The 72,089-nt window shown below is 38.0% G+C and overlaps 1 protein-coding gene across 1 annotated transcript; it reads left to right on the top strand.

Moving 5' to 3' along the window:
• The first annotated feature begins 32,460 nt into the window (after window positions 1–32,460).
• On the top strand, window positions 32,461–33,922 carry LOC125842767 (uncharacterized). The gene is made up of 2 exons (XM_049522083.1): window positions 32,461–33,078; window positions 33,467–33,922. Exons 1-2 carry the CDS (start codon window positions 32,461–32,463, stop codon window positions 33,920–33,922), a joined length of 1,074 nt encoding a protein of 357 aa, XP_049378040.1.
• Window positions 33,923–72,089: the final 38,167 nt, after the last annotated feature.

Genomic DNA, 72,089 nt, shown 5'->3' with positions numbered 1-72,089 from the left:
AGTTTGTTGGTGAGTCCTCAATGATTCGAGGGCTATGTTATGTTTCCTACTCCTATGTTTTGAGACTTTAGCTTGCAATTGTATTTTGACTATGAGGGGAGCCGGTAGTATGTCATGGCCCCCGTCCTATCTATGTATGTAGAGGTGTGCGTTGGACAAGTATTTTGTAAATGAGCTTGACTCTTGTTCTATGATGTCATTTTGAAATGGTTTGCCCTTAGTCCCTATTTCCCGTTAATTAATGTTGATTGTACTTCCGCGACCGATGAAGTGTGATGACAAGTTTGAGAGGCTTGTTTGGGGTTCCTTCGGGTTCCTCATTCGCCATGTCACGTCTAGGCCCTAGGCTTGGGTCGTGACACTGGAGAAGATCAAGAGCAGGAATAACCATGTAAAGATAACAGAGGATTCCACCGGTCGTAGTCCTCACTACGGACTATGGTACATGCCGTGAAGGTCAACTAGGGTTAAAGCAAGAAAGAGTTGAAAGAAGTTTGAAATCCAAGTGAAGAACACATGCGACTTCACGGGTTGTGGTCCTCACTATGACAGTGGTAGCTCTCGTGGTGCATTTTCCAGTGACCATGTTTGAAGACCCACTTTCGGGAAGCTCCAAGGCAAGACCACAGAGGGTTCACGGAGCGTGAAGCCCTTGACGGGTCCTGGTAGCGGCCGTGAAAAGGCCCAACAACTCAGTCCTAATTCGATTAGGACTAACTTTTAAACATTTTATTTTGAATTACTTTAGGTCGTTTTTAAGATTATTATTCATTACCTTACATTTTGCGATGAAGAACACAATATTACTCTTAGCTTTCGATTTTCAGATTTTTGATTATTGCTATCAGTTGGAAATACTGATTCAGACTATCGGATTTTCGAAGTGATTGTCGATTTGCTAATTACTTTCGTAAGTCTTTCTCAATATGTTTTAATCCCTAATTACTAATTGTTTACGTGGAAGCATGAGTAGCTAAACACCACGACTGGGGTTGTGGAATCCTTGATGAAGTTCTAGTTACGATTCTATAAAACGAGTAAAGGGCAGTATGTGTTTACATCTGTAGTTTTTAGCTTTTGATATCATTGTTATCTAGTGAGTGCACACATTAGATGATCATGTATCTGGTATTTCTTCGAGAGAAAAATACCAATTAGGAAAAACCTGAACTAAATTATCCAATTGGAGTTAAAGCTTGAGTTCGAGAGAAAAGATCTTTAACAGCATATCATTTTAAGTGAGGGTCAATGTTAGTAACACTCTAGGGAAGAGAGAAAATGAGTGATAATTATCTGATTTGACTGAGAAGTGTCAGATAAATTTAACTCACAATGATTTTGTAAACATTGATTTGCCAGATGCTCAATTACAGAAGAACACTTGAACTAATATTATGATGAACACAATCCTAGTTTTTCTTAATTAGCTGAATCAACCCTACAACGAAATAGTCTGTTAAACGCGAAACTAAATTTTGACTGAAAGTTTGATAACTGTAGGTTTCAAAATTAACACACATTTCCATCAAACCCAATTTACTTTCCGTTGTTATTTGTTTAGGAGATAATAACAACATTCGAATAAACGCGACAGTGAAACCTTATTTGTAAAGAAATTTTTTGTGGGATCGACCTCAACTCTTGTTGAGTCCTATAAATTGATATCGACCATTTAAACTTCTTATTTGAAGTGTAAGTTTGGACGTATCAAATTTTCAGAACTCAACTACAGTTGAGGTCGATCCCATGAAGATTTTCTTTACAAATAAGGTTTCACTGTCGCGTTTATTCGAAAGTTGTTATTATCTCCTAAACAAATAACAACGGAAAGTAAATTGGGTTTGGTGGAAATGTTTGTTAATTTTAATACTTACAGTTACCAAACTTGCAGTCAAAATTTAGATTTGCGACTAATAAACCATTTCATTGTAAGGTTGGTTCAGTTAATTAAGAGAAACCGGGACTGTGTTCACCATAACAGTAGTTCAAGTGTTCTTCCGTAATTGAGCATCAGGCAAATCAATGTTTACAAAATCATTTTGATTTAAATTTATCTGACACTTCTCAGTCAAATCAGATAATTATCACTCATTTTCTCTCGACCCTATAGTGTTACTAACACTGACCCTCACTTAAAATGATATGGTGTTAATGTTCTTTTCTCTCGAACTCAAGCTTTAACTCCAATTGGATAGTCTAGTTCAGCTTTTTCCTAACTAGTATTTTCCTCTCGAACAAATACCAGATACAGGCTCATCTAATACGTGCACTCACTAGATGACAATTATATAAAAATCTGAAAACTACAGAATGTAAACAAAGACTGCCCTTTCCTCGTTTTACGGAATCGTAACTAGTACTTCATCATGGATCCCACAACCCTAGTCATGGTATTTAGCTACTCATGCTTTCAAGTAAACAGTCAGTAATTAGGGATGAAAACATATTGAGAAAGACTTTTGGAAGTAATTAGCAAATCAACAATCACTTTGATAATCTGATAGTCTACATCCGAATTTCCAACTGATAGCAATAATCAAAAATCCAAAAATTGAAAGCTAAGAGTAATCCTATGTTCTTCGTCGTGAAAGGTAAGATAATGAATATTAATCTTAAAAATGACCTAAAGTAATTCAAAATAGAATGTTTAAAATGAGTCCTAATCGAAATAGGACTGAGTTGTTGGGCCTTTTCATGGCCACTACCACGACCCGTCAAGGGCATCACACTCCGTGAAGCCCTCCGTGGTCTTGCCTTGGAGCTTCCCGAAAGTGGGTCTTCAAACTTGGTTACTAGAAAATGCACCACAAGAGCTACCACGGTCCGTAATGAGGATCACGGCCCGCGAAGTCGCCTGTGGTCTTCACTTGGGTTTCAACCTTCTTTCAACTCTTTCTTGTTTGCACACTAGTTCAGCTTCATGGAAACCACGGTCCGTGGTGAGGACTACTGCTGGTAGAACCCTCCGTGGTCTTCACTTGGTTATTCCTAATCTTCATCTTCTCAAGTCCTAACACTGCCTCACATTCATAATCTCAACCAAGGAACGTAATGAATTGAACGGTCCTTGAAGTTGGTCGTGAACTTAACTTAGTCAACATCAGTTCTTCTTCTTTTTCTACTTTTCTATAGAACCCAGATTCTGCCTACACATTTAACAAACCCATCAAATAATCCAAAATTTCACTTAATTCCAATATTAGTTCATAGTTATTAAGCATAAAATGTGCTGCGATTTCGCGGCACATCAACACCCTCAACTTCGAACCATTACTTGTCCTCAAGTGATGAGAAAAACAAATACAATCAGCCCTCAATTCATTTCAAAATTTATGACACTACGCAACAACTATTTCAAGTACAATTTGTATCCCAAACCTCTGAATCTAACATGTAAGGATCAATACATGACATCTCATTACTCACAGTCAATCATGCTTATACATGCGAATTATTAGCTCACACAATCTACTTTCAAATGCAACCACTGTGTCCTCACACCAAAGAAGTCCCTCGCTCATAATGGTAGGGACTGAGGACTACTCTCACGCTCTCAATGAACTTCTAACACTAACAACAAACTACCGTAAGCTTGCCCTTGGTTTCTACGCTTTATCTTTCAAACACCCAGAATAGGATCACTGGGCGAGTCTTTATTATTGATTGGGCCTTGAACTCAATGAGAGTGGGGATTCGTTCCACTTTGGGCAACTCTAGGACTTTATTTTCTTGTAACATAGGCTCGGGGCTAGGGAATGGGTATTTGGTTTCGTGAGTGACTAATCCCTTGGTTTTCCAAAGTTTCGTTTTCACATTCTCTTTTCTGAGTGATTCCCTCTTTTACTTTATTTCAGCCCGACCCAGTTGCTATTATTTTCTTTCCCTTTTTCTTTTCTTCTTTTTCTGTTCTTTTCTCTTTTTTTATATGCAATTTTGATATGTACTTAGCTCACTGGTTGAACCTTCTTTTTCCCTTTTTCTTTCTGTTCAAATTGCAATCACCCTCAACTTAGGCTTTTGGACTGAGTTGTGATATTGTACCTTCGGAAAACCAAGGATATGATATATGTTGGGTAAGAACAAAGACTGATTTAAGGCTCTAATTGGGTTCAAGTGATAAGATTTTTATTATAGCTGCACATTCATATCGCTTAATTGAGAGCACTACTCAAGTCATCGGTNTAGCTCACTGGTTGAACCTTCTTTTTCCCTTTATCTTTCTGTTCAAATTGCAATCACCCTCAACTTAGGCTTTTAGACTGAGTTGTGATATTGTACCTTCGGAGAACCAAGGATATGATATATGTTGGGTAAGAACAAAGACTGATTTAAGGCTCTAATTGGGTTCAAGTGATAAGATTTTTATTATAGCTGCACATTCATATCGCTTAATTGAGAGCACTACTCAAGTCATCGGTATTGATCACAACTGACACTCAAACACATCAAGAGGTGGAAAATTTTAAAAATCGGTTCAAAACCATTTGCAATTCACAATGAAGGACAAATAGCATGGATCAATACCATATAAAAACACAAAATAACATCCAACATTCACCAAAACAAAACAATAAATATACACAAAACAACCCAAATGGTAGGTATGTAATACCTCACCCCGCCAAACTACTTTAGCAGTTGCCGTCAAATGCAATGAAATATAGAAACAAAACAAGATAAAAACAAAAAGGGAGTCTAAAAATTCTCATTCCAGGCTAAGCTTGCGTGAAGTCTGCATCTCGGTGACTCCATTTGTCTAGGCATCAGTTCCTGGCACATCAACATCCTTGGCTTCACTAGCGCCTACATCGAAGTATCTCTGAATGATGCCTCCACAACTGTCTCAACCATGGCTCCCTTAATATCCACAAAGTCATCATACATAGTTCCATTTCTAACACCGAGATCCTCCTCACACGTCTTAGACTAAGACTCAATAATTGTGTCCTCTCTATCAACATCTCTGGCCATAGTAGCCGGATGAACCTCTAAACTAGTAGGGACATCTGCACTTGGGATCTCGTGAATCTCAACAATGTCAAACAACATCAACAAATTTGTGGACTTAAGCTCGTACACATCTCTCCTTAACCAGTAGCATCGGCCTTCAAGGTCGTCGTCACATTGGTATAATCACCCCGACTCTGCTCACAAGCCTCCACCCTCACATAAAGGGCATCTAGTGCAGGTCGGTGGCCATAAATCAGCTCCCTATGCTCTTTCATCTCAACCCTAATTGGGGCGAAGGAAACCTTAAACGCCCGCTCCTTCACCCCAGGCACAACAACCTCAACCAGAGAGGCACGCACATCGGCAAATTGAGCTAGATGACCCATTTTATATAATATGGCCTAGGTGATAGGGTTTTGGGAGGAAGTAAAAGCAGCAACAGTAGAGGGAGGGGGTGCAATAGATGAACTAGGAGCTGCAAAAGTAGAGGGGATAGATGTACATGTAGGCTCACTAGCCTAAGGAGGAAGTATTGCCTTAGTAGACACATGTCAACATCAACTACCAGAGATTTATCTACCATTGCAACTCTCCTCATATTGGTCTCATCCCGCATGTACTTAGTCTCTATCCGTAGGATATCAATAGAGGAAGTGGGAGTCACATCCACTTCTGTCTTCTCAATCATGGGGACACGGGCCCACCTGCACAACTCGATGATCATAATAGGAATGAGAAGACAGGCCTGACTCTGCTTCACCCTCATGGCCATCTCTTGCTTAATGAGCAGACCTAAATTAAGCTTCTCCTGATCCACGATACAACCCAGACGCACTTCCTTCGAATGTCGGAGGATCGACTCATTCTAGCACGCTTTCAGGGTGGTTCATTTCTTCCTGCGACTTTGGGTCTAGCCATTTCTGCAAAATAAAACAACACATGTTAGATGCAATTCGAATTTTTTTTCAAAGTTTTAAAACTGTACAGAAAGATTCACTGAACAATTCGGTGAGTCACCGAACCCCTTTTGCGAGCATATTCGTGCTCGCTGAAAGTTCCAGAACAAAAACATTCTAAAATAAGCACATGTCAGCAATGTTTAAGACAATTCGATGGATCGGGGACTCCATTCGGTGAACTAGGAGTAGCTCGCCCAATGTTACCGAATATTTTCAAAAATTTGGGGGCGCAGAAAGGCGATAAGAAGGGACTTTCTCGCCTCGTCAACTTACCGAGATTAGGCATATCGGTGAAAGTTACAAAACTTAGACCTCAAACATGGAGAATAAAAAGGCGATCGAGGGTTCTTTAAGTGAACCATCGAACAACTAGGTGGGCTTGACCCAACTCACTGAATAGTCCAACCTGCCATATTTCCAGCCCGACCTTCAAAAACTAACCCGCAACCCACGAAATCAAAATTAACCCACAATTTCATAAAATTAGGTTCAGACCCATACTACCCATGCTCACGAGGTACTAAGACTTCCCCCAATTTGGCTAAAATTGGCCAATAGACGTCTTTTGCCCTTGAGAATGTGTCAACCGCTCTGTCATTGTGCGAAATATGACAATTTGAAAAATTGGAGATTACTGAGACTTCACCCCCACTAGACCCACATGATATTCAACACAACCCAATAAATTTACAAGCTTAGACACAAGATTTAACGATTGAAAGCCAATTAACACGATTAAAACTAAATACGGGCAAACATAACACCACACATTCAACAAATCAACAGTTATGCACATAAAACAACAATATAATGACCAAGAATTTGATTTAATCCAAATGTAAGGCCGGGGTTCAGAAAACCAACCTTATATGCCAAAAAATTATAAATCTAAGCAAGCAACGAATCCAAATATCCTCCCCAAGTTATTGATCCAAAACAAATAGCAACAAAACTAGTACGAAAGTAAGAAAAAGTGAGGTTGTGACTTTTTGGAAGTCAAAAAGTATGAAATGAGGGAGTTTATTGTACTTAAAATGGTTTGGCCTTAATGAATCTTTAGTTCGCGTGCTAGTCAGCGATCACGACTTACGTCACCGACACACTCGGTGATCCGTCGAGTGGCACTTTAGTCTACCTAGTTTTATAGAACCTCCAACAAGCTAGGTGGTTCAAACGACGGTCCAAATCAGCCTCGCCGACCTATCCGGTGAGTCGCCGACTGGACACTCAGCTCGCCCAACTGCTCATTTGCTCGAAATTTCAACTTTTCAACCTGCACATTCAATACCCGTAATTCGAACAATAGTAATTAAAGCATAAAAGCTTGGGTTGCCTCCCAATAAGCATCATATTTAACGTCGTGGAAGGACGTGGATACTCTTTCAAGGTTATTTTTCAGCTTTGCCAAGGTATCACTTGGTAGACCCCCTTTTGGCCTTGGGTTCAAATAAGAAGAGATTTGACCCATTTGTGTTTCAAGTTGTTTGATGGACACTGAGTGAGAGATGAGTGTCTGACTGAGTCTGGAGACATCCTCTTTCATTTCTTTAAGAACCTTGTCTGATCCTTCCACTTTACTGAGAATGCGTGCAAGAAAATCTTCCTTGTGAAAGTTCTCCGAGTCAGCCCTTTGCCCCTTTGGCTTTTGACACTCATGGTGGAAACTATCTTTCCTTGTCACCATCCCGTTCCTTCAAATTAGTCCAATGGTCACGCCATTCCCTCTCACGGTCTCTTCATCAATCACTCACTCTCTATTCCATCCTTGGTTCATGCCCGACCTTGGATAGTTTGGACGGAAACCTCCTCTTTGATTTGCAAGGAACTTACTTCCTCATTATATACAGCCTCAAAGTATGCATCATTAAGGTTCACCCCACTAACACAAAAAGCATTAACGGCCCTTGCACCACTACTCATTACTTTTTTTGACAAAAGTTCTGATTGTGTCATCATTTTTGCCATGTTTTGGTCTCATTCTTGGTCTTTTTCTATATGCTCCTTTGTCATCGTAAAAGTCAAAAAGATGCAGTATAATACCTCCTCGGACAAGTTGATCAGCCACATCTTTGTTCACCGAGTCTAGACATTGGTAGAAGTGTTCTAACAACACGCTGTTTTGCATCCTGTGAGTCAGACATTAAAGTAGAAACTTCTGAAATCTAAGCCACGTCACATGGATTGGCAAACCTTTTAAACGTTTGAAGCCCTGAATATTGTCCCTCAATGCCATCATCTTTGAAGGAGGGAAGAACATTATGTAGAAATCCTCAGTAAGTTAATCCCAAGTGGTAATGGAATCTCTCGGTAAATTAGCTAACCAGTTGCTTGCTTCTCCCTTCAAAGAGAAAGGGAATAATCGGAGACAAACTGACTCTGTTGAGATGTTTTAGAAAGAGAATGCACCATAATTACACAATGTTCCAAATATGATCATAGGGATCCTCATGAGCTAGCCCTCTGAATAATCCTTTCATTTGTAAGATTTGAAACATCAAGAGTTGAAACATCGTGCTAGTCACGTGGAAGACAATATTTCCCTCAATAGGAGGTAAATGTATAACACCTACGCCACCCAATTGAATCGGGTCATTGACATCATTTAGATTTCCGATGTCATCTTGGTAGCAAAGTTGGCTGCCACTACTTCCGTTTACACTCATCTCGTCTTTTGTTCACAAAAAGCCAACAACAAACACAAAACAAGGTAAGTCGATTCAACTACAACACAAAAAGATTACAATCTAAACTTCAATAATAGAATTCTAAACACCACTCCCTGGCAGCGGTGCCATTTTTTTTGATAAACGATCAACTATACCTCATCCAATACTAGGTCAGGTGGTCGTAATCTAGTATAAACCCAACCAAAAGTTGGGGTCAATCCCACATCGAGTGATACAAGTTAGAATTCAGTTACAAAGTTATAGTAGTGGTTTAATTAATTGTAGGAAAATAAATTATAAAAAGTATTTAGATAAATCGAAGGGGTTGACAACGAATGTTAGATGGGGGGAATTAGGAGAGATTAGGTTTATGAATTAACAACTACAACAGTTAGAAAAACAGGGGAGTATCAAGTAGATTAGGGATACTTGGCGATGTCATCGATTAAAGGCAAATTTCTCTATATGGGTAATTTAAATTTACTAATAATTTTTGAATTTTAGTGAGTAGGATAGGCTATAGATGCAATAGCTTTCTCTCGAACAACTATTACGATTCAAGCGAGTTCTAAAAAACAGCCCAATACCTCAATTTATCCACTCTCTCGAGCTAGATAGGTAGAATCGAGTTAAGATTCCCTCTCTCGAGCTGGACCCACAACAACCCAATCACTACAATCATCAATCGATAACATTAGTTCTAAAAACATCTTTCTCAAGCAAGCCTAGAACACTAATGTAAAACTACATTTGCAATTGCAATTCATAGATTAATACAATGCTATCACTTAAACACATTTCAAATCAACATACTAATCAGCAAACAACAATACCCATAAGCTAATTAGAGCAAATAATCATATGATCACACCCCCAAGATAGGGGGTTTTAGCGACACATCATAAAAAGGAAGAAATCAATACCAATTATGTTCTCCATAGTCTGGGTATTGGAATGAATGTCTTTACAATGATCCAAAATATTCAATATCGAAAACCCAACTCAAAATCCACTAGAAAACTCCTTAAACTAAAAAAAACAAGACTCAAACGAAAGCTCAAAGTTCTACAATAGAAATATTACTCAGGAAACGACTGGATTTTTTTTCTGCCTTTTTGAAATTCAATTTATATTCTCTAAAATTTTGTCCTTTAGGACCACTAGGTAAAGTTAGTTGAGCACCGCCAACCAAGTTGGCAATGCGCCAATAATTTCATTCCATCGCCGGTCTGACTTGGCTCTTTAACTTCAGGGTTCTCTGACTTTAGGAGATCAGGATCGAGGTCGCTAATCAATTCGGTAGTTCCCACATTGTCCATGTCCATTGCCAAGTTTGTATTTCCACAAGGCTAGCATGCTGGAACTTTTGGCGAGCTGAAGAGCCACTCGGCGGCTCTCCGAGTGGCCTTGGCGATCACCAAACTACTTTTATTCGACTTGTTCAACTTTCTTTTATCCTTTATGGCTGGTAATGTCCTCGCCTTGCTTCTTCGCTTTCATTACTGTGAATTAGGGCAAAAAATTAAAGAAGAGAATTCGTTGGAATGTTTTGGGGAAGGGTTGGGGTGGCGCACCTCATATGCGCCAATAGGGCTGGGGTGGCGCCCCAGAAGTGCGCTACATTTGAGTCTCTGATTTTTAGTTGTTGGTGACTAGCGCAAGTTTATCGCGGGTATCTTGCCCCCACCCTTTTTTCATTGTTTGCTCCGTCTAAGTTCTTTTAAAGTGTACCTTTACTTCCTGTTGATTCTAACTACTCTAAACTACATCTAAACATCGATAGATCTTTAATAAATTAAATATAACCCTTGAATTCATATTTCAAATTCAAGGTAGAGTTAAGAATAAAGGCTTGAGAGTCTTTTCGAGTCATTTTGAGAAGTCTTTTGTAACTTTTCTTAAAAAACATGTTTTAAGACTTGAGTACTTTAGTATAAGGATGCAGAGAGTTGAGTTTCATTTTTAAAAATTAATATATGAGAACTAAGTATTCCCAAGAGTAAATGGTTTTACATTAAAATGAGAGGAAACATTGATTTCCAATTGAGTTCACGAGGAGATTTTGAGTATGATGTCTTTTAAGAGATCTTTTGAGTAATAATCACAAAGCTTGAGGATGAGGAAATTTTTTAAAGCATATGAGCTGAGTTATATTATTGAGAGTAGTATTGAGCACCGATATGGGGATGAGTTAAGACAACTCACATTCCTCATAAACCATGTATGCCAACACTAGTACATGATCATACTTTTTAGATGAATCCTAAGTGTCTTTGGGCAGACAATGTATCATCACATAGCTCATAGTAATGGTTGTAAGTTACAGAATCTCCCAAATTGAGTTATTTTGTCTCTTTACATACAAACTGAGTTATTTTTGTATTTTTAAATACATTGAGTTGTTATCTACTGTTTTAAATGCTTTATATAAACAACATATTTATTGTTGTCTTTATACTGTATTTAGTTGAGTATCCATGAGTTAAGGTTGAGTTGAGTAGAGTTGAGGTGAGTATGTTTCCTTCTCTCCAAGTTCAACCCTTTTTGTTATGTTCAGTGTTCCCCTTACATGATTGTACATTCAATGTACAAATGCCATTTGGCTTGTATCATTTCTTGATGCAAATACAGGAGTTTAGGTGTCACGGCCCAGGGGTATCCCCTATACGTAACATGGCATACTTGACCCCGCAGGGGTCTCATACAAGCCCTTAGCATAATCATAACATAACATACTAGAAAAGTATGGAAAATTTATAACTTCTTTAAAACCATAAAATCGAAAACATTTTCATAAGCAAGGGGAAGTCTTTACTAAACCTTTGTCTCAAACCATCTATTAAACTCTTGAATAAAAGTCTTGGGATGCTGCCCATACAAAAGTCTAAAACATAAAGAAATGACATAGAGGGAACATAATGGGTTTGGCCTCGAAGCTATGAGGACCCACCAATCCTTCAACTCTTCTTGCACCTTAGGAACCTAGCCTTCAAACAACTAAATCTCTGAAACCCTACATTTGATTAGAATGTAGACAATATGCATTAGTACAAAATGTACCAAGTATGAAAGCTACCACGAACATCTCAAGATGGTTAGTCAACATAAGAGATAATAACATAATCATAGCATAATCTCCAACATAAGCATCATAAAATCATAAGTCAACATAAGACATAATAAATGAGCATAGGAGATAAATCATAATCATAATAAGCATAATTGACTCTTAGTCATCTAAACCATAATAGCACCATTCTTAAGTAACCTCAAAAGCATACAAGTGCAAAGAATGAATAGCATCCTATAATACCACCAAGACAAGTATCCCTTTTTGGTCATCTTAATAATTGCCTATATACATGGTCAAGTGTTAGGGTTTCATATAATATGAGTACTAAACTCTTAAGTAACCTCAAAGCACACTTGTGAAATGCATGAAGGGCATCACATAATACCATTCACACCAAGCATAACCTTGAAGTCACCATAAGCTTACTTACTCTTCATTTGGTCTCATTCTTTAATTTACTTCATATAGACAAGGGAACTATCACCTTTAGTCAATCATATCATGTCAAGGAAGGCAACTATGGCACAATCCTATCTAGCATACATCATATAAGAGAAACACCTAATGAGTGACCTTAAGGAAAGCTTGTGCCAAGCATGGACAAGACCCCATAACCCTACCCATGCTAAGCTAGACACTCTAGGTTCATCATTCATGTTCATCATTTCTTAACATCATAAAGACAATGGTAATCCCCACTTAATCATGCATGAAGTGGAGAGGTATCTAGACCTACTATCCAAACTAGTCATGCTCTTGTTCACGAATGCAAGGGGGAGTAACCTCATGGCATAAATGTTTATTTCCTCATGAAGGACAAGGGGAATCACTTCAAACCACATATATCATGGAATCATACAAACAAGGGTAATCACCTCTTGTCACTCATACTAATAAATCATAAACACAAGGGGAGTCTCCACAAGTCATACAAGTTAATGAATCATAGGTATTCGCCTACATGTCCATTTTAAGGTGATATAGGTATTTGCCTCCATATCATTATTAAGGTGAGATAGGTATTCGCCTCCATATCAATTGTAAGGTTATATAGGTATTCGCTTGCATATCAATTTTAATGTGTAATGTAGGTATTCACCTCCATATCAATTTTAATGTGTAATGTAGGTATTCGCCTCCACATCAACACATAAGGATCATAGGTAATCACCTCCATGACCACCTTAAAGGCTAACGGGTAAGCACATCTTGCCTTGGCAGTCACACATATATAAGAGGGTAATAACCTCACACTCCCCACATCATGTCATGGGTAATCACCTCATGTTTAACTAATTAGGAGTAAGGGAACTCACCCCACATTCCTATCATGCAAAGGTCATATAGGGGAATCAGCACAAGCCTTATCACATTTAATAGTCCTAGGTCTGAGATTCATTTTAGGTGAGAAAACCTTTAAACCTACAATCATTCTATGTGAGAGAACCGTTCATGTCATATCATATTCATGCATAAAACCATATCTAGAATTCTACATTAGACATTGGTATCATCATGACTTAAGTGAATCTATCACTTCACATATTCAAGCCTTTATTAGGTAGATTAGGTAGGTAAAGATTCTCCACCAAAATTCTATCTATCATGCTTATATTCACATTTAGACTCTACTCTGAGAGCCTTAGCATAAATAGTTAATCATATTGGCTCCACTCTAAAGCCCTAACTATTATGATCACTAATGTTTGTGTAATAAGGACACAACTTCCAATGCAGGTGTCTATGATCGTACAATAGTATAGTAACCCAACCAACGGTTGGGGTCGAGTCCCAAGGGAGTGGGCTTGAGAATTAAAAGAAAAATAAAATTAATTTCTAATTAGTCATATCTAAAAACATTATTGAATATAAACATGCTAAATTTAGAGGGTGACACAAGCGTCAATTATCAATGGGGGTTTGTGACAGGTAACCAAAAATGCAAAGAGTACTAATCAAGGAGATAGGATTCTTGGGATGTGATAAGAATACGGGTTAGACTAGATCTTTGGGTACATGCTTTTGATAGTAATTTCGTTGAATATTTGTGACTAGGCTAGACTTTAGTGGGGATAAGCTTTCTCTCGAACAACTTACCTCGAATCAAATGGGTTCCTCTCGGACACCCACTTGCCGCTTGAAGAACAACCTCCGCCTTAGCCCACTCACTCTCTTGAGCTGAGTGTGTGAGAGAAGGACTAGGGTTCAGTCTCTTAAGCTGAACCTCATGTCGACCCACTCCCACCGGTCATCAATTTACTAGTCTTAGTTTTACGACCTCTCTCTCGAGCAAGCTGAAAACACAAAGGTGAAATCGTATTTGCAACTACAATTTCATTAAGTTCCAACACAACTACTAAACGAAATCACATCTAAACAACAAATAAACTATCAGCAAGCAAGACCCAACAATTAATCTAACTCATATTAATAAAATCACACCCCAAGAATTGGGGTTTTAGCTAGACATGTAAAATAGAGAGAAATTTATAACAAAATGAGTTTGCATTCAAATGAGTATGAAGATTTTAGTCTCAAAACAAGCAAAGAGTGAAGAATCCAAAAGACCCAAACCCAGATTGTTGGAGTTAAAACCCTTTGAATCTCAGGTTCTTCAAAACCCTCTCTAACTTAGAACTTAAAATTCTATATTAAAAAAGTATATATTAAAATTTGATGTTAAGGTACAACACTCAAAGAGTATTTATAGTTTTCAAAAATCTATGCTGCAACGGATCATTCGGCAGCGTTAGTCGAGATCTCCGATCAACTCAGCGATCCGCCCTTTGGTAGGTTTCATCGACGTTTTGCTCTATCCCTCAGGATCGTCATTTTTTCGATAATTGGGCGACATTGTACTGCTTCGAAGAACTGCTTGGCAATACAGCGACTACCCCTTTTCACTGCAGATTTGATTCTTTCCTTCAGAGCTTAGCACACTGGAACAAAAGGCGAGGATAAGACCTTTTGGCGACTCGCCGAATGGGTTCGGTGATTCTCAGATCTTCATTTCTTCGTTCTTTCAGCTGCCTTTGTTCCATTTTTGCTAAGTAGTGTCCATGCTTTCCCACAAATTCCAAATACCTGAAACTTAAGTGTTTTCATCAGATATTGAGATAAAATATGCATTTAAGGATACTAATTCTATCAAAATATAGCCCTAAATGAGTCCAATTTGTGGACTCTTCAAAACCCCCAACTTAAACTTTTGCTTGTCCTCAAGCAAATTCAAGTTCAACCATTCAAAAAGGGTGTCTCGAATAGTGCTACACAAGACTCAATCATGAATGCACACAACAAGACTCAATTTACTTATGCAAAGATTAAATGTGCACTTAAAGATTTAAGTTGTGACTCACCACTATCAAAGAATCTCATGTTCACAATACTTCCTTCAAATGCAAGTTCAAGCTCAATCAAAGTGTTCAAACGCCCTCACACAAGGAATGATTCCATATTCACACACACAATGATTTACAATTTAAAGCTTCAGAATCAAATGCAACGCTCACAATCACAAAGATGAACACGATGCATACTTTCACCCATAGGTTTGCCCGTATTTTCTGATCAACATTTGTTTCAGCTCACTCAAGATCAAAAAGGTCTTTTCAAGGCCTGTAATGGGGCTAAGTGCAAAGGTATGGTCATTTAGGCTTAGTGACTTTCATCATCATGATATGTGGTGCTCACAACACTTCCTTTCCTTTTTTTCATCATTTTGTTTAGTGGTCATAAGTCATCCTATTATTCCCTTTCCATGGATTTTTTGGGACCCCATTACTTTTGTACTTTATTCCGCAACTTTATCTTTCATTCTTTTTTTTTAATATATGGAGGGGTTCCATTTTTCTCAACACCATGTGTTAAATGAGACTTTCCTTGCACTTCTTGACTCTCCCTTTTCTTTTCACCACACCCCCCAACTTAGGCTTTTGGCCTAAGTTGGCTATTCAATCAACCACATATCAAGAGGCTTATAGGTAGTGGATTAAGAGAGGTCTAGCTTTCATCTAGTTTCTTCCAAAGAAATGTAACGCTCAAGGGGTGTTCAAAAGAGGTTCACACATTCCCAAGGTAGGTCACAACAGAGGTATATGTCAAATTTGTTTACACTCTTCGAAGTTGCCTAAGATCATATGAAGAGATATCCTTACTTAGTCAACCGAACAAACGGCGAAAATTCTACAATCCATCATGCATAGGTCACATGTAAGCTCATCGTAGTAGGCATCGACACTAAAGTCAAATAAGACTCCACACTTTTGCTAGTTGTGCAACGGTCATCACAAGAGAATCAATTTGATACATGGCTAATCACAACGAGATGCAAAAAGTTCACATATTGTCTATGCACCTTCATTTGACCTCATCGTAGCCGCACATTCATGTTCGTTCAATTATGAGCACTATTTGAGTTGTTGATACTGAACAAAACCAAGACTAAAATTTGCTAAGGAACAACCAGATTCAAGTGCACACAAGAGGTGGCCAATAATTTGGAAATTTTTTTCAAAAGGCTCAAAATCATTTTCAATTAAAACAAATGGAGCCACAAGCTCAATGCTTCCATAAAACAGTGTATAAAACATAATTTTAAAACAGAACAGCCCAAATATATACACAAAAACACGAGTCACAAATAGCACACAAAAGGTGAGCCTCACCTCACCATAATTAAAAAGTATTTGTCCTCAAATGTTGTTAACATATTACAAATGAGTACAATTTCGACAAAATGAATGCGGGGTTTGAAGTACCAACCATTTATGCCGATCAAATGGATGTTGAGATGCTAGGAAGCAATGTAATCCAACTCGTAGCACAATTAGATACTAAAAATACTCCAAAAATGCAAGAAATGTAGAACTAGAGCGCAAATGTGACTTTGAGAAGATGAAAAAGTGAGGGAAAAGGGGGAATGAGTTTGAAACTTTTAAACCTTTGACTTGAAAAATGGTCCAGTTTTTGCCCATTTGGCGACATTAGTCCCGATCGTCGAACTATTCAGCATAACGCCAAGTAGTCATTTGCCTCGCTAAATTTTACAGAACCTCCATGTATTGTGGGAGTCCAAACAGCAGTCTCCGTCGAGATCGCCGACATGATCGGTGATTCGCCAATAATTTCCTGAGGTCACCGAGTTTTATAGACTCCAATAAAAATTGATCTTGCGTGTAACAGTGCTCTAGTTCGGGGTCACCAAAACCTTCGACAATTCACTGACTGGACCTATAACTCGCCAATTTGCACTTTTCGTTCACCCTCCACACTTTCATCTGCATAATCAACACACCATTATTTTATCAAAGCAAAATAAAGCAATAAATGGTTTTGGGTTACCTCCCAAACAACACCTTAGTTAACATCGTGGCACGATGCAAGTCGACCTTTAAACCTCATTTTTGGGGTTGACCATAGTATCACTAGGAAAGTCCCCTTTCTGTCTCGAATTTAGGTGAGACAACATCTGACCCATTTGGGTCTCCAGTTGCTTAATTGATATTGAATGGGAGGTAACAATTTGGCTAAGGGTCGACACATCCTCTTTCATCACTTTCAAGATCTTCTCTGACCCTTTAACTTTATTGTAGATACGAGATAGCATATCCTCAAACCTACCACCCTTTGAATTCTTTGGCTTTTCCCGGTTGTGAAGAGGCACATACATGTCCTTTTCCCCATCCTTCAAATTAGGATTTTGGTCTCTCCATTCACGATCCTTCCATCCTTCATCTCTAACCCAACCTTGGTTACCACCCTGCCTTGGGTAGTTTGAACGACAACCATCGCTTTGGTTGGCTAGGAAGTTCACTTCCTTATTACACAAGGCTTCAAATTTAACCTCCTCAGGATTTGCACACCCGCCCCCCACATCGTTGACACTATGGGAACTATCTCCCATGACATTTTTAGATAAAATGTCAAGTTGTGTCATGATCTTGGCCATGTTTTGGTCGCTCTCATTATCTTTTTCCATCTGCTCCTTGGATAGCTTGATTCTGAGAGGTGAGACTTGGTCTTCACGAGTGTACCATGCCCTATTGATGGTAGTCATGCCATCTAAGAGTTGGGCTGCTACTGCATAAGATTGCTGCATTAGGCCTGTAGGTGAAAGTTGATCAGCGACACCTTTGTTTACCGAATCCTTGCTTCGGTAAAACTAATGTAGTAAGACATTGTCGGCTAGACCATGAGTCGGGCATTGTAGCACCAACTTTTTAAATCACAGCCAAGTCTCATAGATTGGCTGGCCCTCCAAATGCTTAAAGCTTTGGATACTATCCTGAAGATTCATCATCTTCGAATGAGGGAAAAATCGCACATTAAATGCGGTTACCAATTCCTCGCAATAAGTGATAGATTCGCAAGGCAACTCTGTCAGCCACTTGCACGCCTCTCCCATCAATGAGAAAGGGAATAGCCTAACCGAATTGACTCCTGAGAGATGTTTTTGAAAGAAAATGGTCCATACACATCTACGAAGATTCGAAGATGTTCGTGAGGATCCTCTTGAGCCAATCCACTGAAATGTTCATTTAGTTGCAAGTGTTGCAATATAGTGCTCGTTATGTGGAACATTGTATTTCCCTCTGCTTGAGGTAAACAGATTGCCCCAATACCTCCCATGAGATGGGGGTCATTCATGTTGGGCTCTTGGACATCGTTGAGATTTCCGATGTCGTCTTGGTGTCCCACCTGGCTTTCATCGTTGCCATTAACACTCATGTTTTCTGTTTTCAACACAAACAACAGAACAAAACTAAAAATTAAATAACTGAACTACAACTAAGAAGAACAAAAAATTTACTACACTAAGAATTCTCAAGTGACACCACTCTCGAGCAGCGGTGCCAATTTGATGTTTGCATAATCAAGACACAACTTCCAATGCAAGTGTCTATGATCGTACAATAGTATAGTAACCCAACCAAGGGTTGGGGTCGAGTCCCAAAGGAGTGGGCTTGAGAATTATTAGAAAAATAAAATTAAGTTCTAATTACTCATAGCTAAAAACATTATCGAATATAAACATGCTAAATTTAAGGGGTGACGCAAGCGTCAATTATCAATGGGGGTTTGTGAAAAGTAAGCAAAAACAACAAAAATGCAAAGAGTACTAATCAAGGAGAGAGGATTCTTGGGGTGTGATAGGAATACAGTCTAGGCTAGATCGTTGGGTACATGCTTTTGAAAGTAATTTCGTTGAATATTTGTGACTAGGCTAGACTGTAGTTGGGGTAAGCTTTTTCTCGAACAACTTACCCTGAATAAAATGAGTTCCTCTCAGACACCAATTTGTTGCATGAAGAACAGTCTCCGCGTTAGCCCACTCACTCTCGATCTGAGTGTGTGGGAGAAGGACTAGGGTTCACTCTCTTGACCTGATCCTCATGTCGACCCCCTCACACCGACCATCAATTTAGTAGTCTTAGTTTCACGACCTCTCACTCGAGCAAGCCGAAAACACAAAGCTGAAACCGTATATGCAACTACAATTTCAATAAGTTCCAACACAACTACTAAACGAAATCACATCTAAACAACAAATAAACTATCAACAAGCAAGACCCAACAATTAATCTAACCCATATTCACAAAATCACACCGCAAGAATTGGGGTTTTAGCTAGACATGTAAAAGAGAGAGAAATTCATACCAAAATGAGGTTGCATTCAAATGGGTATGACGATTTTAGTCTCAAAGCAAGCCAAGACTGAGGAATCCAAAAGACCCAAACCCAAATTGTTGGAGTTGAAACCCTTTGAATCTTCAAGTTCTTCAAAACCCTCTCCAACTTAGAACTCAAAACTCTACGTTAAAAAGTATATATTAAAAATCTAATGTTAAGATTCAACTCTCAATGAGTATTTATAGTTTTCAAAAATTTGTTCTACAGCGGACTATTCGGCGTCGTTCGTCTAGATCGGCGATCAACTCGGCGATCCACCCTTTGGTAGGTTTTATCAGCGTTTTGCTCTATTCTTCAGCATCGTCGTGTTTTGGATCATTGGGCGACATAGTACTGCTTCGCAGAACTACTCGGTTATATGCCGACCGTTCCTTTTCACCGCCGATTTGATCCTTTCCTTCAAGGATCAACACACTAGAACAAAAGGCAAGGATAAGAACTTTTGGCAACTCGCCGAATGGGTTAGGTGATTCTCAGATCTTTATTTCTTCGTTCTTTCAGCTGCCTTTATTCCGTTTTATCTAAGTAGTGTCCATGCATTCCCTCAAACTACAAATACCTAAAACTTAAGGGTTTTCAACATATATTGGGATAAAATATGCATTTAAGGACACGAATTCTATCAAAATATAGCCCTAACTGAGTCCAATTTGAGGACTCATCAATTACAAGCCTTTCCCTCAAGATGTATTTCTTAATCTCATCATTATACAAAGATTTCAAGGTATTTCAATCACATCTTTCATTACTAGGTGATTTTATTCACAATTGGTCATAAATGTTCAAATTCAACTTTACAATTAAGATCATTCATATTCAATAAAGCCTAGTTCAATTCATGATTATATGATCCTAAATTTGATCAATTACTACACATGACATTGATTTAAGAGGATCACTTATGAACCTTCAATTTCACCTCTAATGGCATAAACCCACAATATATGAAAATCATCAAGTAAACTAGGGTTAACCATAGAAATAAGATAAATTCATCATAATATCATAATTCAATGTCAATACATTCATAATTAGGCATTATCAACTAGATTGGAATCATACTCGAGCCCTACCCACAATGTAAGAAGAACCCTAGCTAAAATTGGGTTTTTTGATTTCACAATTGGGGGGTTTCTAAGGGGGATATACGGGTGGAAGAACCCATAGATGAATAAGCTAAACATACCTTTTTCAAAGCCCTAGCACAAGCCTTCAACAATGGAGCCTTGGATCTTGACCTTAGCTTCAAGCCCTAGCTTCTTCTGCAATAGAGGTATTTCTAAAGAGAAAAATATTTAAGAGAGGAGTGATTTGGGGTTTTGTGAGAACTGACTTAAATATTGGGGGTAATGACTTAAAATACCTTAAATAGGTGAATAAAACTCATATAAAATGGCCCCCACTTAATACTAACTTAAAATGAATTCACTAATTAAACCCTCACTAGGCAGCCCATTGCCAGGGGCCATGCCCATGATCACGTGCCGTCAAGGGCACCATTGCCCGTGGTCCCTTGACAAGTGGCTCCCCTCAACTTGCCAAACTCCCTCAAAACTAAGGCATGACCACGAGCCGTGGTCATGACCACTGGCCGTGAAGTGGCTCGTGGTCCCTTGGACAGTAGCTAAGTCTCAAGGCTTCATCTCCCACAAGCCTAAGGGGTCTTCACAGACCCCTTCATGGACCGTGGTCAATACCACTGGTCGTGAAGGTGGTCGTTAACCCTAGGGCAGTACTTGTCCAAGTTTAGGCAGCCTTGGCCAAGTATAGGCATCCTTGGCCTAGGTTAGGCATCCTTGGCCTTTGGCTTAGGCTTTGCCTCTTGGCCTTGGACTTTGCCCTTGCAACCCTATACCAAACCTTGGGTGGTCTTCTAAATTACGGGGTCTAACACGTACCTTGACTTTCAACCACTAAACCTCTCATTCTAAGTACGGGAAGTCTCATCTACGACTCTATTCCACATATTTCAAACTCTAAACCCTAGCTTAAGGCCCTAGTTTAGTCTACTAGTTTCCGGGGTGTTACATTAGGGTTATTAACAGAGATTTCATTGATACCACTTGCAGTTCAAGAGTTGTTTGGTGAGCCTTCTTACTTCCAAAGGATCCTTTATTGATTATTTTAGTTTTGTTAGGATGAGCAGGGGTCTTTTCCCAATATCCCTCATAGTATTAGAGGCTTCATAAACAATAGCAATTGAGGAGTCTTTTCATTTCTTTCTTAAATGTTGTAAAGACTTGAGTTTCCTATTTCTGCCTAGTTGAATATTGTTATATATTTAGAGTTATTCACTTGACACATATGAGTTAATGCTTGTATTTGAGTTCATTATTTGTGGAGTAAGTCTTCCGCTAAGTATTGAACCAGGTCAAGGTTTTGCTTGGGGCCAAGAATGGTTCTTGAGTGTTAGTCACGTCCAGGGTGTAGGATCGGGGTGTGACATAGGGTTTAGGACCTCATTACGGAGTCAATTCTTGAAATTTTGGAGTGGTTCCTACATTTTCTAAATTTAAATATGAAATTGGGTTGTCTCTGATTTTGATGATTTTAGTGTCTAAAGACCATGATGATGTTGTGATTGTATATTTGATAGCATGGAAGAAATATGAGGTTGTTTGAAAGGGAAAAGCTCCGACAGAGTGATTTGAGGCATGCACGGTCGGCCTTCAAGTAGGCTACGACTTCCATTCAATTAGATTGAGCCAGATTGTGTAAATGTATTCTGAATTCTGTGAATTTGGGGTGGCTGGTAGTATTTATTCTCTTCTTCTCAGAAACCATGTTGTAGGGTTAATTCTCCGATTGTTTCTGCAGGGATGATTTTCGGGTTGTTTCAGGGTTAGTGCCATGTTGTTGGAGGGGTTGTTTATCTGTGGATATTTTTGAATTTCCTGTTGGGCTTTTTTTTGTCGTTGCATGAGTATCTAATTGTCTATTTATTTATGCTGGAATTTATCTTTGGCCTTAATCTAGGATACACTAGTGTTGCCTAAGACTCATGCACCTGGTTTACTTTTATATGTATCCTATGTCAATTCGGATGGACTAGGTCCTTGTAGACCGGCATAGCATACTTGGGTCTAATAGTTCAACCTAGCTTTGGGCTTTTTTTTGTTGTGATCCTTCTGGCTTCTCTTCTCATTTTTATGATGCCGATGCATTATCCTAGTTTGGGTGTTGTTCGGTAGATTCTAGTTTAAGGTAGTTGGTGGTGGACATTGATCCACGATGGTTGGAGTTGATTTGCCCGTTTTGATGTGGTTGGAAGTGGACGTCGATCCACGATAGCTTGGAATTTGAAATCCTCTACGGAGTTGATTTTACCCGCACACTCTGGCTAGAGTTGGGCAGTGCCCCCGGGAGTGATTGCTAACTCACCACGCTGGAATTAGGCAGGGCCCCCGGGGTAAATAGCTAGCTGGGTAGTTTGATATAAGTTACTTGAGGTCCTCTTCAGAGTTGATAGGCCCGTGCACTTTGTGTTGCTATGGCAGGGCCATTGGGAGTGTTAGATGGCACACTTGGTTGACTTGGGCAAGGCCCCCGAAGTGATTATTAGGTAGTTAGATTAGGGATTTTTGAGGGGATCGATATACCCCCGCACAAAATTCACCTTGTAGGGTAATTCCCAGAGTTGTTGTCGGGCTGGTTGGCAACGAATGCGAAAGATATAGGTGGAAGTCAAACTTGTTGACTGGGTTCGAGTTGTTGGTTGTGCCGGTTTGGAGTTTGGTTTCCTTTGGATTCCATAGTTTTTGCTTCTTTGTGTACTTGTCAAGCTTATAGGAGTCTGTTTGGGTGTGCTTGAGTGTACCAAACGGGTCTTATGAGGCGCCTAATTGGGTTTAGTTAAATATCCTTAGACTTGCTTTCTGATTGTTCTGCTCTTATATTTGTTGACCTATGTTCACATTTTATTCTATTTTTTTCATCTATTTTTACCTTTCTTTCTCACTAAGCCTATGATGCCTACAGGGTACCTATAGCTTTGTAACTCATCCTACACTCTGCATATGTTTTCATGATGCTGGTTTGAGAACCATATCAGTGTTGAGGTCGAGCCTTCAACGGTCTGTTCTTGAGACAAGAGTGAGCACAAGACATTCTGGGATTTCCTATCTTTATTTCGTATTTACACTTTGGCTTGCCTATTTCTTTTTGAGGTAGTCTTGTTTTTGTGGTCCACTTTGGGACTTGTACTCTTTCAGTAATTTTGTACATGTGACTTCCAAGTTCTTAGAGATATCCTTTGTATATATATTTTTGGGTTCGCTTCCGCCTTCTTCTTATGTGTTTTTGTATTTATTCTTCGTTTAGTTGATGACATTTTCTGCTCAGTCCAATTACTCTCCAGTCCTGGGATAGGAATTGACTTCCCTACTGGCGGGTTGGTAGGCGCCATCATGGCTTTAGAAATTGGTTAGTGATAAAGTTGGTATCTGAGCCCCAGGTTCGTCGGTCTCACTTGTACAGAACAAACATATAGTAGTCTACTACGAATCGGTGCGGAGACAGTCGTGACATATCTTCAGCAGGCTACATGATGTCCTTAAAGAGTTTTTCTATTTGGTATCATTTTCACACGTTGTTGTCCGTGTGATTTCATGGTTACTTGTTTCACAGTATCATAAAATGGCTCAAACACACAATAGAGGTCGACCTCGAGGTCGAGGCCGGATAACAGCTCCAGTCCGAGAGAGAGAGGACTTCGAAGCTTGAGGTGAGACTCAGTTAGACTAGATTCCTCCCCAATCGGTAGGGCCGTGACCAGCCCAGCCACCACTTGCATTAGTTGTCATTGCTGAAATTTAAGCTATTCTTACATAGATCCTAGAGGCTATTGGGGGCATTCAATAGCAGCATGGCTCAAAACAAGTTTTATAGCTGGTTCCAGTACCGTAGGGTCAGCATGCAGAAATGGCCCCAAGGGTTAAGCAACCGCCCGCCATTCAGCTTGATATTTTAGACGAAGTTATGCCACTAAGGGACCAAAATATGGTTGGGGTATTTCTAAGACTGTGGCCGCCGAGGTTTTCTGGGGCAGTTTATTATGATGCCCCGAAGATCCTACTAGAGGTGGAGTTAGGTAGGGCATCATAGGTTCGGACGAACCCACTAAATTTTTAGTAGATCCTAATTTATTTTAGAAATTTAATATATATATATATATATATATATATATATATATATACTTGTGAACCCCTAACAAAATTGATTGACAACTCAGTGGTAAGAAATTACGGTGAAAATTATTTTCAAAGTGCTTTGCAATATTTTTCTATATTCCCCTAAGATTTAGAACCGCCAAATTTCTAATTCTGGCTTCGTCTCTGGTTCCTACTACTTGGCGTGAGCAACTGCAAACTTTGTGGTTGGTGGAGTCAAGGGGAGCCGACTTGACAGCTTATCAGTTAGATGGGTTAACCAGGTAGTGGTGGTGCTCTTTCATTAAATCAGAGCAGCTTGATCCCCGCCAGTGATGTGGACAGAGTTTTGTAAGACTTTTCTAGCTAGATTTATCCAATGAAGCGTAAGATATTGACTCCGTGATAGGTTGTCGAGGTTGGAGAAAGGCTCCATAGTGGTATCAGAGTATGAGGCTATATTTCATGAGTTATCCCGTGATGCCACCATGATCTTACCAACCAAGAAGGAGAGAGTTAGGTGTTTCATTAGAGGGTTAAGGTTGCAATTTCATCATGAGTCGTAGTGTATGGTTTCAGTGGGCCGCTATTTTATGGATATAGTGTACCATGCCCGCACGCTTGAGCAGCTCTATCACGAGGACCACGGGAGCAGCGGCAAGAGGGACGAACAAGATGACACCTTTAGTTGGGCCTGTCCTAGGCCTAGGGATACTCGGTCTGAGTCAAGGTCGAGTTGGGTTTCAGACAGGCTCGTCACGTCGGGGTGGCCAGCCTCTAGTAGTGGGAAGATCACTACAAGGTTGTTTCATGTTTGGGGAGGTTGAGTATTGGTGAAAAGAGTGCCCTAGCTCTAGATCACCCTTTCCAGCTGTGTATGCAGCAAGACCGGTAGCAGCAGTAGCCCATCCAGCTAGAAGATGAGGTCAGCATCAGGGTATTTCGGGAAGTCCTCCGAGAGGGAGGGCAGGTGGCAGAGTGGATGCGTGTGGTAGAGGCACCCAGGGCCATTTCTATGTAGCTCGAGCTTGAGGAGAGACCGATGAGTCAGATGATGTCATTATTAGTACAGTTTTCTTATAGGTAATCAGTGTGCTTCAGCCTTATTTGATCCTGGTTCTACTTATTTGTATGTGTCTACTTATTATGTTGCTCTGTTGGGGATGAGTTCTGAGCCCTTAGTGGTACCATTTCGTGTTTTAACCGTTGTAGGGGATTGTGTAGTAGTTGATCAAGATTGTATATCCTATATGTTGATTATTCAGGTACACGATACCCGGGTAGATATTATTGTGCATAGTATGGTCTTGGATTGCTATGTCAAAATTGTTATTCAAGCCATGCCCGTTATTTCACCGGTGGTGTGGTAGGGTTCTCATAGCCGCACGGTGGTTGGGGTGATTTCGTATGTACAAACTCGGAGGGTAGTGGCCTGCGGGTGTTTGGCATATATTTGTCTTATGTTAGACATGTAAGTAGGTAGGGCCCTAAAGTTGATTCAGTACCTATGGTATGAGAGTTTGCAGTTGTGTTTCCTGGCAACCTTCTTTGCTAACCCCTAGAGTGGGATATTGATTTTGCCATTTATTTGGAGTCGGGTAATCATTCTATTTCAATTCCACTGTACAGTATGGCCCTCGCAGTGCTCCATGAGCTCAGTGTTTAGCTTCAGGATCTCTTGGGTTAGGTATTCATTTGTCCTAGTGTATCACCTTAGGATGCCCCAGTCGAATTTATGAAGAAGAAGGATGGTACTCTGCGGATGTGTATTGATTACACGAAGTTAAATAAGTTGTCATTGAAGAACTGTTATTCTGTGCCTCATATTGATGATCTATTCGACCAGCAGCAAGGAGCCGCAATATTTCTAAGATTTACTTGAGATCCAACTACTATCAATTGAGGATTAGAGCAGTGGACATCCCTAAGACAACATTTAGGACTCGTTATAAACATTTTGAGTTCTTGGTGATGACTTTTGGGTTGATTAGTTCCCCTGCAGCCTTCATGGATTTGATGACTCATGTATTCATGCCATATTTGGACTGTTTCTTCATAGTCTTCATTGATGATATCTTGGTATACTTTCAAAGCCATAGTGAGCATGAGCAACATTTGAGGATAATGCTCCAGACTTTGATAGATTATCAGTTGTATTCCAGGTTCTCAATGTGCGCAGTTTGGCTTGAGTCTGTAGCATTCTTGGGGAACGTGATTTCCAAGGAGAACATAATGGAGGATCTAGTGAAGATTGAGGATATTCGTGGTTGGGCCAGGTCCACTATGTGATTGAGATTTGGAGCTTCGTTGAATTGGCAGGATATTATAGGTAATTTGTCGAGGGTTTCTCTATTATAGCAGATTCATTAACTGAGTTGACTCGCTAGGATATTCCCTTTGTGTGGTCAGAGAAATGCTAGAGGAGCTGTCTGATGCTTAAGGACTTGCTTACCACTGCTCCTATATTGACTCTTCCAATTGATGGCGAGGGCTTCACGGTATATTGTGACACATCTAGCGTTTGTTTGAGTTGTGTGTTGATGCAGCAGATCTGGATTATTGTTTATACATCATCACAACTGAAGTTGTCTGAGCGCAACTACCCTAATCATGACTTGGAGTTGGCAGCGATAGTTTCCGCACCTAAGATCTGGAGGCATTACCTATATGGCGTTCATTACGGAATATACATTTATCACAGGAGCCTTCAGTACATTAGTCAACAGTTGGAGAATGAGTCTCTGGTGGCACTTAGAGATGGAGTCTTGGGAGGCAAAACAGGGCAGGCAACTTTAGATTCAGATGGGGTTTTGAGGTTTGTCGACCGGTTGTGTGTTCGAGAGTTGGGGATTTAATTTAGCTGGTCTATAACGAGACCCATGATTCCAGATATTCTATCCATCCAGGCACCGCTGAGATGTATCGTAACATAACACAACATTACAGGTTGAGCGGTATGTAACACCCCAAAAATGCTAACAAGAGTCGCATGTCGATAAACCACTCCTTAATTATTACAATATGTTTAATTCTCATTTTGGGAACTTGAAATAATGTTATATTTGCAACCTTGCCTAAGATATTTGTCATCGTAATTTAATGGATTGTATGGGGATATTTGCGTAATATTTTAATTAGAAATATGTATAGCTTTAAAAGGAGGTGAAGGATATATATATATAGGTGTATATGTATGCATTTGGGCAGCACACAAGTATTTGGGCAGCCAACTTTTATGGACAGCTATGTATATGAGAAGCACCTCTTGTGTTACTATAGTTTAACACCTCCTCTTAGGAAATTCGTCTCACCTGAAGTATAAGTACCTTAGATCATTATTTAACCTGTTGTTCTTCAAGATCACAAGAGAAAATCTTCGTCCTTTTGGCGGGAAATCGAGTTACCCTCTTCACTTTGGTAAGTTGTAAAACCTGTTTTTGACCTAGGTAGAGTTTAGTAGATTAAGCATATCTCGTTCTATAGAACTTTGTTTACTGTAAATAAATATGATTTGGAAAGATAATTTGTATATGTACAACTCTTATGTTTATGTTAAACTCTAATGTAGTTGTTATGGATTCGAAATATGGGACGCATCATAGGACAAGTTCTGTCCAGATTCTGAAATTTGAAATCCTGTATGGACAACTGTTACTGTTTTGAATATATCTTTTTATCCAAAATACATTTTGTGGTGATTCTTGGTTGTTTGCAACCTTAAGAGAGGTACCTACACTACAAGAAAGTGGAGATACAACGACATTTAGAAAATGTCGTATTATGATGTTTAAATGTCACAAATTTGTTTAGTGACATTTATTTTACATTTGGACCAAATGTCGTAAATTTTAGTGTCGAGAATTTTTCCGACATTTAGGTAATTGTCGGGAATATTTTGTGACATTTATTTTGTGACATTTAGGTAAATGTTGAAAAGAATTTGCGTCATTTCCTTTGCAACATATATGTAAATGTTGGTAAGATTATTATGACATTTATTTTTTGACATTTATGTGAATGGCGATAAGAAATATATGACATTTATTTTTGACATTTAGGTGAATGTCAGTATGAGATATATGACATTTATTTTAGACATTTAGGTAAATGTCAGTATGAGATATATGACATTTATTTTTTGACATTTATGTGAATGTCGATAAGAAATATATGACATTTATTTTTGACATTTAGGTAAATGTCAGTATGATATATATGACATTTATTTTTGACATTTAGTTAAATGTCAGTATGAGATATATGACATTTATTTTCGACATTTAGGTAAATATCGGTACGAGATATATATTACATTTATTTTTGATATTTTGCAGTAAATGTCATAATATATTCGACATTTATATTAAATGTTACTATTTAAGTGATGTTTTTTCTAAATGTCACTAAAACCAATGACATTTTGTAATAAATGTCATATTATATTCGACATTTGTAGCAAAATGTGATCATTTATATGACATTTTCGCTGAATGTCGCTAAAAACAACGACATTTTGCAATAAATGTCAATATCATAGTGACATTTTGGACCAAATGTCATTAAATTTACGATATTTGATACCAAATGTCATTAAATTTACGATATTTGATACCAAATGTCATCATTTTTATGACATTTGACATCAAATGTCATTGTTTTATGACATTTTGTTCTTAAATGTCGTGAAATTCTATATTTTCCAACATTCGTTTCAAATGTCACCAAATTAATGTCGTCNTAAAAACAACGACATTTTGCAATAAATGTCAATATCATAGTGACATTTTGGACCAAATGTCATTATATTTACGATATTTGATACCAAATGTCATCATTTTTATGACATTTGACATCAAATGTTATTGTTTTATGACATTTTGTTCTTAAATGTCGTGAAATTCTATATTTTCCAACATTCGTTTCAAATGTCACCAAATTAATGTCGTCGTATGTACATTTTCTTGTAGTGCTACATCTTTCATGAAGAGTATACAGTCCAATTTTGCCGTTTGCCATTTCAAATCTTAGTTGCAACATGATACACTAGGATGGCCAGAATTTACTATTTGGGAGCATAGTCGTATTTGTACAGGCTAGGCTTACTTGTGATGATAACCCTATTTTACGTCATCATTATTGAGCTTCTAGAAATTAAATAAGTTATTGAATTCATTTTTTAAGGTTGTATATCCTCGTGTACAAGTTGAAGACTTTGATACGCTGCTAGGTCTACGGTTTGACTCGTGGAGTTTTGTTGGACTGTTTTTGTGCTAAAGAACTGAGGTTTGTGTATAAACTTATACTTGTACTCTTTTTACCTGCTGGTATATCTGAAAGTTATCTTGGTACCTTTGTTACCTCTTGTCACTTTGCATTGTCGTATACATTAAAGACTCTTATATAACTCGCCCACTTGTACAGATTGTTTGATCACTTAGCACTCTTGTTGGGACCTTGTCCTTCTTGTGGTTGTGACTGTCACTCTTGGCATGCCTCTTGGTTCAGATCATTTGCCATCTTGACTCTAGATTTTTAGTTCCTCTTAAGAATGGAAGTTGTCCATTTTAAGTACGAACTAGGAAGCCATTTTTTTAATATGGTTCTTGGTTCTCTTGATAATTGGGTTTTGGCCCTTCTTGATACCTGCTCGTGCTTGGGGTAACGACATGATGTATTTATTGGGTGATCCTTGTTTTTGAATCTCTTGAAATGTTGTGCTATGAGCATTCTTGACAATTAGACCTTTATATATTGAACTTGATACTCCTTTTATATTGTTTACTTGATTTACTGATTTTGCTTAGATCGTGTCGCCCTTGACTTGAGAATGATAACTTGGTGAATTTAAGGGCTCCAAACCTATAGTTTGTACACCACTAAGCTATATGCTTAGCGATAGTTGTTTCTATCGTAGGGGCTATTCGCGATGATGCTTGAAGCTGGCCATTGATGATTGAAATTTTGAAAGCCTTAAGGAAGATCACATTTGCATATAGGGATATATATTTTGTATATAGGAGATTTTGAAGGCTGATTTGGTGAAGTCACCATGGGTTGTAATATAAGTATGGTTATATGTTTTTATCTTTTTGGTGTGTGTAAACCCAAGTCTTGTAATATACTAATATGCTATATGTCTTGAAAGTTGTGTGAAGCATGAGCCAGCTGATTTCGATATTCGAAAGCTTGTAATATTCTTGTTATTTCACCCTCGAGTGTGAGGTTAACATATGCATGAAGATCTGGTCGGTTAATTGCTTAAATGTTATATATTTTTTTGGAATTCGTTATGAATCTAATCCCCCTACTAAATTAATATCAGTATGCCCTCATTAATTGGTTTAAAATGTTGCAAGTATTTAATTAAATTTCTTGTTTAAGTAGTGGTATCTTTTTGAAAGGATTGCTACAAGTGTTGGTATCAGTGCCTACGTTTGTGGTTCTAGGACTTTTGTTCTGAATTACTAATATAGTTGTTTACTTTCAAAAAGGGTTCTATTTAGATTATTTGTTCGCTTATATGGTTTATGATAATTGCATCGCATGTACAATGCATATGCATCTAGTACATATCCCTAATGCAATGTGATTTTGAAGGAATTAATATTGGCCAATTCTTCTGACCGACCTATGGAAGCTGCTCATGAAGGTTTGGGTACCTCTATTTCCCAACCTCATGCACTGGAGGGGGTTGGAGAACATATCTCGAATCAGTATGTTCCCCACACTAATGGTTCTGAAGTGGGAAACCATCAGGGTGTAAGAGCTTGTCCACATCCTCACATGAGTCATGGTACTCAAACCATGAATCCTCATTTTCAACAAATGGCTGAATTCTTCCACTATATGGCTAAATCGATGCATTATCCCCACAGGATTAACTTTGAGAAAATGAGAAAAATGGGTGGAGCGGAGTTTGAAGGCACTGTTAATCCCACAGATCCTGAACAATGGCATGATCGCATGGAGAGGGTATTTGAGCAGTTGGAGTGTTCAGATGTTTCCAAATTTAAGTATGCTATTTCACTATTACAAAAGGATGCTTATGATTGGTGGGTAAGTGTTCCGAATGCCAAGGTAAAACCATCTATTCTTGCATCAGATGATTTTCTTAAGGAATTTCATATGAAGTATGTCACACCTGCTTATTGTGATGCAAACAAAAAAGAGTTTTTGAATCTAAGGCAACGAGGCATGTCTATTGTTGAATACGAATAGAAGTTTCTAAGGCTCACTCGCTATGTTTGTGGTGTTATTAAAGAGGAAAAAGACAAGTGCAGGAAATTTGAAGACGGTTTAAATGATTCCATTAGGAAGAATGTGGCGATCCTGCAACATGATAAATTTTGTAAGTTAATGCTGCTGGTTTTACTTGGGAACGACTTGATAAAGAAGAAACTAGTAGAAATGAAAACAAATTCCTAAGCCCTAGACTAGATTATGGGGGTCCATCCAAAAGGGGAAGGTTTGATAATTCTAAGGTTGGTAGTGATAACAGGCCACCTCAACAAAGGCAAAACAAATCAGAAGTTTCTACAGCTAGCACTCCAAATTATGGCAAGGCAAGATTAGCGTTCCTACTTGTCCACAATGTGGAAAGAATCATTATGGCACTTGCAGGAGAGCTTCTGGTGCATGTTTCAATTGTGGGAGCTTGATCATAAAGTTAAACATTGTCCTAATCCTAGTAATGCTCCTTCCTTTAAAACTGAAGGCTCAGTTCATAAGCATTCTGTTAATCCTTCTCAAACTAATAGAGGTGCAAAACCTAAAAACACCGAAGCAACGGGTACAAGTGGAGTTAATCAAGCTAGTCGGCGAAAGGCTACTACACGCACTTATGCGATGAGGCAGAAGGATGATCAAGATGGCTAAAACGTGGTTGTCGGTAAATTTCACTTATTTGGCTTATGTGTTTTTACATTGTTTGATCCTGGTTCTAATTTGTTCATCACTTGTTCTTCCTGGAAATATGAAATCTCTGAGACTCGATTATAATATGCTTGTTGAAAGTCCTTTGGGTTATCAAGTTGTGTGTAATCGAGTTTACCAAGATTGTTCCTTTGTGATTCAAAACCTAGTCTTTCCTGTTGATTTGATTGAAATGCCCTTCAAGGATTTTGATGTTATTATCGGGATGGAATGGCTTTATAAATTTCATGTGGTGGTATATTGTAGGTCGAAGCATGTGACTTTTAAAGATCCTATATTTTCACACATCATTGTACAAGGTGAAAGATTAGTGACATCTAGTATTATTTCTGCAGCCTTCGCAAGAAAGTTGATGCGTCAAGGTTGTGGGGCATACCTTGCTCACATAGTTGATATACAATTGAAGGGTCCTTGTATCAAAGACGTACCTACTGTATGTGATTTTACAGAAGTATGTCCAGAAAACCTTCCGAGATTCCCCCCGAAAATAGAGGTTGAGTTTCCAATCGAGCTTATCCCTGGATCTACCCCTATTTCTATCACTCCTTATAGAATGGCTCCAGCAGAATTAAGAGAATTGAAATCTCAACTGCAAGAACTTCTTGAAAACGGTTTTATTCGACCTAGTGTTTCTTCTTGGGGAACCCTTGTTTTATTTGTAAAGAAGAAAGATGGAAATCTTAGGCTTTGTATTGACTATAAACAATTGAACATAATAACAATAAAGAATATATATCGGCTGCCAAGGATCGATGATTTGTTTGACCAACTTAAGGGTGCTAAAGTATTCTCAAAAAATGATTTAAGGTCTAGATATCACCAATTGCGGGTTAGAGAGAATGATATTCCTAAAATTGCTTTTAGAACTTGGTAAGGTCATTATGATTTTTTGGTGATGCCATTCGGATTGACAAATGCTCTTGCGGTATTTATGGATCTAATGAATCGAGTATTCAAACCTTATCTTGATCAGTTTGTGGTTGTTTTTATAGATGATAATTTAATATCTTTCCAGAAGTAATGAAGACCATAATAAATACCTCCAGATTATTTTGCAAATTTTGAGGGAACAAGAGCTTTATGCTAAACTTTCCAAGTGTGAATTTTGGCTTGATGAAGTAGCTTTTCTGGGACATGTTGTATCAACAGAAGATGTGAAGGTGGATCCTAGTAAGATACAAGCGGTTGTTGAATGGAGACCTCCTAAAAGTCCAACCAAGGTAAGAAGTTTCTTGGGCTTAGCCAGATACTATAGAAGATTTGTGAAAGGCTTCTCCATTATCGCCTCTCACTTGACTAAGCTCTTGCATAAGGAAGTAAAGTTTATTTGGGATGACAACTGTCAAGAGAGCTTTGAAACTCTCAAATCCTTGTTTACTCAAGCTCCTATACTTACTCTACTGATTGAAGGGAAAGAATATGTAGTTTACAGTGATGCTTCTCACAATGGTCTAGGATACGTTTTGATGCAACATGGGAAGGTTATTTCTTATGCCTCTTGAAAATTAAAACCGCATGAATTGAATTATCCTACTCATGATCTTGAACTTGTTGCTATAGTGTTTGTTTTAAAAATATGGCGGCATTATTTGTATGGAGAGAAATGTCATATATTTACTGATCACAAGATCTTAAAATACTTGGGTACTCAAAAGGAGCTAAACCTTCGACAATGTAGATGGCTTGACCTCATCCAAGCTTATGACTGCACAATTTATTATCATCCAGGTAAAGCCAATGTGATTGTAGATGCCTTAAGTCGGAATCCTTCGCAAGCATTTCTTTGAGTCCTTTACCCTTGCTCCTTGAGTTAAGAACCTTGAATGTTTGTTTTACACTTGATTCAAATGGTTCAGTTATTGCTAATTTGCAAGTAAAGCCTATTACTTGAACAAGTGAAAGAAGTACAAAAGTTAGATGAAAAACTTGTAAAATTGACCAGAGAAGTTCAAAGTGGAAAAAAACTTGATTTTACATTTACGGAGGATGGTGGCTTATTTTATCAAAACAGGTTATGCGTCCCTAATGATGACAAATTGAGTAGAGAAATATTGAATGAAGAACATACTGCATCATATGCAATGTATCCTGGAGGTACAAAGATGTACCAGACCAACAAAAAAACATTATTGGTGGAATGGTATGAAGAGAGACATTGCAGAGTTCATCTCTAAATGTTTGGTTTGTCAACAAGTAAAGGAAGAACATCAAGTCCCAGTTGGTTTACTACAGCCCTTGTCGATACCAGAATGGAAATGGTAGAGAATAACAATGGACTTTATTTCAGGACTTCCTCGCACTCAAAGGAACCATGATGCAATATGGGTGATTGTGAACAGGCTAACCAAGAGTGCTCACTTCTTAGCAATTAGGATGGATTACTCACTTGATTAGCCGAATTGTACATTAATGAGATTGTAAGACTACATGGGATACCTGTATCTACTGTATCTGATCGAGACCAGAGGTTTACATCTAGATTTTGGGGCAGCTTGCAGGATGTTTTGGGTACTAAATTGAAATTTAGCACTTTGTTCCATCCTCAAACAGACGGCCAGTCGGAAAGAGTGATACAAATTCTGGAGGATATGATTCGAGCTTGCATTATGGAGTTTGAGGGTAGTTGGGACAAAACACTTGGCTTTGATTGAATTTTCTTACAATAACAGTTACCAATCGAGTATTGGAATGCCTCCCTATGAAGCCTTATACGGAAGAAAATGCCGGACCCCTCTTTGTTGGAGTGAAGTTAGTAAAACAAAACTTGTCAGAAAGATTTCTTCGGATAGACTAAAGTCATACGCCGATCTTAAAAGGCGTGACATTGAATATCAAGTTGGAGATAAAGTATTCTTAAAAGTGTCTCCATGGAAAAAGATAATGAGATTTGGCCGGAAAGGAAATCTTAGTCCCCGATTTATTGGACCTTATGAGATACTTGAAAGGGTTGGACCAGTTGCATATAAATTGGCTTTGCCACCTGAGTTAGACAAGATCCACAATGTCTTCCATGTTTCTATGCTTAGAAGATATTGTTCTGATCCATCTCATGTCCTTCCAGTCGAATCTATTGAGGTTAATCCTGACTCGACGTTTAATGAAGAACCTATTCTAATTCAAGCTCGAGAAGTAAAGCAACTTAGAAACAAGATAATTCCCTTAGTAAAGGTACTTTGGAGGAACCATTCAGGAAAAGAAGCAATGTGGGAAAGAGAAGAGTCTCATGTTGATAAACCACTGCTTAATTATTACAATATGTTTAATTCTCATTTTGGGAACTTGAAATAATGTTATATTTGTAACCTTGCTTAGAATATTTGTCATCGTAATTTAATGTATTGTATGGGTGTATTTGCGTAATGTTTTAATTAGAAATATGTATATCTTTAAAAGGAGGTGAAGGATATATATATATATATATATATAGGTGTATATGTATGCATTTGGGCAGAACAAAAGTATTTTGGCAGCCAACTTTTATGGACAGCTGTGTATATGATAAGCACCTCTTGTGTTACTATATTTTGACACCTACTCTTAGGAAATTCGTATCACCTGAAGTATAAGTCCCTTAGAACATTATCTAACCTGTTGTTATTCAAGATCACAAGAGAAAATCTTCGTCCTTTTGGATGGAAATCGAGTTACACTCTTCTCTTTGGTAAATGGTAAAACCTGTTTTTGAGCTGGGTAGAGTTTAGTAGATTAAGCATATCTCGTTCTATAGAACTTTGTTTACTGTGAATAAATATGATTTGGAAATATAATTTGTATATGTACAACTCTTATGTTTTTGTTAAACTCTAATTTAGTTGTTATGGATTCGAAATATGGGACGCTTCATAGGACAAGTTCTATCCACATTCTGAAGTTTGAAATCCTCTATGGACAACTGTTAGTGTTTTGAATATATTTTTTTATCCAAAATACATTTTATGGTGATTTTTTGTTGTTTGCAACCTTAATAGAGGTACCTACATCTTTCATGAAGAGTATACAGTCCAGTTTTGCCGTTTGCCATTTCAAATCTTAGTTGCGACATGATGCACTAGGATGCCCTGAATTTACTGTTTGGGAGCATAGTCGTATTTGTACAAGCTAGGCTTACTTGTGATGATAGCCATATTTTACGTCATCATTATTGATCTGCTAGAAAGTAAATAAGTTATTGAATTCAATTTTTAAGGTTGTATATCCTCGTGTACAAGTTGAAGACTTTGATACGCTGCTAGGTGTACGGTTTGACTCGTGGAGTTTTGTTGGACTGTTTTTGTGCTAAAGAACTGAGGTTTGTGTATAAATTTATACTTGTACTCTTTTTACCTGCTGGTATATCTAAAATTTATCTTGGCACCTTGGTTACCTCTTGTCACTTTGCATTATTGTATTGGTATTCTTTAATACATTAAAGACGCTTATGTAACTCGCCCACTTGTACAGATTATTTGATCACTTAGCACTCTTGTTGGGACCTTGTCCTTCTTGTGGCTGTGACTTTGTCACTTTTAGCATGCCTCCTGGTTAGGATCATTTGCCATCTTGACTATGGATTTTTAGTTCGTGTTAAGCATGGAAGTTGTCCATTTTAAGTACGAACTAGGAAGCCATTTTTTAATATGCTTCTTGGTCCTCTTGATTATTGGGTTTTGACCCTTCTTGATACCTACTCGTTCTTGGTCTGACGACATGATGTATATATTGGATGATCCTTGTTTTCGAATCTCTTGAAAAGTTGTGCTATGAGCATTCTTGACATTTAGACCTTTATATATTGAACTTGATACTCCTTGTAAATTGTTTAGTTGATTTACTAATTTTGTTTAGATCGTGCTGCCCAAGCTTGACTTGAGAATGATAACTTGGTAAATTTAAGGGCTCCAACCCTATAGTTTGTACACCACTAAGCTATATGCTTAGCGATAGTTGTTTCTATCGTAGGGGCTGTTCGCGATGATGCTTGAAGCTAGCCATTGATAATAGAGATTTTGAAATCCTTAAGGAAGATTACATTTGCATATAGGGATATATATTTTGTATAACCTTGGGACTTGTACATGATCTTTGTGCTGTATATTTACACGAGATTTTGAGGGCTGATTTGGTGAAGTCACCATGGGTTGTAATATAAGTATGGTTATATGTTTTTATCTTTTTGGTGTGTGTAAACCCAAGTCTTGTAATATACTAATTTGCTATATGTCTTGAAAGTTTGTGTGAAGTATGAGCCGGCTGATTTCGGTACTCGAAAGCTTTTAATATTCTTGTTATTTCACCCTCGAGTGTGAGGTTAACATATTCATGAAGATCTGGTTAGTTAATTGCTTAAAATATATATTTTTTTTGGAGTTCGTTATGAATCTAATCCCTATACTAAATTAAAATCAGTATGCCCTCATTAATTGGTTTTAATGTCGCAAGTATTTAATTAAATTTCTTGTTTAAATAGTGGTATCGTTTTGAAAGGATCGCTACATGGTATAACAAGGGACATCTCAAACTATATATCCCGTTGGATGTGTTGCCAGCATGTAAAGGCCGAGCATTTGAGTCATGGTGGTGAGTTGTAGATATTACCCATTGCTGAGCAGAAATGGGAGCGCATCACCATGGATTTAAGGTGTGGGTTCACCTCGTACTTCTAGAGATGTTGACAACATTTGGGTCATTGTGGCTCAATTGACCAAGTGAGCACGCATCGTTCAAGTTCATACTCCCTTCAGTGTTGAGAGGTTAGCTTGTATCTACATTCGAGAGGTAGTTCGTCTTCATGGTGTGCCTGTTTCTATTATTTCAGACTGAGGTTCACAGTTTACCTCCAACTTTTGGAGGGTATTTCAGGAGAAGTTAGGAACCCATGTCGATCTTAGCACAACATTTCAACCGCAAGATGATGGCCATTGGGCTGTACTATTAAGGTTCTTGACAATATGATGCATGCCTATGTTATTGACTTTTGAGGCCTGTGTGACCAATTCTTGGCTTTGGTAGAGTTTGCGTACAAAACTAGTTACCATTCAAGTATTAAGGTGGTTGGTTTAAGTCTACAGAGCCTAGGCCGCATGGTTCAAACTTTTTTAAGGAGGCCTTAATTCATGTGAGGTTAATTCATGATAGGCTTGGGGGGAGGCTTAGAGTAGACATCAGAGTTTTGCGGATCATAGGCGTCGACTATTGATCTTTTTCATTGGTGATGGGGTATTCCTCCGAATATCTCCCATGAATGGGGTGATGAAATTCGGGAGGCGGTGCAAGTTTAACCCTAGGTACATTGGGCCTTATGTAATTTTGAGGATAGTTGGTGATGTGGGCTATAATTCAGCTTTACTCCCAGTATTCTCAATTATTCACCTAGTTTTCTATGTTTCGATGTTCTACATGTATGTTCCATATGAGTCTCATGTGCTCCAGTATGATGTTGTTGAGTTGGATGAACGCCTGACCTATATTAAGGAGTCAGTTGCATTTTTGGCTAGAGATGTGAGGCTTGTGAGGTCTAGAGCCATTCATGTGGTGAAGGTTTGTTGGAGGCATCGTCTTGTCAAGGAGGCTACCTGAGAGGCCGAGAGGGAGATGCAGAACGCAGTTTCCCAACTTATTTGAGCCCTTAGGTACTTCTTGGCTCTTACTTTTACGGACGAAAGTATTTTTAGTAGTGGATGTTCTAATCACTCTCTAAGTCATTTCTGTGTTTATGCCTTCTTTCCGTCATTTAAAGGGTTCCTGTAGCGACTAGAAGTCATTTATGACATGCCATCAATGACTGTTCAATCGCATGGTTGTTCGTTTGGGTTTATGACCATTTCCATGTTTTGGAGCTTTTGAAACTTAAAGAGTTTATTTCAACCATAACCTCAGGTAAATGACCTCAGATGAGAATTCGGACGGTTGCATCACCTCTGGACTGGCCAAATTAGGCTTGTATCATGGTTGACACGTGTCCCAAAGCTTTTAGTCTACTTTGGGGAATTTTGGCGCTTTAGCTTATGAATTTGGGCTTAAGTTTGACTTTGGTCAACATTCTTTGTAAATGCGCTCGGATAAGAATTCTGTCAGTGCGGTTAGTTCTGAAATGCCTTGTTTGCTCTAGAACGACCCTTTGTGTGCTTCTCGTGGCATTTCAGCTTATTCTGAGGCCCATTTTGTAAATAGGATAAGAATGGGATTTGGGTGTGGAGCCCACTTTTTGTCGAAACTACCTCGTATAGAAATTACGATTGCATCATTGAGTCTAGAATGCCAAATTTAGTGGTGTAGCATATTTGGTTCATTTTCATCGGGTCTCGAACGAATTCAAAGTGTTTGTTTAGAGACTTCTTAAAAAATATATAGCTAAATTTGGTGTTGCTGGTGCAGACCTTTAGAGACTAGAATTTAGTCTTTTTGCGATAAGATTTAGCTTTCAACGACCAAAATTGCTGCTATTTATATAGCAAAAAATCTGATTAAGCCTCTTTTTTGAAACTTTAATAGCTCGAGTTTTAGAGCTCCGTTATGGGTGTTTAGATGTCCGTTGTGTTCGGGTTTGCGTTGATTATGTTAGTGACTGTCCAGAGCGTGTGCAAAAGTCTCCAATTGTGGTGTATCTGCGTTGTAAGTGGTTGCCCTAAGTAGATTTTGTGTAAAGTTTGGCATTTTTTTTGTTGTTACATGTTATTTTTCTGAGCGTCGGAGGTGGTCCATTTTCGAAATCAATCTTGGGGAACGATTTAGGACCTCTTCAAGGAGTCAATTTCGGAGAAAGTCCCACATTTTCTAATTTTGACTATGAAATTGGTTTGTTTCCATTTTTTATGATCATAGTGTCTAAACAATCTTGTTGATGCTATGATTATATTTTTTTATAGAGTGGCAGCAATCTAAGGCCGTTTAGAAGGGAATAGCTCTGATAGAATGATTTAGAGCATGCGTGGTCATCCTACAAGTAGTCTATGCTTTCCTTTCATTTAGATTAAGCCTGATAGTGTAATTGCATGTTTAATTGTGTGAATCTGGGGTAGGCTGCTAGTGTTTCTTCTCTTTCTCTCAGAAACCATGTTGTAAGGTTTTTGGGTTGTTTCGAGGTTAGTACCATGCTGTTGGAGGGGATGTTTATCTGTGGGTATTTGTGAATTACCTGTTGGGTTGTTTATTTCTCATTGCATGTGTAGTATCTAGTTAGTCTAGGATACACTAGTGTTGCATTAGACCCATGCACCTAGTTTACTTTGGTATGTATCCGACGTGGATTCGAATAGACTAGGTCCTTGTAGACTGGTATAAAAGACATGGGTCTGATAATTGAGCCTTACTTCGGGCTTTAAATTGCATGTGATAATTTTGGCTTCTTTTCCAATTTATATGATGTTGATGCATTATTGGAGGCGTAGTATTTACCTGATTTGGGTGTTTTGCGGTCGATTTTGGTTTGAGGTAGTTGGTAGTGGACGTCGATTAATGATGGTTTGGAGTTGATTCTCCCATTTTGATGTGGTTGGTGGTGGACATCGATCCACAATCATTTCAAATTTGAGATTCTCTACGGAGTTGATTTTACGCACACACTCTGCCTTGCATTGGGCGGGACCCGGGGAATGATAACTGAATAACCTGTATGGCATTGGGTAGGGCCCCCGGAGCGATTAACTAGCTGGGTAGTTGGATATAACTTACTTTAGGTCCTCTTCGGAGTTGAGAGGCCCACACACTCTGTCTAGCTAGGGCAGGGATCCCAGGAGTGTTAGATGGCACACTTGCCTAGCTTGGGCAGGGCCCCCAGATTGTTAGCCTATTTAGCAGTTGGACTAAAGATTTGGGAGGGGATCGATATACTCACGTGCCACTCGCCTTGCTGGGAAATGCCCTGGAGTTGTTGGCGGGCTGGGTGGCCCGATGTGGAAATCAGACCTGTTGACTGGGTTGGAGTTGTTTATTATGTTGCTTCGGAGTTGGATTTCTTTTCTGTTCTGTAGTTTTGGCTTTTCTGTGTACCTGTCGGGCTTATGGAATTCCATTCGGGTTCTTGTTTGTTTGTGATTGAATGTACCTAGCGGGTCTTATGGGGGACCTAGCTGGGTTTAGGTTAAATATCCTTAGACTAGCTCTCTGATTGTTCTGCTCTTATTACTATTGACCTCTGTTCGTGTTTGATTCTATCTTTTCCGTCTATATTTATCTTTCTTGCTTAGTCAGCCTACGATGCCTGTAGGGTACCAATTGCTTTGGAACTCATGCTACAGTCTTCATGTGTTTCCGTGATTCATGTCCAAGCACCAACTACCAATATTGAGGTTGATCCTGCAGCAGTCTCATCTAGAGATGAGTGTGAGCACATGGCGTTCTGGGATTTCCTGTCTCCATTCCGTATTTACACTTTGACTTGCCTTTTTCGTTTTGTGGCAGTCTTGTTTCTGTGGTGCAGATTTGGGACTTGCACTCTTTCAGTAGTTCTGCATATGTGACATCCTGGTTCTGGGAGGTATGCTTTGTATATATAGTTTTGGGTTCACTTCCGCCTTCTTCTTATTTGTTTTGTTTATTTATGCTTTGCTTAGTTCAGGATAGTTCCTCCTCAGTCCCATTACTCTAAAGTTCTGGGACAGGGTTATCTTGCCTACTGGAGGGTTGGTAGGCGCCATCATGGCTAGAGAAATCGGGTCGTGAAAATTAACCCCTACAATCCTAAAATTTTATAATATCAAGACGCTTATTTTTATGTGCCTGCTAATTTTTTTCTCCAAGCAAAAAAAGGTCTGATTCAATTTTGTACCTTTAATAGGTTTGGAACTCTATTAGTTATCATCTTAAAATTAGGGCTTTTGGAGATAAATTGAGAAATGAGATTTGTAGAATTCATGGTTGTAGAGCTACCAGCGTCTTCTTCCACAATTGCAGTGGTTGGAGCAGGAAGAGATTGAGTAGACAATGGCGCTTGTTGGTTCATGGAGTGACATGGTTTATGGCATAGTGTGATGATAAAAGTACCTTCAATATTGTTTGTCTGTTTGTTCTATACTTGGCATCCAAAGATGTGCATTCATACTTCTCTTCCCTCTATCAGTTCTCTATTTTTCTCAATTTAACGATTGCACCATAATTTAAACACCGAAAGTTTTGAAGATAAGCCACGAGACTTGTGAGTTGTCTTTCGTCATTTTCATGTGATATTCACACGACTTAGAGTTTAGTTATTAACATTAACTTTCCACCTTAATCAGGAACAGGTTGTCTAACGTGTTCCAACAAAGCTTTAAGAATAATAAGTAAGAACAAAATATTTATTAAATTTTTCCTAACATGTTCCAACCATTAGTAAATTTTTACTAGTGTGGTGCCTGAGTCAACCATTAGTAAACTTGTACCGATGTGGTATACGAGGCAACCGGTAATTACAAACAAAATGCGCAATCACAATGAAGTGAGTATGTTCATTGCATGCGATTTATCAACATGATATCTTTTCACACTCATCCCTTATGTTTTTACCACATGCATTGCACAAAAAATATACAAAGTAGTTAACATGCATACATTACATAACATAAAAAATAAACAAGCACTACCTACCCCAAACAAGCTTGAATGCTCTAACGAACTTGAGCTTTCCCATTTTGTAATGTCTTGGCTTGTTCTTGGTCTAGACTATTACAAAGCACGACAATCAATGAACTATGCCCTAAAAATACTCAAATTTGTACTACAATTCTAACCCCCAGCCTATTCCCATGATAATTCTAGCCATCAAGGGCTTTTCTCACCATTAATTTTAATAAAAAAAAACCCTTCCCTAAGATTACCATTATAGATTCTAAGGCTTAACAATCAAATTCTGAGTTAGGGGGACTATTAAATTACCTTTACCAAAGAGAATGGTGGAAAATTGAGGAAAATATCTCATAATCACCCTTTTTCCCAATAATAAAGTTGTAGAATAATGAGCTTTTTTGGGACTTTTTTGCATGAGATAACAATAGAGTTGTTATAGCAGCCACTAGCCCACTATAGTGGCCCCACCATAAAAGGATTTCTCCCGCTATAGTAGCTTTCATGACGATAGAAGCTCAAAATTCTTCCCCAAATCCCCCATTTCACAACACACACTTAACCCTTGACTTTCTAAAATAACCTGTCCGTGTCATGTTCGATATCAGAACTTCTACTGACCAAAATTCATTGTTGAAAAGTAACATTGGATACTTCATGTCTTAGATAAAAGAATAACCAATCCACACTTAGACATTATCCTTAATCGTTTCTCTGAATTCCCTAGACCTTACCTTACTCAATGTTAATCTAAGACCGGCCCAATCTAAATTTTCAAGTCACCATCCAAAAAAATTTCATACCCAGTTCATTCACCATTGGTCTACTTATAACGAGTGACAAGGGTTTCTACATGAAAGGCGTGTTGAGATTTGGGAGGCGGGGAAAGCTTATCCCAGGTACATAGGGGGGCCATTTGAGATTCTCCAATTTATTTGTGATGTTTCTTATTTATTGCATGTACTTTCAGCTATTCATCCAATTTTTCATGCGTCTATTATTCAATTTTTATTTTCCTTACGAGCTTCATGTGCTCCGATATGACTCAGTTAGTTAGATAATCATTTGACCTTTGTGGAGGAGCCAATTGTTATTTTGGCTAGAAATGTGAGGCGATTGTGTTCGGGGGATATTCTTGTTGTTACGGTTCAGTGGAGACATCGTAAAGTTAAGGAATCTCTATGGGAGACCGAGCACGGGATGTAAGTTCAACATTCTTGCCAATTCAAACCTTCACCCTTTACTTTCAAGGAAAAAAAGGTTCTTTTAGTAGTGGATATTGTAATGACCCATTAGGTCATTTTCTCCATATATTGTATTTTTGGAATGTAGGGCTTCCTTATACGCCCAAGTAATTTATGACTTGTTGGAACTGATAGTTCGGGTCATTCATTTGGTTTTTATGCAAGTTTCTGCGTTCTGAAGTTTGATTGGTTGAATTTGGACAAAACATCATGTTAACGGCCTCAAAATATAATTTTGATTGTTCATTAGCTAGAAAACATCGAGTTTTGTGTAGAAGTACCTTTAGTCTGGTGTCAAGGTTTCTGAACTTCTTTCAAGCTACCTTATGGATTTTAACTAAAATGGAGCGTTGTTTGTGGGACTCACTTTTTTTGTGATGACCTCCATTGGAACTTTTGACATCTCCACTGAGTCCTGATTATTGAATTTGGTGGGTATAGCATAGTTCGTTGCATGTATGGTCTCCAAATGAATCTTGAGCAACTTGTTACAGAAGTGTTAAACTTTGTGACATATTTCACACAACAACATCTGGTGTAGGTTAAATCCTTCATCGAGGTCACGATGAAGACCTCGGTGACTATGAAGGACAATGTACCTACTCATCAGAGTCCTAAGGCCTTTTTCGCGGTCACGATATGCAAGCTGAGTGGATGAACTAGAATGATTGCAAGGTTTGACCTCAATGAACATGATGGTCTCACTTTTATAAGGTCATGTGTTCTACCCTAGGCGTCAGGATAGTGATGAAGAATTTCATCTCAAGAAAATGATATCAGCCCAATTTAGCTCATATGTTCACATTTCAAAAGGGGATTTCTTCATCAATTGAGTTGCGTTTGAGCTAAATTCTTGTGTGATTCGCTGGTAATTGCTGGCTCTTCAAGCTAGATCCATTGAGGGAGCATTGTGGACTTGTTATTACGTTACTTTCTTGTTCTGACCCCCGTTTCTATCATTTAAATAGTGGTTTTTACCCTCATGCTTGTGAAGGTAATTTTTGCATTATTTGGGCTCAGAATGTGCCCAATTTATCGGGAAAAGTTCCTTGAGCCTTTAAGGACCTATTGATGGTGTTTAATTTTTAATTCCCATGCGGGGAACATGGACCCATTTTTCACCCAATTTTGGGTGCGTGAATTTATTATGGAATTTGGGTATTTTTTCGACCTTATTAACATAATGATCATTAATTTGATATTATTGTAGTGATAGGAGGTGGTTTGGAAGGGTAAATCTTTGATTAAGTAAATTTTGGGGTTCACACAATTGACATCAAAGTAGGCTATTCCTTACCAATCTTATATTGTTCTTGTAATAGTATTAACATTGTTTTTAGCTGGTTTTGGGAGGGTTTGTAGTATGATTCATGTTTAGTTGATAGAATTATTGCCCTAGTTTTCATTCTCAGGTAGTTTAGGGGAATTAAGCATGTTTTACCATGCCTTTGATTTCTATCATGCCATGTTGATGATTTATGGCATAGTCTAGTGATTGCCATAAAACTTCTATTTGGTGGTCTTTGGCATATAAAATACTTTGGTATCGGCTCAAATGGTCCTAGCTCCTTTTAGACTTATGTAACAGACTTGGGTACAATAATGCAGATCCTATTTTGATTGCATTTCTTATATTAATAGACTAAATCCATAATCTCCTTACGTTATGGCCCCTGTGTGATCCGGTTGTGGCTTTTGGCCTTTGTAGATTCTTTTGAGTTGGACTCAAATTTCTAGCTAGATTTAGCCCTTTGTGACTCTAATGGTGGATTTCAATTCATGGTATATCTTTATGATGATGATATCTTTTGACTCCTAAATTCAGTACTTTCTAACTTCTGTAGTAGTGGTTTTGACCCTCATTCTTGTGACCAAATATTTAGCACTGGTTCCTTGAAATAATAAGTGGCAAATCCCGGGTCTACACCCTGGAGGTAGCCAGCGCTCGAGAACAATCACTGGTCCCAAGCGAACCATTTTCCTGGCTCACAACTCAGCAGTAGACTTAGGTAAAATTGGAGCTCAATTGCAAAGATTAACTCATATGCCTCAATAACTGATTAACTTAATAAATGCTTCAAAGTATCTCAACGAACAAAACAATTAACTCAAAGTCTTTAAAACATTAACAAGGGAAATGGGAAAAAGGACTCCTCATCTACTACTGTCAATGAGGCTTTTAATAATACAATGGATGACGGTACAATACCCTGACAACCTATAAACAACAAAACAATAATGTGAAATCCTCCGGAAAATAAGGGGCCACATGAAAGCTAGCTGCAATGCAATTGGATCAACGGAGCGCCGGTTGATGACCATGAACACCAGTATCTGCATCTTGATAATATGGAAGTCAAATGAATTAGTACATTGAATGTACGAGCATGTAAGGGGAAAACTAAAAGTAAAAGAGACATAAACTGATACTCTGGGAAGATATACTCACCTCATCTCAACTAAAAAGTGAAAGCAACAATAAATGATGCAATATATAAAGCTTTTAAAATAGTAAATATCAACTCAATATGTATAAAATACAATAAATAAGCACTTTACTCTTAATTGGGAGATTCTCTAACCGACAACCATCACTATAAGCTACTTGATGATACAACGCCTCGTGCACGCTGCCCGAACTATCCTATACCTTATCGGGGTGTAGAACACCTCAACTAAGTGGACCCACTATGATATGCTTAAAAATGATAAGGAATCATCTAAAAAGTATAACCCTTTACCATGTTGCCATACATGGTTTATGAGGATTTTGAGTTTTCTTAACTCATCCCGATATCGGATATCAATACTACTCCCATTAATATATATAACTCCAAATGTTTGAAAACATAACTCTTTATCAATTGAGGCAATTACTCAAAAGATCCTCTTAAAAGAGGTAATAATGTAAAACTTCTCAGAAAACTAAGTTCTTAGTAAAAATCCTCAAAACTCGAATGAACGCTTGAAACCTTCTTCTTATTCACCTCTTGAAACCCTTCTCTCAACCATAAGTGTTTAGGAATTAATGGAAACTAATCTCAATCAGTTTAGACCGCTATTTGGGTGATAAAAATGTCTCGGCCTAGTGGTGGTAAAAAAAGACAAAAATACCCTTCCTTAAAATGGTTGAAATGCTTTAACTAGTAGGTTGCACTCAAACTGGCATAACTACTTCACCCGAACTAGAAATTTAGTACACTTGGCGGAGTTGGAAAGAACACTCAAAGACCTTCGATTTCATACTCATGGGTCACCTAACTCATTTTGTGCTGAAAGTTATGGTTGTTTGAAGTTAACCTAAAACTCAAAATTAAATTTTTTTTCTTGTACGAATCTCTAGTTGACTTTTCGAAGTACAAGATGTTACAATATCTCCCTCTTGGGAACATTTGTCCTCGAATGATATCGCACTAATCCAACAGGGAAAGGGGAAAAATCTAACACCCAACTCAATTACACCACCTGCAATTTACATAACTCGGCATATTAACTTAAAGAGTACTTTAGAAATGATTAGTACCTTGATTTGGAATTTCTCCGGAAGGGAAGAGTTGTGGGTATATCTTATTCATATCCTCCTCAGCCTCTCAAGTCGCTTCCACTACAAATTGATTCCTTCATAAGACCTTTACCAATGCAACCTCCTTGGTCCTCCACTTCCAAAACTAACGATCAAGAATCTGAATAGGCACCTCATCATAAGGTAGGTTGTCCTTAATACCAATATTATTAGTAGGCATAATGACGGAAGGATTGCCCATACAGTTCATTAACATAGAAATGTGAAACACCGTCTGGACGGCAGCTAAGTCTGATAGTAGCTCCTATTCATAAACTACATTGCCAACTCTATTGGATAATCCGGTAAGGAACAATATACCGGGTACTGAGTTTTCCCTTCTTGTTGAATCTCATAACACCCTACATGGGTGAAACCTTCAAGTAAACCCAATTATCTACCTCAAACTCTAAGGACCCGTTTGGCCACAGATTTCTCAAGTAATATTTGGCAAATAGTGTTTGTTTATACAATTTGTTATTATTTGGCAAATATTTTTGGCAAATATCCCAAATTCCCAAATACTAGTTTTTCCCTGTATTTGGGCCAAATCTCATTATTTGGGATCTTTTAAAAATTGAAATTTTACACCAAACTTTTATCTTTTATAAAAGCACCCTCTATAGTAGTTATTTGCGTTGTATTACAAAATTTTTTACATGTACACCAAAGTAGTGATGAAATATTCAATGACTATATATGAAATTGTTTATATGGTTGTTGATGAAAAATGATGAACAATCGGCTCAAGGTAACAAAGTCATGTGTTTTTTCTACTTCACAATGTGTGGAATGATGCTAGTTGCACTCACTCCGAACTACCACATTGATCCAGTGTCACAGACACTACTTGTTATTTGTTGCAATGAAGTTCCAATTGACTTGTAATACAAACTTATGATTAGTTTTGATAGTTTTTAAAACTTATGGATATAAATCATATTTTTTTAAAAAGTGAAATATGTTTTCCAAACACTATGGCCAAACACATGGTGAAATTTCACCCAAATAATATTTGCCAAGAATATTTGGAAATTTATGGCCAAACGCTAGCTAAGTCTCTCATTCTAGCATTTTTATAGGAATTTTGATGACTTTGCGCTGTCTTTAACCTTCCCAAATAATCTTCACCTTCTCCATGGCTTGATGAACCAAATCTGCTCCTATCAACTCAACTCACCATCCATGAACCAACCAATAGGAGATCTACATCTTCTCCCATAAAGAGCCTCATAAGGAGCCATCTATATACTGGAGTGATAACTATTGTAGTAAGCAAACTCTATTAGAGGCAAGTGATCATCCCAATTACCATTAAAGTCTTACACACATTCCCTTAACAAAGCCTCTAACATCTGAATCATGCGCTCTTCTTGACCATCAGTCTGAGGATGAAAAGCAGTACTCAATTTTACCTTCGAACCCAAAACTTTCTGAAAAAACTTCCAAAACTGAGAGATGAATTGTGCACCTCTATCTAAAATGATAGACATAGGAACTCCATGCTGCTGGAATATCTCTTGGATGTATAATCAAGCATAATCTTCAACTAAATTGGTAGTTTTTACCGGCAAGAAATGGGCTGATTTAGTCATCTGATCCACAATCACCTAAATCAAGAATTGATAGTCTTTATGAGCAATAAATGGGCTGATTTAGTCATCTGATCTATAATCACCCAAATTAATTCATGCTGCATGCGAGATCACAAAAAGCCTGTAATGAAATCCATATTGATCATCTCTCACTTCCATTCCAAAATATCTATATTATGGGCCACACCACCTTGCTTTTGGTGCTCTACCTTGACTTGTTTTCAATTTGGGCACTTAGCTATGAAATCTGCAATATACCTCTAAATACTACTCCACCAATAGACTCATATCAAGTCACGATACATCTTTGTGGACCCGAGATGGATCAAATATCTGGATCTATGAGCTTTCTCTATGATTCTCTCTTGGAGCTTACCCACTTTTGGCACACACACTATACCTTGGTACCTCAACACACCATCTCCCCCTTGTTCAAAAGCCATCACCTTTTGCTTATGAACATTCACCTTTAATTCAAGTAGAACATGGTCTTTGTGTTATTTTTCCTTCACTTCACAAGCTAGTGATGATTTATCCCCATTAATCACCACCAGTCCACGTTCATTGGAATCTAACAACTGGACTCCTAATCGTGCAAGTCTGTGCACATATTTAGCCAATTCTTTGTTGCCTTCCTCAACATGGGGAGTACTTCTCATTGATAAATTCTCAAAGCATCAACAACAACATTATCCATATCTGGGTGATGGAGGATGCCCATATTGTAATCCTTTAGTAACTCTTAACACCTCATCTATCTGAGATTAAACTCTTTTTGACTAAAAACATATTGTAGGCCCTTGTGATTGGTGAACACATATACATAAACACCATAGAGATAATTCTTCTCATGAATCTTAAGTTGTCTGGAGGCATAGGCTATAACCTTACCATTCTTCATCAATACACAACTAAGTCCAACTCTAGACGCATAAGATGCAGACAATTGAAACTTTAATGTCTTCTTAGTGATGTTTTTCAATGGTGACGAAATAGAAGAAAACCCCTTGTCAAAACTTCTATAGTAACAAGTCAATCCCAAGAAACTATTTATAACAGTTGGAGATGTGGGTCCGGGCCAGTTCTTCACTACTTCAATCTTTTTATTGTGAACTCAAATTCCTTCCTCAGATACAATGTGGCCTAAGAATGCCACAGACTCAAGCCAAGACACAAACTTAGAAAATTTAGCATAAAACTCTATGTCCTTGAGAGTTTGGAGAAATATCCTGATATGACTAGCATGATTTTCCTCATCCCTCGAATAAATCAAAATGTCATCAATGAATACAATCACAAACATGTCGAGATATCGCTTAAATACCCTATTCATAAGATACATAAACATTACAGGAGCATTGGTCAAGCCAAAGAACATAACAAGAAACTCATAATGACCATAATGGATAATAAATGTTGTCTTTGGGATATCACTTTCTATAGTGACCTTATTCAAATGGCGGTTATTAGAGTTGATAAGAAAGATCATCAATTCTTAGAAAAAGGTACTTACTTTTTATAGTGACCTTATTCAAATGGCGGTTATTATTAAACATCCTAAGAGAACCATATTTGTTCCTCACAAATAAGACTAGAGCGCCCCAAGGGGAGACACTAGGTCAAATAAAAACCTTTATCAAGAAGATCTTTCAACTTCTCGTTTAACTCTTTTAACTCAGCTGAATCAATTCTATATTGAGGAATAGAGATAGCTCGAGTATTAGGAAGAATGTATATGCCAAAGTCTATTTCCCTTTTAGGAGGGACTTTGGGGAAATCATCTCGAAAGACCTCAAGAAACTCACTAACAATGATAAATGACTGAATAGGTGGTATCTCAACACTAGAGTCATTAACTCAGACTAAGTGATAGATGCAACCTTAATAGAATAGCTTTCTAGCCTTATGGGATGAAATGAAATGACCCTTAGGCAATGCTAAACTACTCCTCCACTTTATAACAGGCTCATTAGGAAACTGAAACATGACTGCTCGACTTCTACAATCAATTGAGGTATAACAACCATGAAGCCATTCCATACGTACAATAAAAATAAAGTCCACCATGTCTAACTCGACTAAGTCAGCCATGGTGTCCTTGTGATTGATAGAGATGACACAATCACGATAAACTTTCTCAACTACAATAGACTCACCAACAAGTGTGGAATCATTGAATGGCTAGAGAAGTTGTTCGGGGAGGATATCAAACCTCATAGATATATTCCAAGTCACAAAATATAGACTTGCTCCTGGATCAAGTAATGCATCCACATCAAAAGTAAAGACATTGATGATACCAGTGACTACATCTTGTTAATTCTCCTATTCTTGGCGACAGGTTATACCATACATACAGTTTGTTTCTCCGCCTATCCCTTATGTAGCTCCTCTTGGAGAAAGTCTATCTATGGGAGCCGTTGAAGAAAATTGGGTTGTATTGCCCCAATATACTACCTATTCTTAGGGAACTCTTTCATGAGGTGACCTATGTGGCAACACTTGAAACAACTCTTTCTTGACCAGCTTGATTGGAGAGAACTTGACTCAACATCCGTATAACATCTCGAAACTCAACATTGATGACCTCTCTTTGAAGTGGTTGCACTACTGGTACATTGGGTACCCCTTGATCTTGAGGCCCGAATTTGAAACCCTTAATTAATTAAAAGTGAATAGATCTTATCAATCTCACAATAACTCAAATTGATTAAGATTACATCTTCTTCATTAAAGCTATAACACGTTGGTACAATGGCATACCACAATAATAAGATACACAATGTGAGTTCTAAAAAGAGAACACATAAAGTTGAACATTATTAGTTACATACAATTTTTATCACAATATAAACCATAGAAAATTACTTACAGCTATTCTAGGGACAAGTGATAAGTGCCCCCTAAACTATGAGCGAAATTCTAGGGATACACTTAAACTTAACTAAGGTCCTATTATGTCATGACCCAAGCCTACACCCTTGACGTGGCCGACACTCCAAAACCATTGCTGGCCCTCAAGCGAACCCTCATCCTAGCTGACTACAAGTGGAAGAATAACTCTAACATACATAAGCATTAAATTGAAAGAAACACTTAAAAGCAGTTTACTGAATTTCAAAACATCACTGAATATACTCAATATGTAACATAAGTTTTAAATTAAATATCTAAAACTAAAAGACTCTCTTAAAATGTCTATCTGTGAAGCCTCTACTACACAAAGATGAGATTTTGGACAAGATCCACGACTCTTCAATAGAACAACTATTAACAACTCATAAAATTTGAGTCCTTCGGAAGCAAGGTTGTCTTACTCAAAAGGGGATGAAATGATCTCAACAGACTCTTGCTAAGGATCCTAAGAACATGTATATGCATCATTGAAAGATGCAGGTCGAATGACATCATTACATGGAATGTACTAGTATGTAATATAGTTGAATAACAAATAACTAATTGAAAGCACTGTAATAAATATAGATGTATATTCAACTGAATAAATACAAGAACATTAACGGAAAACCATTTAAGCTTAACAACAAAATATTCAATGAAAGCAACATCCAAATAATATACTTTAGTTGTGGGGAGTTTCTCTACCCGTAAACCATTACCATGAGTGTGGCAATGATACATCGTTTCTCCTCACGCTGCCATGTGATAAACGCTCAACTACAACCATTCAATACTAGGTGTAGGCGATCGTAGTCTAGTATAAAATCCAACGAAAAGCTAGGGTCGAACCCATATTGAGCAGTACAAGTTTGAATTTAGTTACGAAGCAATGAAAGTGATCTAATCGGTTGTAGGAATAGAATTTATCGAAAACATATAGATAAATCGAAGGGGTTGACAACAAATGTCAGATGGGCGATTGGTTTGTCAATTAGCTACTAGAACAAGAACTAAAACAGGGGAATCAACAAGTAGAGAGAAATTCTCAGGGACGTGATCAATTATATGCTGATTTACTTATATGGGTAATTGAAATTTACTAATAATAGCTAAATATCAGTAGGTAGGATAGACTATAGATGCAATAGCTTTCTCTCGAATTACTATTACGATTCAACTAAGTTCTCTCGAACTTCGACAAGCTTAACAATATGAATATCGCAAAACCTTTATTAATCTATACTCTCGAGTTAGATAGGTAGAATTAAGTTTAGGATTCACTCTCTCGACATGAACCCACATCAACTCAATAACTACAATCATTAATCGAAAACCTTGGCTCTAAAACATGTTTCTCAAGCAAGGCCATAACACTTAGTTAGAATTGCATTTGCAACTACAATTCATAGATTAATACACTGCTATCGATTAAACCCACTTCAATTAAGCATTTAAATTAGTAAACAACAATACCCATAAGCTAATTAAGCCAATAATCACATGATCACACCCAAAGAATTGGGTTATATATACATATCATAAAAAAGGAAGAAACAATTACCAATAATGTTATCCATGAGCTGGGTAATGCTCTTCAAGTCTCTACAATGCTTCAAATCGAATTAATTTGAAAACCTTATTCGAAATCTTTTTCAAACTCCTTCAACAAGGTTCTACAATGGAGAAAAATACTCACGTTAATACTGGAGATAAGAAGATTCTTTCCAAAAGGTGCATAACTCTTTACTTTCTTTTTGAAATTTAATTTATAATTTCCCATATTTAGGCATGCAGGGCTATTAGGCGAGGAAAGTCGAGGGTCGCCTACAAAGTCGGCAATGCGACAATTGATCTATTACATCACCAGTTTTCCTTGGCTCTTAATCCTCAGGGTTCTATGACTTTGGGCGATTGAGGTCAATGTTGCCGAGCCATTTGGCGGTTCGTGGATTGTCCATTTCCTTCGCCAAGTAGTTTCTTCACCAAGACTGGCATGCTGAAAAATTTGACGAGCTAAAGAGCTACTCCGCGGCTCGCCAAGTGGTTTTGGCGATCACCAGAATTTCCTTCCTTCAACTTCTTCAACTTTTTCACTCCTTTTGGCCTGGCACTATCCTTGACTTGCTTATTGTCATTCATTGCTACAAACCAACACTTCAACAATAGTTTAAAGCATAAATTACGCATTGGGGACACTTAAACTATGAAAATATATACATAAATGAGTCGAAATCTTAGACTCATCAACACCCCAAACTTAAAATATTGCTTGTCCTCAAGTAAAACTCAAGATCAATTAGTTCAACAAGAATGTTTGCAAATAGTACTACTCAAGACTCAACATAAATGCACACAAGATGTTCAAACTACACATAAAATGTTCCGTTCTGCACTCTAAGTTTCAAATTGTTACTCATCATTATCAAGTACACTAAAGCTCACAATGCTTGCTTCAAATGCAAGTTCAATCTCAACAAATGCATATAAATGCCCTCATAAGGATGATTCCATGCTCACACAAAATTCCCCCGCAATATAAGATAACAGAATCACATACAACTCTCACACTCACAAAAATGAACACATGCATAATTCCACCCATAGGTTTGCCTTATTTTCCATCAACATTCGTTTCAGCTCACTCAAGATCACAAATGTCTTTTCAGGGCTAGTAATGGGACTGAGCGTAAATGTATGGTAGTTTTGGCTTAGTGGCTTATGCCTCATGAAGTATGGCCTGAAAATCACATTTTTTCCCTCTCTTTCTCATTCAAACATGTTCACAATCCATCCTATTAGTCAAATAAATATGACTCATCAGATACACCATTTCTTTTGCTTCTTTCACACACTTTATTTCACAAGCTTGTCTTCTTTTCAGTTTTTTTCACCATTTCTATTGTTTCTTTTTTTTTAAATGAAAGGGTTCCATCTTTTTCGAACTATGCTTCAAAGGGGGCATTTTTCACAAGTCTTGATTTTCCTTCTTTTTCACCACAACCCCAACTTAGGCTTTTGGCCTAAGATGGTTATTCAACAAACCAATACTTCATGAACGTTATAGGTGATGGGACAAAGAGGTCAAAGTTTATCAATTTTCATCAATAGAAAATGATTGCCTCAAAAGGTGCCAAGCAAAGTTTACACTTCTCACAAGGTGGCCACAAGAGGTATGCTATCAATTTGGTTCACTCTTTAAAACTTTTGCCTAAGATCATTTCAATCGCTTGCATCAATCAGTCAATCGGACTAGCAAGGCAAATACTAGGCGTCATCAAGCACAATTTCAATACAACCTCACAACATTAACCAATATTCACAAAAAACAGCGCAATAGGGGTAGGTATGGAAATACCTCATCTCGCTAACAAATATAGCAGTTGTCCTAAAATGGAAAGAAATAATAGTAAAGTAAAAAAAAATAGAAAGGGAGACAAAAGAGTCATCCTGTCAGGCTAAGCCTGGAGTAAAGTCTGCATATCAACCACTTCTGTTGTCTGGGCATCAGTGTCCTGCTCAAAAGCATCCTTGGATCCCTAGAGCCCACTATAGATGTATCTCGGAGCGATGCCTACAAGGCTGTCTCTATGTTGGCCCCATCAAGGACCACCAAATCATCATATTTATCCTCATCTCTAACACCCAGGTGCTCCTCATATGTCTCTGCCTCGAACTCGACATCTGCATCTTCAGCCCTAATATCTTCTCTGAAAGTAGCTGGAGGAACATAAGAAATTGCCGGAACAGTAGTGCTTGCATTTCAAAAATCTCCATTATCCTTAACAACATCAACAAATTAGTGGACTTCAGCTCGTCCACATATCTCCTCAGCCTAGAAAAATCGGCCTTCAAGGTCGTCACAACAACAGTAACACCTTGGCTCTTCTCAAAATCATCAGCCCCTCACCGAAAGGGTATCCAATGACAACTTGTAGCCCTCAATCAATTATCTATACTCATTCAACTTAGCTGTAATAGGAGCTAGGGAGGAGGCGATCGTCCTCTCTATCAACCCTGGCACGACAGACTCTACTCAGGAGGCACACATATCACCGGATTGGGCCAGATAGCCCATCTTATAAAGCATGGCATGGGTGATAGGGGGTTGGGATGTAGTAGCAGCAACATCAGCAGAAGTAGAGCAAAGGGTGAAGCTAAAGAACTAGGCATATCATAAGCATAAGGGCCAAAGGTACTTGTAAGCTTAGTAGCATGATGAGGCATGATTTCCTCGGTCGGCAACATATCAATGTTAACTACCGGGGACGTAACCACTGGTGTAGCCCTCCTCCTATCGGCCTCATCTCTCAAGTACTCGACCTCAATGCGTCAGATGTCAGTAGAAGAGGTGGGTGTCACCTCCACATCCTTCATTTCATTACTCAGAACACGGGCCCACCTGCATAATGCAGTGATCAAAATAGGGAAAGGAAGTGAGGTCTGACTCTTCTTGGCCCTCATGGACATCTCTTGCTCGATGAGCAACCCCATGTTCAACCTCTGTCGAGCTATGATAGAACCAAGATATGAAGCCAAAGGATGTCAAAGGATCGACTCATTCTGGGAAGGCATGATAGTGCTGCTAATAAACCCGTATTAGTAGCAAGTAGCTACATTTAGGCCCTTTTTCTGGATATGTGCACCTACCTCAATCAACCTCGGAGTGACATTGGAGAGGAGGGGTGCCAACCAACCCTTAAGATCCTCAATGGTTTTCTTCTTGACCAAGTCAGTCTAGTCGTGCATGGTGTCCAATGAACACCCAAGTACCTCTTGTATATCTGCACATCTACATTTCACTTTCTACCGCCGCACAACCACGAAGTCAATCGGCTTAAATAGGGTTTATTTCTTTTTCCTATTTGGCACCAACTCCCTGTATGCCGAATAAAACTCTCGGACCCAAGTAGAAATGTAAGGGACCCTGGGGTTTAGTGAAAATCTCAAATTTGTGGAACTTCATGGTGTTCCAAACCTCAGGATACTTGTCCACCACACCATCTGTAGACAACTTCTTATCTTCCAAAATCGTCATTCAACCCTCGGCCTTAAGTCTTTTGAGTGATCAGGGAGGAGGAACCTGCACAGGTGGAGCCTGCACCACCGTCTGCTCTCGAGCTGGAGTTGGAGCTTGAGGAGGAGGAGTAGGCATCGGAGTCACCGAGATCCTAGAAAAATAATTTAGAGACTTGAAGTGTAGCTCTTCTCTCCTACCCTCTAATAACTAATCATCTTCTGTCTCAGAGTTTGGAGGACGAAGAACTATCTTAAGAACCACCCTCATTGTCAGAGGGAGTGATGTACATTGAATTATTTTCTCTCACTGTCGGAGCTCGCCTCTGTTGGCGTCAGCTTCACTGGGCACTTGCCTTTGCCATATCCCCATGTTGGAGGAAGTTTAGATGTCGGGGTCCGAGAGACAGCATCCTCCTCATTAATAAGAATTCCACGTGCCTGCTTTTAGGGCAGTTGATTTCTACCAGCAACATTGGGTCTAGCCATAACTGCAAAACAATGTTCAAAACGTTAGATGTTGTTGCAAAAATAAAAAAAATTATAGGATAGTAGTTACAGAAAGACTCGCCGAACACCTTTGGCGAGTCCAGATGGGCTCGCTGAAAGTTCTATAACAAAAATAATCTAAAATAAGCATAGGTCGGTGATGCCCTGGGTAATTCGGTGGATCGCCGAAACCATTCAGTGAACTAGAAGTAGCTCACCGAAAGTTACATAATAATTTCAAGGATTTGTGGGGCAGAAGGGCGATTAGAAGGGACATTCGGCAAGTCACCGAGTGTACTCGACGAGCACAGGCATATCACCAAAAGTTATAGAACTCCAACACATAATTTAGAGAAATAAAAGCCAATCTATGGGACGTTAGGCGAACCGCAAAACAACTCGGTGAGCTAGACCCAGCTAGTCTAATAACCCAACGTGCTAGATTTGTACTCCTTACTTCAAAATCAATCCCGCAACCCATGAAAAGAAAATAAAACACTCACAATAACCAATTAACTGAAGACCCATAAGATCCATGATCTTAGAAACTTCCCCCCATTTGGCCAAAATTTGCCAATTTATGTCTTTTGCCCTTAAGAATGACGACCACTCCATTATTGGGAAAAAATCGACAATTAGTATAAGTCAGGGTTACTCAGACTTCAACCCGTTATACCCACAACATTTTAAATGCAACCCAACAATTTTAACAATCAATTACACGGGAAACTACCATTTAAGGCCAAATAATTACGATTTCAATAAAAATACAGGCAACCAAACTAACACACGATAAACGCAACAACATTAAGCACAAATAAAAATCACAAAATGACAATTGCATTTGATTTCAACCAATTATAGAGTGGGATTCGGAAAACCAACCTTAGATTGCCAAAATTTTGAAAAGCTAGGTAGCAATGTAATCCTAAAGTCCACCCCGAGCAAAAGATCCCAAATAAAAGTAAAAATGATAGTACGAGAACAAAAATATGATCGGTTGTGGGAGTACGGAAGTAAAATATTATGAATGTGAAGGGATTTTTCAATTTATAATGGTTTGGCCTTTTAAAACTCTTAAGTTTGCGTGGCGAGCGACGACCATGACTTATGTCGCTGACCCACTCGGTGGTGCGCCGAGTCTCCCTTTAGCTCGTCGAGTATTATAGAATCCCCAGAAAACTGGGTGGTTCTAACGATCGAACTGGTTTGGCTCACCAACCTGTTAAGCCAGTCACCGAATGTTCTTTTGACAACCCTTATTGTCATTTTCTTAAAATTTAAACTTCTCAACCTCCACATTCAACACTCGTTATTCAAACAACAATAATAAAATCATTAAAACTTGGGTTGCCTTCAAAGCAGCACCTTATTTAACATTGTGGCACGACGTGGATACAGTTTCAAGGTTTGTTTTTTGGGTTAGCCAATGTATCACTTTGTAGACCACCTTTTGGCCTTGGGTTCAAATGTGATGAGATTTGACCCATTTGTGTTTCCAATTGTTCGATGGACATTGAGTGAGAGGTGACCATCTAATTGAGTGTGGAGACATTATCTTTCATTTCTTTTAAAACTTAGTCCGACCCTTCTACCTTATCGAAAATGTGTACAAGTATGTCTTCCGTGTAGAAGTTTTTCGGGTCAACTCTTTGCTCCTTAGGCTTCTGTAGTTCATGGGGTAGAATGAATCGTTCCTTGTCACCATCCCTTTCCTTCCAAGTCTCACCACGATCGCGCCATTCTCTATCATGGTCTATCTATCCATTATCCCTTTCTTTATTCCAACCTTGATTCCCACCCGACCTTGGATATCTAGGACGGAAACCTCCTTATTGATTTGCAAGAAAATTTACTTCCTCATTATATAGACCCTTAAAATGTGCCTCCTCAATGTTTTCTCCACCAACACCAACAACCTTTACACTTTTCAACCCACTACCTATCACATTTTTCGACAAAATATCCAGTTGGGTCATCATTTTGGCCATATTTTGGTCTCGCTCATTGTCCTTTTCGATTTGCTCCTTTGTCATCCTAAAGTTTAGAAGAGACACCTGGTCCTCTCGAGTGTACCATTCTTTGTTAATTTTGGTCATCCCATGAGGAGATTTGATGCAATTTCAAAAGGTTGTTGCATTGTACCGCCTAGAACAAGTTGATCAGTAACACCTTTCTTCTCCGAGTGAAGAGTCTTATAGCAGTGTTGTAACAACATCTTGTTTAGCAGCCCGTGAGTCAGACATTGAAGAAGCAGCTTCTGAAATCTCAGCCACGTCTCATGTATTGGTTCACCCTCCACACATTTGAAGCTCGGGATATTATCTCTTCACGTCATCATCCTTGAAAGAGGAAAGAACCATACAAACAATTCCTCGGTAGATCACCTAACCACTTGGTAGCTTCTCTCATTAAAGAAAAAGGGAACAATCGAAGACAAATTGATACTTGAGAGATGTTCTTGAATGAGAAGGGACCACAAACGTCTACAAAATTCTGAATATGCTCATAGGGATCCTCATAAGCTAATTCTCCATATAATCTTTTATTTGCGAGAGTTGCAACATCGTTCTAGTCACGTAGAAGACAACATTCCCCTCAACAGGTGGTACTCATAGAGCACCAACACCACCCAATTGAATCGGGTCATTAACATCATTCATATTTCCAATATCATCTTGGTGGCGCAGTTTGCTACCGTTACTTCCGTTCACACTTATCTCGTCCTCTGTTCCAACACAGTCAACACAAAACAAAGTAAGTCGGTTCAACTACATCACAAAAAGATCATAACTCAAACTTAATAAGAGAATTCTAAACACCACTCCCTGGCAGCGGCGCCAGTTTTGATAAATACTCAAATAAACCTCATCTAATACTAGGTGTAGGCAATAACAATCTAGTATAAAATCCAACGAAGAGTTGGGGTCGAACCCACATGGAGCGGTAAAAGTTCAAATTCATTAACTAAGTTACGAAAGTGATCTAATCGGTGTAGGAATAGAATTTATAAAAAACATTTACATAAATTGAAGGGGTTGACAACGAATGTCAGATGGGGGGATTGGTTTGTCAATTAGTTACTAGAACAATAACGAAAATAGGGGAATCAACAAGTAAAGAAGAATTATCAGGGATATGATCGATTATAGTCTAATTTTGCTATATGGGCAATTGAAATATACTTATCATAGCTAAATATCAGTAGGTAGGCTAGACTATAGATGGAATATCTTTCTCTGGAACAACAATTACGATTTAAGCAAGTTCTTTAGAACCTCGACAAGCTTAACAATATAAACAGCCCAAAACATTAATTTATCTACTCTCTCGAGCTAGATAGGTAAAATCTAGTTTAGGATTAACTCTCTAATTAACGTTTCATGTAACCTTATCTAATTCTAGGTGCAAACAATCGTTAAGCAGTATAAAACGAAACGATGAATTGGGGTCGAACACACAGGGAGCGGTACGTGTTCAAATCTAGATAGGAAGTACAAGTGTAGTCTAAATAGTTATAGGAATAGAAATTATAGAAAAATACATGTAAACAAGTCTAAAGGGGGTGACAAAAAAATGTCAGATGGGGGTTTTTGCTTTGCAATTATCAGCTACATATAATCAAATAACAATATAGAGAGTAATTCTTGGGATGTGATTGATTATAGGCCAATTTCTCTATATGTGTAATTGAAACAACTAATAAATAGCTAAATATCAGTGGCTAAGCTGGACTATGATTGAAATAGCTTTCTCTCAAACAAGCACTTCACTTCAAGTGATTTCTCTCGATCATCAACAAGCTTAACAAATAAGAATAGCCCACAACCTTAATACATCCTCTCTCTAGACCAAGATGGGTAGGATTTGGTTTAGGATTCACTCTTTTGAGCTGAACACACATCAAGGCAATAACTACAAATCAATAATCAAAAGCTTTGGTTCAAAAACAACTCTCTAAAGCAAGCTAAGAACTCAAAGTTAGAACTGCATTTGCAACTACATTTCACATATTAATACATAGCTAATTATTAAAATCACTTGAATATAGCATTTAAATTAGTGATAATCAATACTCATAAGTTAATTCAACCCATAAGAACATAAGCACACCCAGATAATCGGGGTTTTAACCACACATCATAAAAATAGAAAAATGGTTACCAAATGCATTAGCCATGATCTGGGTAAGAGTCTCCAAGCCTATACAATGATTTCCAAGAATGAAATTTAAAAACCGGCTTGCAAATCCTCCAAAATTGTACAATTCGAACTCAAAAATCTACGGAAAATTCTAAGTCTAGAATGGGAAATGTAATATATGGGAGATAACTCCTCAAAATTACATTCAAACTTGGTGGTTCCAAAGGTGGTCCAAATCGGGGCTCACCGACCTATTCGGTGTGTTGTCGACTGGACTTCGTCTCGCCAAACTATCCATTTTCCAACACTTATTACTTTTCAACCTGTACAATCAACACCGTTATTCAAAATCAAGAACGAAAGTATTAAAAGCATGGGTTGCCTCCTTATAAGTGATAACAGCAAGGTTAAGGGAGATCACAAATAGAGAATTGAATATTAGAATGCGGAAGCACAAAGAAAAGAAACAAAAAAACTAACTAAAGACATGGGAAATTCGAAGGAAAGATCCACGAATTTCCAAGGATTAGATGTTCTAAGGCCTTGAAAAGATCCAAGTAACAACGTATAGATTTATGGAAGAAATCTAACGCCTTTACTTGAGAAAACGAATCAAAACGATAGATTCGGATCTTGACCGCTTTATGAGTAACTAAAGACAATAATTAGTATGTAGAAACTAATCACCTTCTAAAGAATACCAAAAAGAAACCAAAGATATCACAAGAAGAAGTTACTTTATACCTTAAACTATGAAACTAGTAAAGGTTTAAAGATAAATTCTCAAAGAACAAGTCACAAAGGTTCAAAGAACTCTCTCAAATATTATTAATATCAATCTAAATTGTCTTTAATGAATGAAAAGGACTCCTATATATAGGAGAAGGGAAAAACGTCCAAGAAGCCAAACCCTAAAAAAACAATTACAAGGAATCCTACTCTAGAAAGGAAATAAAGTAATCTAACTAGGAACAAATTTAGTACTTCTAGGAAAGCATTAAATGGTACTTAGGAGACCATAAATAGACTAAGGAAAATATTAATAACCTATATATAAATAAATAAATAAGGTAAATCCCAACTAGGAAAAGAATCTTGACAATCTTGGAAAGTTTGACTAGTCTTCTCTCAAAACTTGGGCAGAAAGCAACTCTTGTTGTGGCTGATTCTTGGACTCTTCTTGACCTTTTTTGCACGAAATTGGACCTTAAAATTCCTCATCTTGGGCTTGAATTTGGGCCACCAAATAATTATAGCATTTGGAAAATTCCTCTCCCTTGAGCTTGAGCTCTTCTTCCCCAATAAGACACCTTTGGATCAGCGATTGAAGTCCATTGAGCTTATCATTGAACTCCTTGGTTTGATATCTTGTTATGGGCCTCCTTGGAGTTTCTAAAGCTTCATCCTTGTCCTTCAATGGAGTAGAGCTTCCTTGGATGTTATCAATAAGTGCCTTAATTAACGTCGTGGAACAACGAAAATACCCTTTCGGGGATCATTCTTCGAGTTCTCCAAGGTATCACTTGGCAAACCCCCTTTTGGCCTTCTGTTCAAATGAGAAGAAATTTGACCCATTTGGGTCTCTAACTGCTTGATGGAAATGGAATGGGAGGTGACCATCTGATTAAGTGCATCCTTCTTCATCTCTTATAATACTTTGTCCGACCCTTCAACTTTGTTGAGAATACGTTAGAGCATGTCTTTCGTAAGGACAATTTCAGACTTCTTGGGCTTTTGTCGCTCATGGGTGGGACACAGTTATCCTTGTCACCCTCTCTTTCCTTCCAAGTGGAGTTACAATCATGCCTATCCCTATCACGGTCTCTCCATCCCTCATCTCTATTATAACCTGGATTTCCACCCGGCGTTCGATAGTTTGCTTGATGACCTCCTCCTTGATTAGCTAGAAAGTTCACTTCCTCATTCTACAATGCTTCAAAGTGAGCTTCTTTGAGGTTTATTCCACCAACACCCACAACATTAACACCCTTCATACCACTACCCATAACATTTTTCGCCAATAGATCCAGCGGGGTAATCCTTTTTGCCATGTTTTGTTCTCTCTCTTCATCCTTTTCGATCTGCACTTTTGTGATTCTAAAAGTGAGAGGAGAGACTTGGTCTTCACGAGTGTACCATTCCCTATTGATCTTGGGCATACCATCAAGAAGCTGAGACACTACTTTATAGGGCTATTGCATTATACCACTGAGAACAAGTTGATAAACAACTCCTTTGTTCACCAAATGAAGGCTCCTATAGAAGTACTGCTGAAATATGATTTGGCTGCTCATGGGTTGGACATTGAAGTACCAACTTCTCAAACCTTAGCAACGTCTCATGGATAGGTTCACGTTCCAGGCATTTAAAACATTGGATACTATACCTAAGTGTCATCATCCTTGACGGGGGGAAGAATCTCACATGGAATGTTGTAGTAAGCTCATCCCAAAATGATAACGATCAAGGAAGGAAAGGAATGAAGAAAGAAAGGATATGTGGATTAATACTCAAGTTATTGAAATTATGGGCAACAAGGGACTAAAACCCTCACCTCCCAATTGACTTCAACAACCTAAATTCAACCCAAGGAAGAATAATCAAATGAAACCAAGAATCACAAAAGGGTAACACTTTGATTAATCAAACACAAGAAGTTAACAAGCAATCCCAAGAGTTCACCCTAATTACTCACTAATTACTCACTAAGAAGATACTATAATTTGAGAGTCAATATTCAATATAGTCTAAGTCTTCCCAAAACAAAAGAGACTACTATTTATACTAAAAAAATAAACAAGACACTTTTTGACAATTTTACCCTTAATGAGATAAGGGCCTTGTTTGGTTGTCTTCTTTTGTGAATTCTTGAATTCATGAAATGGTCATTTCCACACATGGCCTCTTTCCTTCTTCCTTCTCATTTTGGTGTACCTTACACACATTGTATGTTTTTCTTTGGTGACCTTCAAGCTCCTCTAATGCTTCCCTTTTCATGAACATTGCTTGTAGGCCTTAGAGATCCTTTGCTTGACTCCGTGTGAATGGTCTTGAGGGGTATATGTCACTCATGTTAGTGTCATCCATGCTGCCCATGTTATCACCAAAGGTGATGGAGTCCCTTGGCAACTCAGCCAACCATTTACTAGCCTCACCCATCAAAGAGAATGGGAATAACCTGAGACAAACTGATTCCTCTGATAAGTTCTTGAATGAGAACGGACCACAAATGTCCACGAAGTTTCCAATATTCTCATATGGGTCTTCATAAGCCAATCCTCCATATAATCCATTCATTTGGAGCACCTGTAGCATTGTGCTTGTAACATGGAAGACGACATCCCCTTCAATTGGAGGTAGATATATTGCACCCACACCTCCCAATAGAATTGGGTCATTGACATTTAGGTCATTTACATCATTGAGGTTCCCAATATCGTCTTGGCACTTGGCTACAATTACTCCCGTTTACGCTCATTTCTTCCTCTGTTCGAAACAAGCAACACAAAGAAAAAGCTAAAGTAAGTAGATTCAACTACAACCAAGAAGATCACAAATAAACTTCAATAATAGAAATTCAAACAATACCACTCCCCGGCAGCGGTGCCATTTTTATTAACATTTCAAGTACACCTCATCCAATTCTAGGTGCACACAATCGTTAAGAAGAATAAAACATAACAAGGTGTTGGGGTCAAACCCACAGGGAGCGGTACGTGTTTGAATTCAGTTATGAAGTACAAATGTGGTCTAAATAGTTTTATGAATAAAAATTATCAAAAAAGATATGAACACAAGTCTAAAGGGGGTGCCAACAAATGTCAGATGGGGATTTTTGGTTTGCAATTATCAGGTACAACACAATCAGACAACAATGAAATAACAATTTAGAGAGGAATTCTTGGGATGTGATTGATTATCAGCAAATTTGGCTATATGGGAAATTGAAACTACTAATAAATAGCTAAATATCTCTGGGTAAGCTGGACTATGATTAAAATAGCTTTCTCTCGAACAACTACTTCGCTTCATGTGATTTTTATTAAACAACAACAAGCTTAACAAATAAGAACTACCCAAAACCTTAATACATCATCTCTCTCGAGCAAGATAGGTGGGATTAGATTCAGGATTCACTCTTTCGAGCTGAACCCACATCAACCCAATACCTACAAATCATTAATCAAAAGATTTGGTTCAAAAACCTCTCTCTCAAGCAAGCTATGAACAAAAAGTTAGAACTGCATTTGAAACGACAAACTATGGATTAAATCATAGCTAATGATTACAATCACTTCAATATAGCATTTATGTTAGTAATAATCAATACCCATAAGTTAATTCAACCCATAATCACACCCCAAGAATTAGGGTTTTAACCATACATCATAAAGCAGAGAAATGGTTACCAAATGCATTAGCCATGATCTGGGTAAACGTCTCCAATCATTTACAATGATTTCTAAGAATTAAATTTAAAAACCTGCTCACAAATCCTCCAAAACTGTACAGTTCGAACTCAAAAATCTAGAGAAAACTCTAAGTCTAGAATGGGAAGTGTATATCTAAGAGAGAACTCCTGCAAATTAAATTTAAAATCCATTTTATAGTTTCACAAAATTTGGCATGAAAAGCCATTGGGCGAGGTAAGTTGGGATTGCCGAATGGTTCGGCGATCCGCCCTTTGCTCTCTTCAATCGCCTTTACGCATTGGTTCTCAGAATTCTCAAATCCTGTAAATTTGGGGGATCCATTTTGTCATGGAAGAACCGATCGATGATTCACCGACTGCCTATTTCTGTCGCCAACTTGGTTTCTTCCCTCAGGACTGGCACATTGGAACTTTAGACGGTCTGAAGAGTAACTCGGCGGTTCGCCGAGTGGTCTTTGCGATCACCAGGATTGCTTTTCTCCACTTCTTCAGCTTCCTTTGTCTCTTTTTGCCTGTTATTATCCTTGCTTTACTCTTTAGTCCAGATACCTTAAAATAAAGGCTTTATCATCAGTTTATAGCATGAATTTGGCATTTTAGGACACTTAAACTATCAAAACAAAGCACTAAATGAGTCCAAATCTCGGACTCATCACTCTGTTGAGCTGAACGCACATCCACTCAAAAACTACAATATTTAATTGAAAACCTAGACTCTAAAACAACTTTCTCAACTACAATTCATAGATTAATACACAACTTTCTATTAAACCCACTTCAATTAAGCATTTAAATAAGTAAACGACAATACCCATAAGCTAATTAATCCAATAATCACATGATCACACCCCAAGAATTGGGGTTTTAGCTACACATCATAAAAAGGAAGAAACAATTACCTACTATGTCAGCCATGAGCTGGGTAATGGTCTACAATGCTTCAAATCGAATTAATTTAAAAACCTAGTTCGAAATCTCTTTCAAACTCCTTCAACAAGGTTCTACAATAGAGAGAAATACTCAAGAGAATATGGGAGATAAAAAAATTATTTCCCAAAGGTGCAAACCTCTTTTCTTTATTTTTGACATTTAATTTATAGTTTCCCAAATTTTGGCATGCACGTACATTAGCAGAGGTCAGTCGAGGGTAACTGACTAAGTCGGCAATGCGCCAATTAATCTATTTCATCACTATTTTACCTTAGGTCTTAATCCTCAGGGTTCTGTGACTTTAGGAGATCGAGGTTGATGTCTCCGAGCTGTTCGGTGGTCCGCCGATTGTCCATTTACTTCATCAAGGAGGTTCTTTCCCATGGCTGGCATGCTGGAACTTTAGGTGAGCTAAAGAGCTACTCGACGACTCACCGAGTGGTCTAGGCGATCATCAGTATTGCCTTACTTCAACTTCTTCACCGTTTTCACTCCTTTGTTCATGGCAATGTCCTTGCCTTGCTCCTTAGCCTTCATTGCTGCAAATCAACACTTTAACACCAGTTTAGAGCATAAATTACGCATTGAGGACAATTAAACTATGAAAACAAAGTTCTAAATGAGTTGAAATATCAGACTCATCACTAAGGCCATCCTATAGTTTGTCGAGGTATAGGATGATATCATGACTGTGGATCCATCTTATTGGCCTTCTCAGAGGCTGTGAGGATTTGTATGAAGAGTTAATTCTATCTTATCCTATGATGGCTACATAGTTTTGTGGGACTCCCGAATGATAAAAGACTCTAACCCTATTCGATGCTCGATATTACTCCCAAAATAAGTGATATAACTTATGCTCAATGATTAAAAACAAAGACTTTCTCTGTTGTGAGATAATTGCTCAAACTATCCTCTTAAAAGAGGTAAATGCTCTTGAAGCATCTTTGAACTCATAACTCATTTAGAAATCAAATGTTCTCTTTTATCAATGTAAAAACTGATACCTTTGGAAATATTTAGTTCCCTTATACTCTTACTCAATTTATACGTGAAAACTCTTACCCAAAAATATATAAAAGTCATATTGTGATATGATCATTGATGACTCAGGAAGTCATAGTACATAATTATTGATGATATATCTGGATACCATACTACTTAAACATTGATGGCATACTCGACTGTCATACTAATCATATTTTAAAAACTTTTTCTCAAAACTCATTTATTAATTTCTCAAAAACTCAAATGTTGGCTTTAAAAAGCATCTCAAAATTGATAACTCAATTCATAGGGTTCATGCAGAATTGTGGACATCCACGACTCAACTCAGGGTTCTTAATAGAAATATAGAAACTCAGTACTTAGAATTCAAGAACTCAAGACTACTCATCTCAAGAATACTCAATTCATAGGGTTCATGTTGAAATATAGACGTGAATGAATCAACTAAATAATCTTAATGAATAACATATAACAATTCAAAAATTAGAAATAGAATTTCAACAAGAAGCAGGAACTCGAGAACACAAAATCAACTCATCTCAAGAATATTAAAATCTATGGTTAGAATCCTAGATTTCACTTTTTTTGATTTGAAAGTACATGTAGGGCGTGAGGACGAACTAGTCCAACTCTATGATAGCCTTACATACTTGAAAGAACAAAGTTCTTCAAGAATCTTGAAAAATAACTTGATTTGGAGCTTTGAAACCGTAGCTTGAAGGAGAAGAATTAGGAAAACCTTTCTTGAGATTCTTGAATTAGTTTCTTGAAATCTCTATGGCCAAGAGTTATGATTCTCATTAGTGATTCATAATTGTATGGAGGAATTTATGTTGGAAAGAATGGAATTCTTGGAGAAAGACATATTGTCACACCCCGAGCCTACACCCTGAATGTGGCCGACAATCGAGAATTATTGGTGGCCCTAAGCGAACCCTTGGCCTGATTCAACTCTCAGCAGAAGACTTACTCAACATTTGATGAATTCAGAAGGAAAGCTTTCTCAAAAGTCTAATAATAACTAACTCAAAATATTTTAAAGAAAACATTCAATTGGCAAAAGAGGCAACTCAAGTCTTAAAAATTTACCAATGGAAATGAAAAGATTTCAAAAAACACTACTGCATATCTATGAAGCCTCCAACAACTATGATGGAAGTCAAAACAAGACCCACGTCATCCTAATACGACTTAAAGTAAATGGGAAACACCTGAAAGCAAGGAGGCTCACCAAAGCAACTCCCAAACTGCAAGTGGTATCAATGGTGCACCGGTTGATGACCCTGAACTTATGTATCTGCATCATAAAAAGATGCAGGAAAAATAGCGTCAATACATTGAATGTATGAGCATGCAAGGGGAACTCTAAAGTAGAGATATATGATTCAAATGTTAAAAAGGAAGAACATATTCGCCTCATCTCAACTCAACTTAGAGCAAGGATACTCAAAGATACTCAAACTCAGAAATACTCAACTCAGTATAATATAAAAGCAACAATAAAGATGTATTATAAAGAAAACTTTTAAAACTGCAGGTAATAACTCAATGTATTCAAAAATACAATAATAACTCTTTTACTCTTATTCGGGAGATTCTCTAACCAACAACAATCTACTCTATGTGATGATACGACATCTCGCCCACGCTGTAAGACTTTTCATATACCATGCTGAGTATAAGACGTACTCAACTAAGTGGATGCTCTAAGCTATGCTTAACATCAATAAGGAATCATCTAAGAAGTGGGATCATTTACCCATGTTGGCATACATAGTTTATGAGAACTCAACTCGTTCCCATATCAGTGCTCAATAGTATTCGCAAGAGTATACTTCATGCTCATATGTTTAAAAACATTTCCTCATCTTCAAACTTTGAGATTATTACTCAAAAGATTCTCTTAAAAGAGACTATGCTCAAAAACTCCTCATGAACTCATTTTGAAATCAAAACTTCCTCTCATTTTAAATGTAAAACATTTACTCTTGGGAATACGTAGTTCCCATATATTTATTTTGAAAAATGAAACTCAACTCTCCTCATCCTCATACTCAAGTCCTCAAGTCTTAAAACAATTCTTAAAAGTTTGCTAAAGACTTACCAAAATGACTCAAAATATTCTCTCAAACTTGAATCTTAATTTTTTCTTGAATTTGAAATATGAATTCAAGAGTTATGGTTTATGATATATAAGATCTCTCGATTATTAATAAAGGTTTAAATAGTTAGGATTAAGAAAGGAAATAAAGCTCGACTCAAGGGAACAAGTGCAGAATGAAACCAAAGAAGAAAAGTGGCCTGACACTTCAGGCATTGGGGTGGTGCATCGTGCCAGGCCTCTATTTACTGAGGCTGGTTTCTGGAACACTACTAGGGCCCCACACCAGCCCTGCTGGCGCATTGGAGGTACGGCGCCCCAACCCTTTTCCAAAATAACCTGACAAATTTTTCTTCTCGATTTTTTACCTAATTCACATGGCGTATATAACCTTGAAGGACTCCATACTAGTCGCTTAGTCCTCATAACATAAAGTATTTGAATAATAAAGTGTAAAACAACATTTAAGTCCAAAATATCTTTATAGAAAAGCGGAAGTCTAGCTCATGTCTCAACATAGACATCTATTACAATCCAATGAATGTGGGACTAGCCCATACATCATGTTCAAAAAAGAAATACGAAAGTGAAACTACAATAACGAAAGTATGTCCTCACACCATGAGGACTCACCATGCTCGGAAAGAGATCAAAGTCCAAGCTCTAGCCACTAGAATGGAAACACTGTATGTCGAACCCCTACATTTGGGAGAATGTTGGAAAGAGTAAGCGTTAGTTTAAAAATGCATCAAGTATGATGAATATGCATAAAAATTTTAAAACATGCTAAAAAGGAAATTTCATTTGTAGATATGCAATTCAACAAGTGTAAACATCATAGCATAAATAGTTGGAAAACATAGGTCATAACATCATGGTCAAAGCAAACTCAATCATCTTTAAGTCTTTGAACACATATGAGATACTTCTTTAAGTAACCTTGGTTCATTAATCATCTTGATGTGGGAAAATTAGCCTTAATAGACATAGAGACCATATCAGCTAAAACATGATCACCGGTGTCTCCCACACCGAAAGGGGGTGTTCTACTTGCCTAAGGTAGAACCATGAACATCTAGCTTAAGTGGATCCACAAGATAATCAACCTATGGGGGCACATAGTTATGGGATAAGGAGATTGCTACTAGAAACCCGACCTCTACTCATAGGTCAGCTTCCATCTCATAAGACTTCTCTTAGAAACTCAGCCTCTACTCACGGGTGAGGTTCCATCTCAAGGTCAATATCCACTCGATGCTAAGCTTAATTCCCATGGAATAGTATTTTCTTATATATTCTCATTATCCATGGAAAGGCATGTCATTTTTCCAATCCTTTTAGTTCATTAGGATAGCTCTTATTCATTGATTCAATTAGGTGAGAATATCCTTTCAACCTAAGAATCATTTCTATGTGAGAAAACCTTTCACATCATGGTTTATGAGAATATCCTTTCAACAACACAACAACAATAACATTGGCACTTTACTTTCAAAGCACCCTCAAAGCATTTACATTGGTTTCATAAGATCATGCATAAACTCATACTTTACCCTTTCAAGGTTCAAAGCTACTTCCAATCACCAAATCTAGAATTCTAGCATTAGATAGGGATTTTATCATAAATTCAAGTAATTCTATTACTTCATGCTTTAGATCATAAAACTCATCTTTCACAATCAACAACCCACCTCAATGAGATCACAATTTGGAAAACATGGGGGTTTATATGGGTT

This window comes from Solanum stenotomum, chromosome 10, assembly GCF_019186545.1.
Source record: "Solanum stenotomum isolate F172 chromosome 10, ASM1918654v1, whole genome shotgun sequence".
NCBI lineage: Eukaryota > Viridiplantae > Streptophyta > Magnoliopsida > Solanales > Solanaceae > Solanum > Solanum stenotomum.
Note: the sequence above shows the minus strand (reverse complement) of the source record. Positions and strands in the feature narration are given on the sequence as shown.

What these genes read in the sequence shown, in the direction of transcription:
- LOC125842767 (XM_049522083.1), top strand. Translation starts at nt 32,461, where the DNA reads ATGAAATCTCTGAGACTCGATTATAATATGCTTGTTGAAAGTCCTTTG. An exon ending in GGGGAACCCTTGTTTTATTT is followed by an intron (nt 33,079 to 33,466) that starts GTAAAGAAGAAA and finishes AAATACCTCCAG; the next exon opens with ATTATTTTGCAAATTTTGAG.